Source organism: Ochotona curzoniae, unplaced genomic scaffold (genome assembly GCF_017591425.1).
Source record: "Ochotona curzoniae isolate NIBS_2020 unplaced genomic scaffold, NIBS_Ocur_1.0 scaffold_1037, whole genome shotgun sequence".
Classification (NCBI taxonomy): Eukaryota; Metazoa; Chordata; class Mammalia; order Lagomorpha; family Ochotonidae; genus Ochotona; species Ochotona curzoniae.
The window spans coordinates 28,769,591-28,839,175 of record NW_024467083.1 but is presented as its reverse complement, the minus strand read 5'-3'; the positions used below and the strand labels follow the sequence as shown (position 1 = coordinate 28,839,175).

At 49.7% G+C, this 69,585-nt stretch overlaps 1 protein-coding gene, 13 non-coding genes and 1 pseudogene across 14 annotated transcripts; 9 read left to right on the top strand and 6 right to left on the bottom strand.

Annotated features, from left to right (window-relative positions):
* Positions 1-1,708: 1,708 nt before the first annotated feature.
* LOC121168345 (myomegalin-like) lies at positions 1,709-4,856 on the top strand. Its single transcript, XM_040998344.1, has 3 exons — positions 1,709-1,936; positions 3,229-3,360; positions 4,624-4,856. The coding sequence occupies exons 1-3, from the start codon at positions 1,858-1,860 to the stop codon at positions 4,713-4,715; spliced, it is 303 nt and encodes a 100-aa protein (XP_040854278.1). The 5' UTR covers positions 1,709-1,857; the 3' UTR covers positions 4,716-4,856.
* A 22,913-nt stretch (positions 4,857-27,769) lies between these two features.
* Positions 27,770-28,341, top strand: LOC121168751 (annotated as a pseudogene).
* Positions 28,342-30,321: 1,980 nt separating this feature from the next.
* On the top strand, positions 30,322-30,392 carry TRNAG-CCC. Its single transcript has one exon. It is a non-coding gene; the product is annotated as a tRNA-Gly (tRNA).
* A 4,805-nt stretch (positions 30,393-35,197) lies between these two features.
* On the top strand, positions 35,198-35,269 carry TRNAE-CUC. The gene has a single exon. It is a non-coding gene; the product is annotated as a tRNA-Glu (tRNA).
* Positions 35,270-40,293: 5,024 nt separating this feature from the next.
* Positions 40,294-40,365, top strand: TRNAH-GUG. The gene has a single exon. It is a non-coding gene; the product is annotated as a tRNA-His (tRNA).
* Positions 40,366-41,703: 1,338 nt separating this feature from the next.
* Positions 41,704-41,776, top strand: TRNAK-CUU. Its single transcript has one exon. It is a non-coding gene; the product is annotated as a tRNA-Lys (tRNA).
* A 1,847-nt stretch (positions 41,777-43,623) lies between these two features.
* Positions 43,624-43,727, bottom strand: LOC121168895. Its single transcript, XR_005885764.1, has one exon. It is a non-coding gene; the product is annotated as a U6 spliceosomal RNA (small nuclear RNA).
* Positions 43,728-44,937: 1,210 nt separating this feature from the next.
* TRNAN-GUU lies at positions 44,938-45,011 on the bottom strand. Its single transcript has one exon. It is a non-coding gene; the product is annotated as a tRNA-Asn (tRNA).
* Positions 45,012-50,328: 5,317 nt separating this feature from the next.
* On the top strand, positions 50,329-50,401 carry TRNAV-CAC. The gene has a single exon. It is a non-coding gene; the product is annotated as a tRNA-Val (tRNA).
* Positions 50,402-52,147: 1,746 nt separating this feature from the next.
* TRNAQ-CUG lies at positions 52,148-52,219 on the bottom strand. The gene has a single exon. It is a non-coding gene; the product is annotated as a tRNA-Gln (tRNA).
* Positions 52,220-57,147: 4,928 nt separating this feature from the next.
* On the bottom strand, positions 57,148-57,220 carry TRNAV-CAC. Its single transcript has one exon. It is a non-coding gene; the product is annotated as a tRNA-Val (tRNA).
* Positions 57,221-62,483: 5,263 nt separating this feature from the next.
* On the top strand, positions 62,484-62,557 carry TRNAN-GUU. The gene has a single exon. It is a non-coding gene; the product is annotated as a tRNA-Asn (tRNA).
* Positions 62,558-63,751: 1,194 nt separating this feature from the next.
* On the top strand, positions 63,752-63,854 carry LOC121168897. The gene has a single exon (XR_005885766.1). It is a non-coding gene; the product is annotated as a U6 spliceosomal RNA (small nuclear RNA).
* A 1,820-nt stretch (positions 63,855-65,674) lies between these two features.
* On the bottom strand, positions 65,675-65,747 carry TRNAK-CUU. The gene has a single exon. It is a non-coding gene; the product is annotated as a tRNA-Lys (tRNA).
* A 1,297-nt stretch (positions 65,748-67,044) lies between these two features.
* TRNAH-GUG lies at positions 67,045-67,116 on the bottom strand. Its single transcript has one exon. It is a non-coding gene; the product is annotated as a tRNA-His (tRNA).
* Positions 67,117-69,585: the final 2,469 nt, after the last annotated feature.

Below are 69,585 nucleotides of genomic sequence, written 5' to 3'. Positions count from 1 at the left end.
CTTGGTGAGAATGGAGGACAGTCCATTTAAATCAAACCTTCATTTCTCTCCTGCTAAGTTTCCTTTTTTGATTTCCCTCCTGAGAAAAATACAAATACTTCTCACAAGAACATGGGCTGGATTCTGGTGTGAATAACATGAAGCCATACTTGATTCCTGGCCATATATGAGTTTTTTGGTTCTGAATTAAATATTTTTTTAAAAGATTCATTTTGCTTGAAAGTCAGAGGTGCAAAGAGAGCAAAAAGAAAAAAGAGAGGTAGAGCAGCCAAGACTAGCACTCATATGGGATGCTGGCATTGCAGGCAAAGGATTAATTTGCTATGCCATTGTGCAGGCCCACATGAACTTTTGAAGTACCACCAGGTATGACTTCTTGGTTGCCAATTGCCTACTTTATCAGTGGATCAATAGTAGGAGATATTTAGACCAGAACAGTCTCCCATGGGTGGTATGGACCCAAGTACTGGGCCATCTTTCTCTGCATTCCCAGATGCATTGGTAGAAAGCTAACATGGCTATGTTCTCAAATAATAAGATGTCATAGACTTCTTTGTGATTCTGCAGTTCCCCAGACAAGGGACTCTTACCCCCGCAGTCATTCTTAGGAGCCACCCTGAACTATAATTAGGAAAAAAAAAATTTTTTTCAGTTTCATGCACCATGCTGGGTGGGATTCAAATTATCACTTAACTCCCACAGAGACTCCTCTAGCTTCAGGCAAGGTCCTGATTCAGCAGAGGCAGGAGGGCTGGGAGTCACCAGGAGTGGAGGGAAATGTCCATTAGTCAGAAGTGGAAGCTATTTTCCCTGAGTTCTTTAACAATCCCAAGATGGAGCATTCCCAAGGCGGATTAGCTGGTATGCTATTGAGTGAGTTTTCACCTGTTCACAGATAGCAAAATGCCTCCTGTTCTCATTATCTTGACCCTAAGATTGGCAGAGAGTAATGCTATATTGCAGGGGACGTTTTTGAAGGACCTACTGCAATCATTTCAGCATTGGGAATCATAGAGAAAGTTAGGAGGGGTCCCTATACTTTACCTAGGTGTGCACTATGGCCCTTAGATATTATATCTAGCCATTCTTTATTGATGACATAGGCTAGGAATTAGCCAGGGCTTTGGGGATGAAATGTATAAAATAAAGTTTCATCTAACTTGACATTAAGCAGTAAGCTTTGGACCACTGACACCTGCCTTACACTGCATTCCCTTGGTTACTTCATTCGTTTTCTAAGGCTTCCACAGCTAAATACCACTAACTGAGTATCTTAGAACCATAGGAATATGTTCTGATTTTGGAAGCTTGAAGTCTGCAATCAAGGTGTTAGCAGAGACATGCTAACCCTGAAGGCTTTTGGGAAGGATCTCTTCTTGCCTTTTCCTGGCTTCTGGCAGTTCTAGAGAGTTCTTTGGCTTGTAGACACATCACTCCATCCTCTGCCTCTCTTGTCTTTACATCTCTGTCTCCTTTCCTCTTGTAAGTATATTAGTCATGGCAATTTAAGGTCCACCTTAATCCAGGATTATTCGGCTGATTACTTCTGCAAAGAAGGGCACTATTTACAGATAAGGTTACATTCTAAGTTCCCCGGTGGAACAAGTTCCTGAAATACCCTATTCAATCCACTATAGGTACCTTCCAAACGTTCATGTATGTCTTTCCTATTTGTTACTCATTTCCATTCTTGTCTGAACAGATGTCAGCCCGGCCATTTCTGCTGATTCAGCTGCATTGCCCAGCAACCCTTCAGGAGCCAGACCTGCCCAGCCCATCGGTCCTCAGAGTGGTACCCTCCAGCTGAGCAGCACACCAAGTCCTGGGCACCAGGACTGTGGCAGCCCAGGAGAAGAGATGAGGCCCCAGAAGATGAATGCTTCTGGGGATCTGGCCTCCTTTTCTTCTTTGTACCGGCCCAACTCCAAACCCTCAGGTAAAACACAAATGAGCAGCTGGTAAAGCATTGTTCGGAGCCACACATCCTTTCCCTGGCCAAATGATTCTTTAGCCTCTTGATAAAATTCTGGCTTGCAGAAATGAATGAGGAGGCAAAGGGGCAATAAACTAGGGGTCAACCAGAGAATGAGATTCCAGGTGAAGTGCTGGTTCTTTGTAAGTGCCTTCTCTCTGAGCGCCTAAGGACTCACTCTGCACAGGAGAAAGAAGGAAGCCATTGTAGAGCATTGCTACAGGGAGGGGAAATTACCTCACCTTCACGTGCTCTCTTCTGGCTATACTGAAAGCTTTCTAGGTCTCGTGAGGGCTGTTCCAGAGTTCCAAGCTCAGAATCCACAGGCACAGCTTTCCTTAGGTCAAGAGCTACTGTACGGTGGGAAACAATTTCTACAGAGTCAGCCACGTTATATACATATGCACACAGACACACACACACACACACACACACACACACACACACACACACTGTGCATGCACCTATGTGTCAACCCTGTTCTCCTAAATAATGCTGTTAGATCTGAAGCCAGGCGTCCCAGCACCCAGGAGCTACAAGTGTAGCTACATAGTGGCATGGCTTGAAGCAACTCAGTTTCTGGGTCCCAAGTAACAAAACAACATAGACATTTGAAATTCTCAGAGAAAATCTGCTGCTAGATAAAATGTCTTGATGGATGAAGGCTGTCCTTAGCCTGCTTCTCTCCTTGGTGCATCTTTTCCCTTCCTTGGAGATTGTTCCATTCTCTTCTGTTCCACCTTCATCCCTGACACCGCCACAGGATCTTCCATGTTCCTCTCTGTCAAAATTGGTTACAGGATAATACTCAAGATCACTCAATATTCACAACCTGATTTGATTCCATATGCATATGCATTTACCTTTTTCTTGTACATGGGTAAATAGTCAAGGTTGTCCAGCCAGGTGTCATTGGCTTTGAAGGATACGAGGCAGAGAGGGAAGCCATGTGAATAATCAGTCACTTATATCCAAGAGATACATAAATGTTCCCACTGTGAGGTCAGTCTGCTGGAGGCCTCTTGCAGTTTCTCCACTTTGCTTTCTATACCTATGTCTAGAAGAAAGCCCTGTGGAGTTTCTTTACAGGGGACCAAAGCCCAGCACCTGGCTGCTCAGGTGAAAGGAAGAGGTTGACAGAGGCCAGAAGCAGGCAGGGCAGAGAGCTTGCAGGCAGGTGCCACAGTGGTCCATGAGTTGATTGCACTTATCCATGCAATCCTCCCTAACCCCAATTTCTTGGTGATTTGCCACAGGGGCTGACCTGCTGGAAAGGAACCTGATTGAGATCCAGACCCTGCGCCAGCGCCTGGAGGAGTCAGTCTGCATGAATGACCGCCTAAAGGAGAGGTTGGAGCATGAGCTGAGCAATGCTGAGCAAGGAAAGGGTAGGGAAAACTGAAAAGATCTTTTTCTGTTCACATCTAGAGATCTTCCACAGGGCATAGGGATACTTGGGGCAAAGTTTGGGGGTTTCTAAACACATTGGCATGTGGTATTTCACTTGTTCCTCACAAGCAGCCCAGATAGGGAAGGTATTATTTCCCTGCTTTATAAATGAAGGACCCAAGTGTCCTTTGATTTAAGCAGAGCTAGGTTTTGTTCTTGGGGCTATCTGCCATGATGTCCATTTTTGTAATTGCTTCTGTCACCTGGTACTGTTCTTGGGCTGTAGTGACTGGCGAGTGGTGGAACCAAGGCTTCTTTGGTGCACACTTTAGCATGTTCATGCTGCTCTCACACGCCCTGGATCCCTCCTGCCTTTTCATGACTGGCCCTTATTCTCACAGTTTTCACTCAGCGTGCCCTCACCTAGAGAACCATTCTCCCACACCTCTTCTGCGTTGAACAGTACATTGAATGACAGTGTCACAAGAGCAGCCAGTTGCAGATTCTGATGCACAACTGCTACCACTACATGTGACAATGTGCCTACCATGAAGCGTCCTATGAAAACCGAATCTCAGCAGTTTCAGACAGTTGTCTCCACAATGTGAAGTCACCAATGTTTGTTGCTTGTGATTGAGACTTTGGTGGGTGCAACACAGTATATCCTTGAAAGCATCTGACCCTCACATGTGTGCTTACCTGGATTGTGTTTAGTCGCTGGGATAGTATCTCCCTCTGTCTGCTTTAGGCAAGAGCTAGAATCCATTCTGCACCCTGCTTCTGTCCAAGGAAGCCAAGTGGATCTCTCAGGTTTACAGAGGGCAAAATCTAAGCTGATGTCACCTTCACGGCCCCTCCTTTCTGCAGCCATACATACCCAGTTGCAGAAGCAAAAAGAAGTAGAGGGCACAAAACTGCCCAGATGCATATGGCCCAAAACTGTGATGGTTATACTCAGCCAAGCAAGGCTGCCTGTTGTAGGATCCCACTACACACGTCTACACTGCCTGGCTTCAGCAGTCAATAGTTCCGAAAAAGCCACATTTCATGGTTATGTCTCAGTTACAGATAACGGAAGCAGTCATGGGCTATCCACTACAAAACAGCTTGGTATCTCTCCCCCTGCCTGTCCCACTTGTAGCTAGATATGACCCATAAAGAAAAGAAATACAGTTTCTTTTGTTGTTACTGTTTGGAACAGTAGTGAAAAGAATTCCATAAATCCCTCAAACTTTATCTCAACTCCGACTTTCCTTTGCTAGGTGCTGCATCGTCAGCCCTGGATGTTTCACCTGCCAGCCCTCATCCATGTACACAGAGTCATTCTCCCGGCTCTGGTCAAAGCTGCCTGTGACATGCTGCCTGGAGAGTATAGAAGAATCTTCTCCAGAAGTTTTCCAGCCCTACTTAACAGCATTCTTGAGTATAGACTTGGAGGCCTCAGATATTGCCTTTAAATGAATGGATCAAATTAATAAATTATCATTTAATATAATCATTTCCATCTGTTTGTTGATTTTTTTATGACAAGTAAAATCTGCATTGGAAAAAATAACCTGATGTTCACAGAAAAAGTTTAGCGAAAAGTGGATTTTCTATATTAGCTGTGTCTACTTCAGAACACTGTGGAAAGGTAAGTAAAGAGAAAGATGGGCTCCAGGACTCCTTCACTCCCGATTGTGTACTTACAACAGAACTGGGGCCTAATGGGTTAAGCTGCTGTCTGCAATTTGGATGGGCACAGGTTGAATCCTGGCTGCCCTGCTTTTTATCCAGATCCCTGCTAATGCATCTAGGAAAGCAACAGGAGATGGAAACCTACATGATGTTCCTGGCTTCTAGATTTGATCTGGCCCAGTCTGTCATTGTGGTCATTTGGGGAGTGAACAATCGATCTATCACTCCTCCTCTCTCTGTAACTCTGCCTTTATGATAAATAAAATCTTAAAACACATACACACACACACACGCCTGGTGCAACAGCCTAGTAGCTAAATTCTCCCCTTGTATCCACCAGGATCCCATATGGCGCTGGTTCGTGTGCCAGCTGTTCCACTTCCCATCCATCTCCCTGCTTATGACCTGGAAAAGCAACAGAGGATGGCTGAAAGCCTTGGGACTCTGCACTCACGTGGGAAACCTGGAAGAAGCTCCTGACTCCTGGCTCCTGGCTTTAGATCAGCTTAGCTCTAGCTGCTGTGGCCACTTGGAGAGTGAGCCAGCAGATGGAAGATCTGTCTCTCTATATATACTATATATCTGCCTTTCCATTAAAAACAAATATTTAAAGAAAAAAACAACAACACAAAGAAGAAATGTCACATGGAAAGAGATAAGATCTGTTTCCAAATGAGGACTATTACCATACCCAGGTGAACTCCATGCAGGAAAGTGGTAGAAGCTGCTTCTCAGTGTGAATAATGTTTGAGAATCAGAAAAGCCACGAAGTGGCCGCAAGCCTGGAGAGCCATTGCCAACGTTTCTCAATGACTTCGGCAGATGGATCAATGTTAGTGTGAAAATATTCAGAACAGATAAGCACCGATGACTAGAACAGTTAACTAGAAGCAAGTGAAACCACATAAAAATAGGTCAAAGGAACTGCCCCCACAAAATAGGTCGAGGGAAACCACATGAAACTAGATCAAAAACCTGAGTCCAGGCGAGACTGGGCCCAAGTGCTCTCCATGGGTGGTGGTGGTACAACTCAGCTTTAACTAGTACTTTTTGTCACCCCCTGAAAATTCTCAGATTTTTCCCCCAAGATACAAATCATAATTTTCAGAGGATGACATAGGAATGTGAAAATGAGTTACCCAAGGAGAAAAGACTGGATTAATATAGTATCTAATGTTTGAATAACTGCTGTGTAGAAATAAAAGTAGACATTGTTGAGGCAGGTATTGTAGTGTAATGAGTTAAGCCATCACCAGCAATGCTGGCATCCTCTATAGCTGCTGGTTCGAGTCCCAGCTGCTCCACTTTCAATCCAGCTTCCTATAAATGCACCTTCAATAGCAGGATGACGGACTTGTGACTGTTGTTGAAGGACGACTATACTATTGTAATAATATAGAGGCAGGAGGATGGGAAATGGGGAGGGGGAAAACCCTGAGCCTATGCAACTGTATCATGAAAAATAAAAATGAAAATTAAAAGACACACAAACCACAGTAGCTCCTGAACTCCCTACCAACATCCCCACAGCCATATCGTGTGCAGCTGTTGATGCCTAGGCACTAAGCTCCATTCCCTGGAATGCAGACACCATTCTTACTTCACCAAATTCACAGAAGTACAGGTCCGTTATCATGTTGCTGTAGTGGGCTAGTCCTTCTGCTACCTGTGTCGAAGATCTCAGGGTCAGTGTGAGTGTGACTGAGCTCATCTCCCAGCTGACAGCTCTGCAGTGTTGAGAAATTGCTCCCTGCCCACCAACCTTATTCCTCCTACACCTAGGCTCATCAGAGCATGCCAAGGAAATGAAATTCTTAGAGAAGCTTTACTGTCTTCTCTGTCCTAGCTTTAAGAGAGCAAACTGAAGCCAGAGCCAAAGAAGGTGGGATGACCGTGGCTTTCATGGAAGTGGAAGGATATTGTGACCTGCACCATGAATCAAGGTAAAGAGAGAGACAATGCACAATTAGATGTAAGAGACACAAAGCACAGATTTACAAAGTTGGGGGGAGGAAGGGCGGTGAGAGATTTGCTCTCTACATAAGGAGAGGAGTCTAATTGAACTCTTTCCAGCAGTTTTTCTTAGGGTATCAAGTTTCTCTACTGACTGGGCAATAGTCTAAGGCCACATCCCCACTCCCACTGGTCACTAGCCACTGAGACCCCAGGAGCTCAGCCTGCGCCAGAGGAAGGAGGAGAACAGGATTCCTGCTGAATATACAGGCTCCCTGAGCTCAGAGTCTTACACCGCCACCTGCAGCTGAGGCCTTGACTGCTGCCTTGCAGGCGGAACGCCCTAGCAGAGTTTGTTCCCAGAACTCTCAGCTCAGAACTGTGTCCCCACTTCTCAGACTGCTGATGTCTGCCTTGGAGACAGATGATGTCTGCAGAAGGGGAAGCAGCAGGAAAATTTGTATTTGCAGGGTGAATACCTGTCCTTCTAAATAAAGTCTCCCAATGTGGTGGCCCCCATTTCATGAGCTGGAAAGGACCAAGGCAGAACAGTGGTGTCTTTGCTGATAGACTCCCATGTGTTTGATCACAGGACACTGCCTTCGTTCTCTTTGGCAGGATTATGTAACACATAAAAGCCATGCTTGACAGTATTATATTTTTTTTTGAAGATTTATTTATTTTATTGGAAAGTCAGATATACAGAGAGGAGGAGAGACAGAGGAAGATCTTCCGTCTGATGATTCACTTCCCAAGTAAGCGCAACAGCCGATGCTATGCCGATCCAAAGCCAGGATCCAGGAACTTCTTCTGGGTCTCCCACATGGGTGCAGGGTCCCAAGGCTTTGGGCCATCCTCGACTGCTTTCCCAGGCCACAAGTAGGGAGCTGGATGGGAAGCAGGGCTGCTGGGACTAGAACAGGCGCCCACATGGGATCCCAGCGCATTCAAGGTGAGGACTTTTAGCCGTTAGGCCACGCCGCTGGGCCCGACAGTATTATATTTAAATATAAATGAATCTGACATTTTAAAAACATGTTGCCCCCACTCCAGCAATATATCATTGATCCTTTTCTAACTTACCCACAGCTGCTTATTACCACAATCTCTACTTGGTTCTGGGCTAGCTCCTTCTTACTGTTTTCTCACTTCAGAGATTTTGTTTGAATTTACTTTGGGCAATTAGTTTAGAAAGTCAGGAGTTGAAGACAGGCTCAAATCTCTCACATGCACATGAGTGTTGGGACAATTAAGTGAAATAGTTTACAAGGTGCCACACAACTTAAGAATCACTGATTTAGGCCTAAATCCTCACCTTGCATGTGCCAGGACCACACATGGGTATTGGGCTTGTGACCCTGCTGCTCCACTTCCATCCAGCTCCCTGCTTGTGGCCTGGGAAAGCAGAAAAGGAGGGCCCAAAGCCTTGGGACCCTGCAACCACGCAGAAGACCCAGAAGCAGCTCCTCCCTCCTGGCTTCAGATCGGTTCAGTTCCAGCCGTTGAGGCCACTTGGGGAATGAACCAGCAGATGGAAAATCTTTTTCTCTGTTTCGTCTTCTCTCTGTTAATTTGCCTTTCCAATAAAAGTAAATCTTGGTTTTTTAAAAAATCACCAATTTCAGAACAGAAATGCATGTTTGGCATATGAGAACTCTTTTTACTCCCCATATGGCTACAACAGCCTTCTTTGAACTGGTGCAAAAGCAGGAGCTTCTTCCAAGTCTCTCATGTAAGTGTTAGGCTCCCAAACTAGGGTGGTCTTCTGCTTCTTTCCCAGACACATCAGTAAGGAGTTGGAATGGAAGTAGAGAAGCTGGGACTTGAACTAGCACCCACATGGGATGCCAACATTGCAGGAGAAAGCTTTATCCACTATGGCACAGCAGCCTCCCCTTTGTTGTCTGCTTTTTAAAAAGATATCAAAAACTACCTTGATAGGTACTGAGCGGAAAGTCTTTTGGAGTAGAAAAGAAAATGGGTGTCATAGGCTTTCACAAAGTTTCCGGGCAGTTTAGGGAATGTTTGTTTCACAAAAGTGCTTCTTGAGAAAGAGGGGACCATTCAGTGAGCTGAACACTTAAACACCAGAATCTTTTTATCTCAGCAGGAAGCAGAGTGTGGAGGGAGAACAATGGCCTCGGCTCTTGATGTTAAACACTTGCTCAGTGGAAATGAATACTTTGAAAAACTATGCATGAATTTTAAATTATTTTGAACCCCAGTGAATTTATCTTTTACTTCCATTTCCACAAAGTTTTTCAAGTACCTTCTATTTTCTAACTCCTTAAAAAAAAAAAAAAAAGATTTATTTAGAGGCCAGCATTGTGACATAGCAGGTAAAGACAGTATCCTATATGTGCATTGGTTTGTGTCATAGCTATTTCAGTTCTGACCCAACTCCCTGCTAAAGGCCTGGGAAAAGCAGTGAAAGATGGTCTAAGTGCTTGGGCCCCCTGTGTCCACATACAAGGCCTGGAAAAACTTCCTGGCATTGATGACCTGATCCAGCACTGGCCGTTATGGCCCTCTGGGGAGTGAATCAGCAGATCAAAGACATCTAGATTTAGTTGTTTATTTGAAAGGCAGAGTTCCAAAGAGAGAACAAAAGCAAAGGGGGCTAGGGATTTTCCTTACACAGCCTCAACAACCAAAGCTGGGCCAGGCAAAAGTCAAGAGCCTGAAACTTCAATTGCATGTCTCACATGGATGGCAGACCCAAGCACTTGGGCCACCTCATATTGCTTTTCCAGGCACATTAGCAGGGAGCTGGATCAGATACAGAGCAGCTGAGACGTGAACTGGTGCCAATGTGGTACACTGGTGTCACAGATGGCAGCTTGACTAGCTATGCAAAAAGGCCAGCTCTTTTATCTATTCTTTGTGTTCAAGGGTGCTTTAAGAATATACAAAACAGGGCTGGGTGCGCAAATGGGACCCTCAACCCCACTGGCTGCTTTTGGCTGGTAGGGGTATGGCCACAGCCTGACCTGGTTGCTAAAAGGCAGACGGAGCCATCTTGTTCTGGGCAACAAGCTCTGAGAACCTGAGGGAGTGAAATTACTGCCTAGGAACAGCCATTGAAAAAGCCACCATATGTGTAGGTAAGGCATGACTCCTGAGAGACTCCAAATGACAAGGCTACTGTACTTGCAGGTAAGTGAGGGGATTGCGACCTAATGGTTTGGAGGGGAGATCTTTGTGGGTCAGATCAATGTACCAGCCCACATGGGAGTCCTGAGGTGGGCTTGATAGTATGGAACATTGCTGAGCACCACATGCCAGCCAACACAAATGCTAGGGCTGGGGACCTGTCTAGCAGGGTTAGATCCCAGTACCTGACTGAATGTCAGAAAAAGAGACTGGTCATATTAGGCAGGGCCATGACATTAAACAGCATGTAAAACAACCAGGTCCAGGGGTAGATTATATGGGTGGATATTTGAGCCAAATCTTGTGGAAATACAAGTCCTGCTGGTTAGCTTAAGAGTTGGGGTGGTGATGGGCTGAGATAGGTATGACATGGAACCCACCAACACTCACAGGTACTGGGGCTTGGAATACCCTGGGCAGGTCCAGGCTGCAGCACCAACATGTGCATCCTAAAACAGGGTATGGGGTAGGCCAGGCCACAACATTCACCAGTTCATACAAAGCTCAAGGTGGCAGGGCAGGCTATGCTGGGCAAGGTCTTAGCACCCACTGGCATGCATGAGATCTGGGTCTGGGAGTGGGCTAAGTGAAGAAATTTGAGAAACTCCCCTAGTGGGTCATAGCTCTTGCTGGTGACTATGCGGTCCAGGCATGGGGGTTGGGCAAGCTGGGCAAGGTAGCCCCATCCGTTGACAAGTGTGTGGTTTGGTTTTGGAAGGCGGCAGACTGGGCAGGACCAAGGAAACCTTAGTGCAGAAACCAAGCTAGAGCATAGGTCATGCCAGGCTAGATAGTCACACCTACTGGTTTGTATGAGCCAGGGATGGGAGCAGACTGAGCAGGGCCAGATTCTAGCACCTGTCAGTGAGAGCTGGGAGTTGGGACAGCCTGGGTCAAGTCAGGCTACAGCATCCGAAGGCCAAGGCCAAGACAGGGGAAGGACTATGCCAAATTGGGTCATAGCAACCACTGACACAAACGAGATCTGTGGCTGGGAACAGGCCTGGTTAAGGAATGAAGGGGAAGCCCTGGCTGGGGTGTGGTTCCTACTGGTGAGTGTGAGGGCCAAAGTGGTAGCTGCTATCTGGTCTGGACATGGCTGCAGTGCCCCTTGGGCTAAGTGTAGTCTGGGTCTGGGGTGTGCCAGACTGGGCTAGACTCCCATACACATTGTCGCTCATGGGTAGGTGTAGGTCAGGCTGGGCTAGGTCTCTGCCCCTGCAGAGCCATGTGTGAGCTGTGTCTGAGTGTAGACCAGGTTTGGCTGAGCTGTAACACCAACAGTAAAAACCAGAATGGGTGAAGGCCGACCAGGAAAGGCCACTGTTCCTGCTAGGACAGGAGATAGACTAAGTAGGGCTGGCCCATGGACCCACCAGTGGGCATGAGGTCTGGCATTGGGAAAGGTTCTGATGGAGGAGTTTGGGGAACTCCTCTGTCAGGACACACTCTCTGCAGGTGAGTGCAAGAACCATGATAGGGAACAGCCCAGACCAGACTAGGGAATGGCACCCACAGGCATACATTCAGCTCAGGTTGGGGATGAATCAGGTTGTGCCAGTTCATATCACCTGCTAGTGAATCTGAGCACCAGAGTGGAGTGTGGGTTGGGCAGAGTTGGACCACAACACAAGCCAGTTCACATGAGGACCAGAACTGGGGGCTGGCTGGCTGGGCTAAGCTGTAGCACTCACCAATCGGAGCAGAAATTGGGGTTGAGCCGGGTCTGGGCCAGGCTACAGCACATACTGGCAAGTGCTGTGGTGAGGGACGTCATGCCAGATTGGGCCGCAGTACCCAACCAGCACATATGAGACCCGGAAAGTAGGGATGAACCTGATGGGGGCGCTACATGGGGCTCCCCTACTGGACCACCACTCTCACTGGTGAGTGTGAGAGCTAGGATGGAGATAGACCAAACCAGGCAGAGCTACAACACATGTGGGCCTCATGTGAGAAGGATTAGGGGAAAGCCAGGCCGGGTTGACTGTTCCTACTGATGCATGCATAAGCCAGAGTGGGTGAGGGTTGGCTGGGCTTTGCCACAGCATCAGCTGGCAGATGCTGACACAGAGGACAAATTCTGTCAAGTCAAACTGCAGAACCACCTTGAGAGTGCATGTTCCAGCAGTGGGAGTGGGCACAGTAGGGAAACAATGGGCATTTCCCTCTTGGGTTGCTGCTCTGACTGGTGAGCATGAGAACCAGGACTGGGGCAGGCATGGATAGACAGACAGTGGCACCCACCGGCACGTGTGTGGGCTGGATAGTGGGGCTTGTTAGGGTGAACTAAGTTTCAGTGCTCATTAATATGTATGAGAGATGAATAGGATGTGGGACAGATTGGATGAGTCTGTTGTACATTTGGTAAGCATGGGAATCAGTGCAGGAGGCAGGCCCGGTAGGTGTTATTGGGAGTCGTTCCAACTAGTGCATATCCCACTGGTATGGCTGAGTATGTGGTGGGCAGAATTAGGATGGGCCACAACACCCATTGGTTTGTATAAAAGGGTTGGAGACAGAACTGACCCAGGAATTGCAACCATCAGTGTGTGTGTCAGCTGATTGGGGTGACAGACTGTGCTGGACCCTGTAATGGCAAGCACACACAAGAATCAGGTCTGGGATCACCTCAGATGAAATTTCCTTTGGGATTCCCCCAACTGAATTGCTGGACTCAGAACCCCAGCTATGGAGGTTGCATGGTCTAACAGTCGAATGCATTTGTCAACGCTGGGCCTCCTCAGTGGCAATGGACAGGTGCACATGGAGGATATGGCAGTACATTGGAGCTCGCAAAGGACACGTGGTACCATAACAGAGGAATGAGGACAGAACAAATTGATCAACTACCCCAGCCAAGTGTTGACGGTGAATATCTGAGCAAATGGAGACTCTAAAGTGGACTATGTTCACTAGCAGATTATGGAAATTTCATCGTGCTTGGAGTGGTGAAATCAACCATAATTCAGAACTGTTGAACTATCAAAACCTCTTGAGCAGGACCCTCAGAGTATGCCCCATAGCAGGGACCTTGGGGTGGCATCAGGTGGCTGTCCTCCATCCCAGGGTATGGAGGCAGTTGGGAAGCTGGGTGTGGCTTCTTTCTGTATCTCCCCACTTTCCCCAGATACAGGAAATACTGGTCTCACCTACCTTCCTGTAGCCCTTGACCCTTTGCACCTTAATCAACTATGCAAAAAATCATCAAAAATAAAATAATTATCTAAAAAAAAACTATGCAAAACAGGAGTAAAGGTGATGATGTAGTAAGTTAATACTCCATCTGTGGTGTCAGCATCCCATATGGGTGCTGGTTCAAGTCCCAGCTACTCCACTTCTGATTTGGCTCTCTGCTTTGTGGCCTGGGAAAGCAGTCAAGGATGGCCCAGAGCATTGGGACCCTGCTCTTGTGTGGGAGACCCGGAAAGAAGTTCCTGGCTCCTAGATTCGGATCGGTGCAGCATCAGCCGTTGCGGCCACTTGGGGAGTGAATCATCGGATAGAAGATCTTTCTCCCTGTCTCTCCTCCTCTCTTACATCTGCCTTTCCAATAAAAACAAATAAATCATTAAAAAAATCTCTTTTAAAATTAATCAATAATAATAACAACAACAATAATGACCTTAGATTCAAGAATATTGTGCAGCTAGCGGAAAGCTTAACAGAACGGAGTGGAAGAAACTGAGGGACAGCTGCCTGATCTGAAATGGGAACCACTCTGAGGCACAGCAAATTCCAGGGTTTAGTAGTACCACATTAATCCATTGTCAATGAAATGCTGCCTGAAATAATGTTTTCTTGCTCCTGTCTTTCACTTTCCCACATCCTTTATTCCATCCCAAGTTGTCAAGGGGACAAAATCTTAATACATCAGTTGGGAGTAAATTCTTATCACCAGGTTTCATTCTAATAAATCTGACTTGAGACAACCTTAATCCCCAACAAGTACTGCTGATTCAAAAACACTAACACTGTAACAAAACACAAAAGCCCACATCTACAAGCCTAAAAGAGGGCTCCTGGCCAGAATTTATAATGACAGTATGGACTGGTCTCAAGTTTCCCTTAGACACCAGGTTTATGGAGCTGTGCTCCATTATTAAAGGTCTTTCAAGTGCTCAGCCGCTGCACCCTGATAACCTACCAGAAGTTGTCACTGGAAGGGTTTGGTGCGATGGCTCAGTTGGCTCATCCTCCCCTGGCAAGCACCAGATTCCATATGAGCACAGGTTCAAGTCCTGGATGTTTTACTTCCTACCCAGCTCCCTGTTTATGGTCTGGGAAAGTAGCAAAAGATGGCCCAAAGCCTTGGGACCCTACACCCACATGGGAGACCTGGAAGAAGCTCCTAACTCTTGGTTTCAGATCAGCTCAACTCCAGCCATTGTGGCTATTTGTGGAGTGAACCAGCAAATGCAAGATCATTCTCTATCTCCTTCTCTTTGTAAATCTGTTTTTCCAGTTAAAATAAATGAATCTTTAAAAAGAAGTTGTCACTGGAGAAGTTGTCACATAAAGTCAGAAGCATGATTTTCAATACATACATTTTCAAGACAGAGAGCATGCGATGCCTTACACCTCTTTACTTCTGAGAGAGCATGGCTATCTTCCCCAGGGACAGTCAGTAAGGATCTAAATCTCGGAGCTTCAGACAAAAGCAGACACAGAGGAGAATCTCTTTGAAAAACAACAGACAACTGAAGAGCAGCATTTGAGATGAGAGCCTTGTGAGGTTCATTATCAACCAGGTTGAGTGCCTAAGGAACAGGAGAGGGAATAGGAGGCGGACTTCTAACTTCTAACCTTCTATCACAGGTGTAGCAATCTAGAGGCCAGATGGTACACAATGCAGAGAAATGCCCCGGGTGTGCCTGAGCCGCCTCTGACACTGCTCATTGTGAATATCAGAGAGAGACTGAGAGAGATTTAAGTGACAAGAAACAACCGAAGAATGAATGAAACAGAATGCTTTGGAAAACACATCTCATGTCAAATTACAATTGTTTCATCGTACCATTATAATGGTCAGAGCACATGATATTTTGACTAATTACAAGTCAAAAATCAGTCCAGGAGCCAGAGTTACTTAGCTTATCCCATATCCACACATTTTTGTGGAATCATAAAGTATTTACAGCTCTTTGTCCGCATGCTTTAGCTCATAACAACACTTCTGAAATTCATCTATGTGGCTTAATGTATCATTCACTAGTTCCTTTTTATTGCTGCATCCTTTTCAATTGTGTGAGCACTCTACAATTTGTCCACACTCCTGTTCCTATCCCTCCACTTCCCATTTCTGCCAGTCATCAGTTACCCCCCATTACTCTTTTCACTGCTATATTCTTATCTGAAAAAGAAATCTACAGAACTTAAAATATCTGGTCAAAATACAATCCTTTACCCTGAGCTAGTGCAGAAGACCTGAAAAAGCTCCTAGCTCCTGGCTTCAGATTGGCTCAGCTCCAGCTTTTGCAGCCATTTGTGGAGTGAGCTAGTGGATGGAAAATCTTTGTCTCTCCTTTCTCTTTCTGTAAAATCTGCCTTTCAGATGAAAATAAGTAAATCTTAAAAAAAAAAAAAAAAAAAAACTCAGTTCCAGAAAGAAAAATATTTTAATACTCTAAATCAAAATAAATTCTTAATTTTAAGATTAAACTCTTTCTAAACATCCATTGCTGAAAGTCAGTGGTGGGGTGTGCACTGTCAAAGGTGGGAGCAGTCCTGCCATAGCTGCCAACATTTCTGTTGATGAAAGCTCTCTCCCTGTTGCCAAGTCAAAATAATGAGGACAAGTCTGGGAGGTGAAGGAGAGAGAACACTTCCTCAGTTGACAGCTGAGAGGGTAGCAGCTCCCCTACCCCCAGGTCTCAAGAACTACTGCTCTGCTAAATGAGAGGCTACAAGGAAGGCAAAGTCAAGAACGAGTCAGACAAAGCCTCTGTTGAAGGCTTGTTTTGTACCCATTGGATTGTCTGCAGAAGTTGAGGTAAGGAACAAGCAATTTGCACCTTAGGATATCTGTAAGCAGGAAGCTAGCAGTCCAGCTTTGAAGTTTCAATGAGGTGTTGTGCTGGTAGGATGGCCACGTGAGCTTCGGTCAACCCAGGGCTTGCGGGAAGGTGTTAGTTACTTTCTGTCCTGGAAGAAATTCCCCTCCCCAGCCCTGGAATTCCCCTAAAGGAAAGTACTTAAGACTATTCTGGCCACCAAGATGTTATCTATTGGAGAAGCAAATGACCTTTTGAGTATGGGGATTAGAATCCTGTGGGACTTGCTATACTGCTCCTTCAAGTCAGTGAGTTAAGCTGTGGGAGGGCAACAAGGAGCCTGGAGCCCCTCTTTCCAGGTACTCTTTTGGCACCCAGTTCCAACTGCTGGCAAGAGTCTCAGAAAACTTTATCTCAACAGTAAATATCCTTCCTGTGGTATGAGTAAGGCACTTTAATCTTTATTCCAGGTTCTTTCCTCCCACAGAGATAAGAATGTATCAAAATGAAAGCATAATATAGTTCGTAAGTGAGAATAGGATCTATTTAGAGGTGAAAAGGAACACTCATATGCAACTGTTCTCCAACCCCCCCAACCCCGGCAAATACCCAAACTACCCAAACGCGTATCAGGAGTGGGTCATCTGACTGACAAAGGATCACATGTCCTAGGGGAGGTGTGACTTCTAACTTGACACCCTAACCCAGCTGCCTGCTTATCCCGCTGCTTTCCTTGGCACATTAGTAGGGAGCTGAACTGGAGATGAGCAGCCAGAACTTGAACAAGCACCCAAGTGGGATGCTGGCAACACAGGCAGTGACTGTACACACTATTACACAATGTCAGGTCCCAAACGTGAGTTTAAATTTTGTGTGATCATCTTGCCAATGTCTTTTCTGGTCTCATACGAGACAGAGGTGCCTCTTGTCCTTTTGAGTGTATGAGATTGACAGGTGAAAGAATAAAGTTTTATTGAGGAACTGGCAAAAATTCCAGCTTACCTGAACCTAACTCCTTGCCCTAGTTACCCTTACTACCAGGTCAATTGAAATCCCACGTGTTTCCAGCTTCACTTCTTCCATTGTCTCTTGTGTGTCTTTTCTCCTTCTCACACTCTTCAGGACCTACCCCTTTCTTCCTCTCAGTTGCTTGGCACATCCTCCCCCTCTGAGTAAGTGTGGTATTGATCATGCCAGAGTTCTCACTATCTTCCCTGAGAGGCTGTCCTGAACTCAAGCACTTCGGGGATTCTTGTTACTGATGTGATTCCTACCTGATGTGGCTTCCTTCCAGTTCCTCAGGGCGGCTTAGGAGAAAACAGGGATCATCACAAGGAAATGACACACATGAGGGATGAGATTTTCCAGCAATTAGAGCAGAGGAAAAACTCCAAAAGAGAGTGGAGGAGCTATAGGACCAGTTTGGGTAGGCAGTTTCCCACGTTAGGTTGGACATTCTTTTTCTGCAAACAAGAACATTTCCCATTGAGAGACCAATATAAGCAAGAGACTTCTATTACTTTAGCTAAGTCATGCTTGTTGCCCTCACAGCTTTTGAGGTCTCAATCTTGAGCTACTGGATTAATGATGGGAGTTTTTATTTGCCCAAGAGTTCTCTCTTAGAGAATTTGTCTAAAATGAAGTTTCTTGAGCTGCATCACCAGATAGTTTAAGGCAGAAAATTTGTGACTGTTGTAAGGATTTGGAGCCTTCTCTGCTGATGTTAGTTCATTTGAACAGCTAACAACTCTCTCGGGTGATACTTCCTTCTCTAAGCAGCATGTGAGCAGAACAGGCTCCAATGAGAAATTTAAACAATTCACTAATACAATGTGATATGTGGTGAAGCCAACATTCAAAGCTTAGAGTACAATTTACAATTTATTGTGCCCACATGGTGAAGGGTGAAGAGGAGGACGATATACAACCAGATATGAGAAGCAGAGACAAAATAAAGAATATAAAGGCAGAAGGGAAGAGATCTCTATACAAAAAGAAAAATACCTTCAAGCTCTTCTCAGTGGATTTTTTTTTTCCTTAGGACACTAAATTTCCTTCAGTTCAGTATCTTAGAATGCAACCTGTAGCTGAGGGCTCAAGCCTTTGGCCAACTGCTGCCTTGCAGGCAGAATACCCTGGTAGAGTTTGTTCCCAGACTGCTCAGTTCAAACTGTCTTCCTCCTTCTCAGACTATTGATGCCTACCCTGAAAAATCCTGAACACAATTGCTAAGACTGTGCTTTTATTTCGTTAGTACAGATGCAAATAAATAGGAGTAGATGAAAAACATGGCTATGACTACAGCGCAATGATAAAAATCATTCCTAGTAACTTATTTATTCATTTGTCAAATGCATACTACATTTTCTTCTGGTAAATTCTAGAGGGGGCCCTGGGGATATGGGATGAGCAAGAAAGATCAAATCCCTGCTTTCAGGGAGTTCCTCTTCTGGCACAGGAGCCAGATGTTTTATATATAAGCACATAAACACATCTTATTTGTGATTGTGATGTCAGTTGTTATTTTTGTGTTCCTTGATGTTGTAGGATTAATCAATGACTAAAAACTCAGTATAAATGAGGGCACTATAGGACTGCCGTGAAAGCTGTGTCCCAGGAAAGGCCTCTCCTAAGATTTTAACATTGAGGTTATGCTAGATCCAATATACCCTAAAATTATGATGTAAGTTCCCGAAAGGTGAATTCGGTGCTTGGCACAGTAGACAAGGCTTGTATAGATAAGGCTTGTGTGGTGGCTCTACTGCCATCAAGTGGTATGGGAACTTGGGGAAAATCTCTAAGTCTTTCTGGGCATGTTACCTCCTCTACACTTTCTGTTTAATTTTGTCTGAGTTCATGAGGAAGTGGGACATACTGTTAAACATGTTAAACATACCCTGGAAACTGCACCCAACATTTCATTCGATCCTGTTGCTTTTCCTCTAGGAATCAACCTGGTTTGAGCCAATGCCATGATTGGACAGACCTAAGAGAGCAAGTAGAAGAAAACACATTTGTGGGATGAAAGTAACATAAAGATGTCATGGTGAAGATTGTAGTTGCCAGCAGTGGTAGGAGTAAGAACCAACTTCAGGCTTTCTCACTCAAATTTCAGGGGAAACAGGAATTCTTCTAGCATCATCAAATTTCCAAAGGAATATTTTTTATGTTATTTTCCATGATACAATTTCATAGGTATAGTGAATCCCCCTCCTACTCCCCTTTCTCCCTCCTAAAGAAACATATTGAACTGAGTAATGAGAACTGGGAGAGACACTTGGATTTCTCAGTACACATGTATGCCTGGTTGCACCAGCTGGCAGCCCCTTACTGGCACAATACAAATGTCTTCAGGTCTACAGAAGAATTCAGCCCCCAGAAAGGTGGGAAGGCCCCACCCCTTACTAACTCTGGGAAGAGGGTCTGCTTGTGTTTTTTCAGAAGGCAACCTATGTGGGGTGCCTGCTCACACATATGGAACAACCTTGCACAATCCTTTGCTCTTTTTAAAAATTCTTTTTTATTATTATTATCATTTTATGATATAGTTCCATAGGCCCTGGGATTTCCCTTACCCCTCCCCAAGTCCCTCTTACTCCCACTGAGTTCCCCTATATTATTAGTATAGTATAATTCTTCATAAACAGCCATATGTCCATCTTTGTGGGCATGAACAATGGCAGAGTCCAACATCCTATTGTCAAGATATAGTTAACAGTTTCATTGGGAGTCCATTTTTGATCTGGAAGTAGAGATGCATACTGCATTCTATCTTAACATCTGGATATAATAGTCTCCATTACACAGTTACTATACAACCTCTTAGATTAAAAGCCACAATACAAAATCAACAACAGGAAGAAAAATAGAAATTTACAACACCATTAAGTTAAATAACATGCTACTGGATATGATAATCTCCACTACACAGTTACTGTACATCCCCTTAAATAAAACCACAAAACAAAATCAACTATAGGAAGAAAAGAAGAAATTAAAAATGCCATGAAATTAAGTAACATTATACTGAATGACTAATGATACTAATGAAATGGAAAAGAAAATCAAGACCCTTCTTGAAGAAAATGATGCTACTGTATGATCTATGAGTCAGTGAAGAATTTAATCAGAAGAAAGTGTTTTGAAGAGATAAAACTAATAAAAAAATCAAAATCCATGAGATATAGTTTCTGCTGATCTTTGTTGGTGAAATATGTTTTGTGTAGAAAACAAGTAGATGGGTTTTGTTTTTTTAATCCAGTCTACTAATCTATGACGTTTGGTTGATGAGCTTAAACCATTTACATTCAGGGTTAATGCATTCAGGTAGTAATTTGGTCCTGTCATTTTAGCAATGGATTGTTCATTGATTTCGTCTTCTGTTGCTATTGTACTTGGATGTTCTCTGCTTTTGCCTTTGGTTTTGGTGGGTGCTATTCCTCTTCTCTGTCAAGAGAACATCTTTAAGTATCCATTATAGGGCAGGTTTGGAAGAGGCATATTCTTTGAACTTTTCTTTACTGTGGAAGAATTGTATTTCATCTTCAAAGACAATGGGAAGCTTTGCTGGGCACATTATCCTGGGCTGACAATTCTTTGCTTTTAATCTGACATATGTTGCCCCATTCTCTTCTGGCCTGTAGAGTTTCCTGTGAGAGGTCTCCTGTGAATTTAATTGGCATTCCTTTATATATCAATTATTTTTTTTTCCATGTGCACATTTAAGGATTTTTTTCCTTATGTTTGATTGAAGAGAGCTTAATTATCATGTGTCATGGTGAAGATCATTTTTGGTCAAGCATGTTGGGAGTTCTGTGCCCCTCCTGGATGTTGTTTCCCAATTCTTTCTCTAGATTAGGGAAATTGTTCCTTATTATTTCATTAAATACATTTTCAAACCCAGCAACTCCCGTAACTCTTATATTTGGCCTCTTAATAGTGTCTTTCAATTCCTGAATACTTTTTTTTTTTGGCCTGATCCAGCTCTGCTTCCAGCTTTTTGTTTGTTTCCTCCTGGTGACAGGAAATATGTTCTAATTCTGAGATTCTTTTGCTTCATTTACTCTATTTTGGAGACTCTCCACTGTACTTTCAGTTTGCCCTGCTGTATTCTTCATTTCTGATAGATCAGCTTTCACTTGATTCATTTCTTGTGTGACATATTCCTTAAATTTCTTGAACTCCTACTTTATATGCTTCTCGTTGTTGATAAGAAGCTTTATAACAGTGGTTTGATTTCTGTATCCCCCATTTTCTTGATGTCTTCCTCAGTTAACTCTGAGTTTGGCAAAAGCTTTTGTTTCTTTGCAAAGGAGTCTTCAATAATATTCATTGTGCCTTTATCTCCTCTTTTGCTCTTGGTCATTGTACTTCTGGTTATCAGCTTCTTCTTCTTGGCGCAGGATTCTAAGCTGTGTCACCCACAGGTCTACAATTCGATTTCACTTATTGTGGTTGACACATGGCTCTTTGTTTGCAATCACTTGTGCCGTTCCTTCCAGGTCTGGGTACTTATGTTAGATTTCCACCGTGGTCTCCATAGCCCCAGTTCCTGGCTCACCAGTCTCCATTTCCTGTGATACCATGCTGAGGCTGCACCATTGTCTGTACAATCTTTCCCCCACTTCCGGTTGGAGCAGGTCCTAGGATTAGGGAGACATTAGGAGTCCTATATAGCTAGGATATTGGTGGTAGTGATCTTGCTGGAACCTGTTGGCTGTTAGGTCCAGGGGCCACATGGACCTATTTTGACCCATACAATGCCATAGTTGGTGTTATTTTCCCTGTGGGACCAGCACAATGCACTGAGCTGAGTAAATTATCATCAAGCTCAGCACATGTGCAGCTCACTGTTGTCCCTTGCAGTCTTAAATTTTTGCCACACTATAAGAAATGGCACCTGATGTGCTACTACTAGAGTTCTTGACCTGCTGGCCTTCAGGTGTTAGGGCAACCCGGATCTATCTTGGATGCAACCTGTAGGATGCCACATTTGCAGTTCACTGAGTCAGAAATGAGCTCACGCCCAGCTCAATTCATGTAGTCCTGTCCCATAGCCTTTGTCTCCCTACACAAAATAGCACCCAATTCAGCTCTAGGGGGCAGACTGGGCTGTGAAATCCGCTCTGTTCCTGCACTGCCTGTCTGGGACTTGCCACTCTGTCTCTGCTCCTGGTCAAATCAAACAGACCAGCAGGATGGGCAGTTCTTTGTCCGGATTCACCTCCTGAGTTCCCAGTGAATGTCCCTTCCCATCTTGTTGCTGGTGGAGTTCCAGCTGCTGCTGCAGTTCAGATCACCACTTGCTGAATGTTGCTGAGGTATCATTCACTGCAACACCATAGTGTTGTGTCCGCTGCTTTCCTATGTCTGTCAGTCTCTGGGTGCCCCTCTGCTCTTGTTCTATCTTCTCTTATTTCCTTAAATGTGCCCTCTCTGCTTTACACTGGCTGATGTTTCTCCATCTATTTATTTTATTTTTTTTTTATTGATTACATTGTATTATGTGACACAGTTTTATAGGCACTGGGATTCCCCCCACCCCTCCCCAAGCCGCCCCCACATGGTGGATTCCTCCACCTTGTTGCATTACCACAGTTCAAATTCAGTTGAGATTCTTTCATTGCAAGCATCTACCAAGCATAAAGTCCAGCATCTTATTGTCCAGATAAGTTCAACGGTTTTTTGGGGAGACCATCTCTGGTATGAAGGTAAAGCCGGCACATTATTATCCCGATCAATTAAAAGCCCGAGATTACATCAGTAACAATTTGTAACGTTATGGAATTAGTTGACATTGTATTGAGTAACTACTGTGTTAAAAAAAAAAAAAGAATGCAAGTTCTGAACCACATCCTGTGACTTCTACATTGACATTTCAATTATTAGTTTATATACAACCGGGTTCTATACACCTTAAAATGGCTATACATTACTATTCAGCTGTCTCATGCCTATTTTAATTTTCGCATTTAGCAGTTTACAGCATTGAAGCATGATTTTGCTGAACTTGGCTGTTTTTTGGGTAGTCTATATCTCTAACAAGACATATATCAACAGCTTAGGTGAACAGTTTTAGGAGCGGTGTGCAGAAAAATCTTCAATACCCTAGTGAGGAGTAACTAATCTATGTCTCCATCTGTTTCAATGTGTCCTTACCTTATTGTGCCATCTTGATTCTCCCAACCCTTTGTTCTTTATCTATATAGTTCATACCTATCCCAGAAATGTGCTTTTTAAAATTAGTCATTAACAAAATATTAGCAAATTAAATTTAGGAACATTCAACTTGTCTCTGAATACAAATAGGATTATACTAATTAAGGCAGAAAAGAAATTTTGCAAAATCTAATACCCATTCTTAATTAAAATTCTTAGAAAACTAGTGCAACAGAGAGCTTCTGCAACCTGATAGAGAAATGTACAAGCAGTGTTGTGGTGTCGTTTATTAAACCATTGTCTGTGACACCAGAAATCCATAAGGGCACCGGTTTGAGTCTTGGCCACCCCACTTCTCATCCAGCTCCCTGCCAATGGTCCTAGAAAAATAGCAGAAGATTACCTAGTGCTTAGGGCCCTGCAGTCCACACTTTGGCTTGTGTCAGCCACAGTTGTTGAGGCAATTTGGGGAGTGAACTAGCAGATGGAAGATATAGATAGATAGATAAATAGATATAGAGATAAAAATACATATATTTGCTTTCTCTCTCTCTCTCTCTCTCTCTGTAGCTTTGCTTTTTGAATAAATAAATATTTTTTAAACTCTACAAAAAATCCTACAACTGTGACACAGCAGGCTAAACTGTAGCCTGTAATGCCTGCATCCGATATGAGCACCAGTTCAGTGCTGCTACACCCTTAATCCTGCTCCCTGGGAAAGCAGCAGAAGGTGATTTCAATGCTTTGGTCAGCCATGTTTAACACTTGTATGGTGTGCCTGACTCCTGGCTTTGGACTGGTATGGCCATTTGGCAAGTGAACCAGTAGATGGGATGAAAGATTTTCTCTCTCTCTCTCTCTCTCTCTCTCTCTCTCTCTCTCTCTCTCTCACACACACACACACACACATTCTTCCTTTAAGATAAACAGAACAAATACTAAGAAAAAATCCTGGGGCCAATTTTGTAGAGTAGAATGTAAAGCTGCCATCTGTCATGCTGACATCCCATATGGGAGCCACTATTGTCCTGGTTGCTCCGTCTCCGATCCAATTCCCTGCTAATGTGCTTGGAAAAGCAGCAGAAATGACCCAAGTGCTTGGATCCCCACACCTTTATGGAAGACTCAGAAGATGCTAAGGGCTTCTGGCTTTGACCTGACCTAGTCCCAGCCACTGCAGCCATTTGGGGAGTAAACTAGTGGGTAGAAAATTACCTCTGTGTGCATGTGTCTCCTTTTTCCTCTCTCTGGAACATGACTATCGAATAAATAAGCCTTTTTAAAAAATCCTACAGATAGCATCATATTTAATGGTAAAAGACTGAATGCTTGGCCCCTAAGAATAGGACAAAGAAAGATGTCTGTTTCCACTGCTGCTACTCAGCATCACAGTCAAAGTTCTGGCAATTGCAATAAGGCAAGAAACAAGAAAGAAAAGTGTTCCTATTTCCAGTGACATACGAAGGCCCAAGGAATAGAAACAGCAAATAAAATGAGATCCACAATGAGACTGACATATGGTATAGCAGATTGTGGGTGCTGAGTCACATCCCAGCTGCTCCAGTTTCCACCCAGTTCCCCATTAATGCGTCTGGGAAAGTAGTAGAGTCCTTGGGACCCCGTACTCCCGAATCCCGGCTCCTGACTTCAGCCTGGTCTAGTTCTGCCTGTTACGGTCATCTGTGGAGTGAACCAGCATATGAAAGACCTCTCTCTTTTCCTCTCTCTGTTACTCTTTTAAATAAATAACTCTTAAAAAAAAAAAGTTCTGCAAGGTTATAGGACCTAAGATCAACAATTTTTGTGTGCCAACAGTAACTACATGAAAATCAAAATTTTAAATGCAATATCATTTATACCTATTCTAATATTTACAAGTTTTATATGCTGAAGATGGTAAAATTACTGATGAGAAAGCCTAAATAAATGGAAAATTATATCCTATTCATGAATAGATAGCTTAAGATAGTAATGTCAACTTTCCTCAAACTGAGTTTGGAACAATACCTTATAAAATCCCAGCTAGGTTCCTTGAGGAAACATAGGGGCTTATGCAATTCATGTGGAAAGAGGAAGGACATTGTGATGCAGCACATTAAACTCCTGCTTGAGATGCGCACATTCCATCTCTCAGTGCCAACATGGTACTCCTAGATCTTCTGCCTGTGACCCAGCTTCCTGATAATATACTTTGGGGCAACAGATGACCAAGGGCTTGAGTCCCTGCTACCCACAGAGTAGACCCTGATGGAAATCCTGGCTCCTGATTTCAACCTGGCCCAGCACTGGCTGTTACTGTCATGGGCATCTGGGGAGGAAACTAGTGCACAGATGATTCTTTCCTCACTCCTTGTCCCCTCTCACTGAATTACTCCTTCATATAAAAAGGGGTGGGAGAGTTTAAAATAGATAAATAAAATAAAACTCGTATGGAGGAAACACACTCTATAACAGCTTAAAGAATCTTCAAAACAGTTTTTAAGATTTTTTTTAAAAGATTTATTTATTTTTGGGCCCAGCGCGGTGGTGCAGTGGTTAAGGTCCTCGCCTTGAACGCCCGGGATCCCATATGGGCGCCGGTTCTATCCCAGCAGCCCCTCTTCCCTTCCAGCTCCCTGCCTGTGGCCCGGGAAAGCAGTCGAGGACGGCCCAAAGCTTTGGGACCCTGCACCCGCGTGGGAGACCCGGAAGAGGCTCCTGGCTTCGGATCGGCATAGCACCGGCTGTTGTGCTCACTTGGGGAGTGAATCATCGGACGGAAGATCTTCCTCTCTGTCTCTCCTCTATGTATATCCACCTTTCCAATTAAAAGAATAATAATAAAAATAATATTTTAAAAAATAATTTTAAAAAAGATTTATTTATTTTTATTGCAAAGTCAGATATACAGAGAGGAGAGACAGAGAGGAAGATCTTCCATCTGTTGATTTACTCTACAAGCAGCCGCAAAGGCTGGAGCTGAATCAGTCTGAAGCCAGGGGTCCGCAACAGGGTCCCAAGGTTTTGGACCGTCCTCAGCTGCTTTCCCAGGGCACAAACAGGCAGCTGGATGGAAAGCGGGGCCGCCAGGATTATAACCGGTTCCCATATGGGATGCTGGCATGTTCAAGGTGAGGACTTTACCCACAAGGCTACCATACCAGGTACGATTTATTTATTTATTTTAATTGGAAAGATTTACAAAGAGAAGGAAAGACAGAGAAAGATCTTCCATCCACTGGCTCACTCCTAAAATGGCTGCAACATCCAGAGCTGAGCCAATCTGAGGCCAGGATTCAGAAGTTTCTTCTGGGTCTCAGTTGGATACAGGGTTCCAAGACTTTAGACCATCCTCCAGCATTTTCCCAGGCCACAAGCACAGAGCTGGAAAGGAACTGGAGCAACTGGGACACAAACTGATGCTCATATGAGATCCTGTGTTTGAAAGGGAAGAAATAGGCAATGGAGCCATTGCACCAGCCTTTCCCCCAAAACAATTTTTAAAACCTGTCTCATTTTGTCTTTTCTCTGTCTCTCTGTTCCCTCCTCCTCTCCCTTTTCTACCCCTCCCCATTCTATCACATGGCAGAGATAAAATAAAGTGGAAGATGGCAAAAAAAAAAAAAAAAAAAGAGGGAGGACTGCCTTAAGTAGTAAGATCTATTGTAAAGTTGCAATAATCAATATAGTGTAGTGTTGATAGAGATAGACCAATGGAGCAGAGAAAAGAAGCCAGAGGTAGTCTCACAGAAACACATGGCACTGATTTTCAACAAAAGTGCATCATCAGTTCAAGGGGCAAAGCAAAGTCTTTTTAACATTATGCTGCAGTAGTTGGAGGTGTATAAGCACACACACACCCAACAAGCCCAGGAGTAGCCACTTGTTCCGTGATTAAGACGTGTGCATCCTGTATCCAAGTGCCTGGATTTGAGTGCTGAACTTCCGGTTCCAGCCCCAGTGCATACTATGGGAGGCAGCACCCCATAGCTCAGGTTGCTGGGTTTCTGCCACCCCTGAGAGAGGCTTGGGTTGAGTTCTGGATTCTTGCTTCTGTCTCACCCAACCCTGATGTAGGCATTTGGGCAGCGAATAAGATGGAAGAACTGCCTCTGCCTCTACATCTGTCTCCGTCTTTCAGATAAAATGAAACTATCTGTATGACTTAGGTTTTCTACCTTTCCTATTTTTTTTTCTTAATTCTGGGTAAAATGCTTTACTTGATAACCTTTAGGCAATTCTGGAAAGTTCTTGAGATTTTTTTTTCCTTTTGATTAATTTCCCACTTGTTCTACTCACCCTAACGAAATAGGAAACTATGTTTACCTTTCCATGGGAAGTCAGAACCCGTTAACATTCCTGCAGGGTGCACAGTTGAAGGCTTCACTGGATGTATTATTCTGGATTTCCTGCTAGCCCAAAACCCCACCATCTAACAAAACAAACAGGAGAAGCCAGGAGGGCAGGTGTGTCTGACATGTGTTAGGAAGGAAACATGAGACTTGTAATGCTGGGTCGGGACATAACTTGAAAGTGAAAGGACAATTTTTCTCCTCCATTGGATTACAAGTGCTCCTGATCCAGAAGCAAAGTTGATTGAATCAGAAGTGACATCGGATGGTGTGAGACAAAAGATTTTACAAGTAACCCGAGAATTCTCAGGACAAGTTACGCTTCGGTTCCACCGAGCCATTACTACAGAGTTCCGCTGACGCACAGGGCAAGCGGTTTGTTACCTGGAGATTGAAAATCACAGGGGCTGATCACCTTCTGGGAGTGGCTGACTCACCAGGAGCATTAACATGGATGTGCATTAACAGTGTGGGGATTGGGAACATTGAAGTGATACGGTTTTTACATCAGGTTTACGATGGGCTTTCCTTCATTGGCAACACTGGACCTTACGGGGTTTCTAAGAAGCTATAAACCTTGAAACAAAGTCTGGGTAAAGTGGAAAATGCTTGTTATGTCTTGAAAGTCAGAGGTTTAGAAATCCCAAAATGTTTGCTGTCAGATGCGTTTTCAGTTAAAACAGAAATGATTGTTTAAGAAGAGGGTATTTCTTAGAACAACACCACTCATTTTGGTCTAAAAAAAGACCGATTTGTACATGACTATTATTAAGTGTTTAATTTGACTTTGTGGTGGCATTATTGTAGAAATGTGTTGAGCTGGGCCCTGCGCAGTAGCCTAGCAGCTAAAATTCTCACTTTGAACATGCAAGGGTCCCGTATGGGCACTGGTTCATGTCCCAGAGGCCCCACTTCCCATCCAGCTTCCTGCCTGTGGCCTGGGAAAAGAGAGTAGGGTGGCCCAAAGCCTTGGGAACCAAGCACCAGCATGGGAGACCCGGAAGAGGCTCCTGGCTCCTGGCTACAGATTGGCTCAGTTCCAGCCTTTGTAGCTGCGGGGAGAGTAAGTCATTGGACGGAAGATCTTCCTCTCTGTCTCTCCTCCTCTCTGTATATCTGACATTCCAATAAAAATAAAATCTGAAGACAAATGTTTTAAGTTGTACTTGTTATAAATTGTATACAAGCTCTACCTAAAATTATCCAAGTGAGTCATTTCGTATACCTTAAAATGTGCATACAAACGTTTGTGTCTGTGCTTATGTGGACTTTTTGCTGGCTAATCTTCATCATTTACTTTTGTTATGCAAACATGCTTTGGATTTCGCGTTCTGCCATGTCTGTGTTAATTTACTTCGTGTGAACTTCAGAGTGGTAGCTCTTTAGTGGAAGCCATTTCTAATTTAAGCTGGTGACTTTGAGTATATGTCAATCATCTCTTAATTAAGCTCTGCACTTGTGCCTCCTGTTTAAATTTCCTGGTGATATTGTGCCACACCTCCAAAATAGGCTTATTTCATGACACAAGAATTAAACGTTACTAGGCTGCTAGTATTCTCAAGTACAAGCTTATGAAGCATAATAGTAAAACTTTACATTATGATATGACTAATTTTAGGCCACTTGAATTTCTCTGAACTAGCCTCCCAGAACTTACAGCTATAATTTCTTCATTTAATTTTTGATGACTGAAGATCTGATGGGAACGCAGAGCTGATGTTATAATGCGTTCACTGGTAAAGCAGAGTTGAATTGTAGATTCGTGCGTACAACAGAAAGCGCTGATTCTGTTACCGTTGTATGGTACGAAGCATGGATGGAGCCTTTCCTAGCTTAGCATCTACTAGACATTACATTTAAACGGTTCTAATATAGTTTTGTGATACTAAGTTATCCAACCATCGTCCTGTGGCATTAACCGATAAATAAGACTGGCCAAAGAACGTTTATGTACATTTCAGCGGTCAGAGCATTGTCAGCACAGTTGAGAACAGCAGTGGTAATCTCTGGTAATGTTTACAATTGGGATTTGTATACGGAGATGAGTTGTAGATTATCATTTGTGAGGAGATATTGGCTGGAACATAACACTGCTGACCCACAGCTAGACAGCTACAATTGGCTTGGTGAGTTCTGGGAATCTAAATAGTCAATTCTATTTTTGTAAACACCAGTGCTCTGTTTGTAAGGGCTGATGTTTTACAATGTAATTTTCCAAAACCTGCCACCTAAAGGAAAATAAAATATACTTGCTTGGTCGCTTTGATGATGCTGGGGATCTTGGGTTTCCATATTCCGTGGCACCGTGTTAAGTTGTAGTCAGTCCCATTGCATATCTTCTGTTTGTTCTGCTCACTTGAAGTAAGTTTATAATGTTAAATGTAAACTAATAATGGATGGAGGAATGTTTTACCGGTGCTGAAAACTGGTCTTTGGAATAAAATACTAAAATAAAGTGAGGAGAAAGAAAGGAAGGAAGGAAGGAAAGAAAGGGAGGGAGGGAGAGTCCTGTGTGAATTTCTGACGTTTCACTATGGAAATCCTACACAATTGGAAAGAACCTTTTGAATTGTTTCCTCAGGGAATTCAGACTTTTCGATACTCAGATAGCTTTGCAGAATTTGTCTGTTTAATAAGTGGTGGAGTGCTTTGCAAATACCCATCCTTGGTCATTTTGTTAGAAGTAGCTACTGTTGCATTGGTGGTTCAGTGGTAGAATTCTCGCCTCCCACGCGGGAGACCCGGGTTCGATTCCCGGCCAATGCAGCCTCCCAAACCTCTTTTGCAGTTCAGTTTTCAAGGCCTTGAATCTACGCAGTTCCCAACTGAGGACACAACCTATCCAAACTCAAAACATAATCTCGCTGCATTCGCTCGCTAAATTGCACTCAAAAAGGTTTGGTTGGCTTTAGTAGTTCCTAGAGCCACTGTTATTGTCCCCTTGGCTCCTGGAGGGTCCCTGAAAACTTTCAGAACGCCCAAGTGCAGCTCAGCCTTCTGCCCTGCGAAAGGAGAGGAGCTGGGGCCCGGGCAGGTGCTCGGAAGTCCCGGAGGCCCACGGAAAGGGAGGACACTTAGGGAGGAGTCCGCCTGGAGCCGCGGCAGGACTCTCGGTGCCCAGCACACCGCGATCCAGACTGGTTGGCGTCGGCCACCAGCCCGGCCTCCACAGCCTCCTTCGCTGTTGCCAGGCTCCCGCAGCGTGGCAACAGATGTCCGCCTGAAAATGAAATTTGCAATAAAATCAAAGTACCCAATTTTGATATTTATGTTTGTCCAGGTTCGTTTCATATTCTTTTACCAAGTAGGAAGCTTTGACTTTGAGAACAGCTCGTTGCTGTTACTACCTTAAAGGTAACAACTGGCTAGTTTTTTCTTTTTTTTTCCCAAGAACTCTTTGCAAAAAAAAGAAAAAAATCTTATTTTCTTATTTGACAATTGCTTGAAATCTAACATCAAGGACATTTGGGGAGGTGTTTTTGTTTTTATCCGTTTTGAAAGTAAGCGTGGTGTACTGAATGTTAGGATTTCAATGTGAGGCTTTCTGCATTCTGTGCATGAACGAATGGAGGAAACGGGGAATTCGCTGACGTTCACAGATTCCCCACCGCACTTTCCCAGTGCGCGTTACCTCTGAACAGCAGTCAGATGTCAGGGAAGGAAAATGTAGGAGCTCTGATTCCTGACCAAGAAACTGATCACTTGCGGGTTTTGAAGCAAAAGGATGACGAGGGTCCCCACGATCTTGCGGGTTGCTGAAGATGATTCTGGCTTTGGCTGCGTTCCTTACCTTCCTCAAATTCAGCTTTGCTCAGAATTCCAGGTGGTATTGGGGGAGAAGAGTCACCCAGGCACAGGCCAGGAGAGTTTTCCTGCCAGATTGGAGGCAAGAAAAGAATGTGACATCAGTTGTGAATAAGCAATGGGAAGGACAGTTGAATTGCTTTTGTTGCTCTTAGATCAATGACTTCTTAATATGAAATTTTTCATAGTTATTTTCTGTTGCTTAAGTCTGGATGGCATTTCATTTTTTTAAATTTTATTAATATACATAGAAAATGTGCTATGCTATCAATTTTAAATGGTTTTATTTATTTGTTTGAAAGGCAGAGTTCTAGAGAAAGAGAGCCAGACAGACAAGCCTTTCATCTGCTGGCTTACTCTCCAAGTGAGCAGAAGGCCTGCCCCGGGCCTGATAGCATGTAGCTGGATCATGTGTTTTAGTCATTATCAACCTTTTTTATTGCAGAGTTTGCGCTATTACATGGAAAGCGATTACTTCCTTCTATTGTTTTGCTATTTGTTTTCTGCATTCTTTGTTGCTTCTTGCCCTGATTTGCAGCACTGCTGTCCTCTTCCATAATGTGTTGGGATTAATTTATTGTGGCACTTTTAAGAGATAATTAGTGCAGGCCCCGGCGGGATGGTGGTGGTTAAGGTCTCGCCTTGCACGCCTGGGATCCCATATGGGCGCTGGTTCTAATCCTGGCAGACCTGCTCCCTGCCTGTGGCCCGGGAAAGCAGTCGAGGACGGCCCAAAGATTTGGGACCCTGCACCCACGTGGCAGACTCAGAAGAGGCTCCTGGCTTCGGATTGGCATAGTATCGGCCGTTGCACTCAATTGGGGAGTGAATCATCGGACGCAAGATTTTCCTCTCTGTCTCTCCTCTCTGTATATCTGCCTTTCCAATAAAAATAAAATAAATCTTTAAAAAAAGAGAGAGAGAGATAATTAGTGCAGTTTAATTTTGACAAACACAAGCAGCACTCAGTTCAACTTGCAGAGAATTATCACGATCTGAGAAAAGCCCCGTGGAGTCCCCTTCCAGATCATTCTTACCTCCTCTCTTAATCACTATTCCGACTCCTATCACCATTGCTCCTAATCGGCTGTTTTTAAATTGATACGAATAAAATGTACAATGACTCTTTAAAAACTGTGAGAAATGGAAATAAAAGATAAGTTTGTATTTGTGCAGTTTATTTTTATCAGGGGGGACACATTCATCTGAGTGATCTTGAGAAAGGTTGCAAAAAATCATGTTCTGCAAAGAGGTATATATGGATTTCCAAATGTTTGTACCAAATTAAGCATGTTTCCAATACTTTTCCTATCAACTTCTTGAAGTGACCTTGTGTACATCTCTGTATCTGAGCTTTGTGTCCTGGAAACTGTGTTTGTTCTTGCTCATTACATTCATGAGCTACGTCCGACTCACATGCAGCATTTCCAGGCAGCATTTTCCCCCTTATGTTGTTTTATTTCTATTGCAGCTTATTATTAATGCACAGCTGTTTCACTCTGTGGGTTTTAACCTAAGCACAAGTTCAACACTAGTAGAAACTGCAGTCCCTAAATCCGTTTCTTACCAGAATGATTTGCTTTCTGACCAGCAGTGATTTCTGACATTCCTACAAAATCTTGCCAGCATTTGGTGTACTCTGTTAAGTGTAACCAAGTTCATGTCTATGTAGTGGTGTGTCAGTGTCAAATTAATCTGCTTTTCCCAAATCCGCCATGTTGTCAGCATATTTTCTTATAACTTTGACATGTAAGAAATCCTCCTTTGTGAGACAGAAACCCTTACCCTCTGGCTCACCCTCCAAATGCTGGCCCAGTCGCTCTAGGGGAGTCACTGCTCTTGAGAATGTTTGCATAACTACAGTTTTCCAGATCTTGTGAATGACTGTATGAATGTCAATTCTGAGCGTTTCCCAGAATTCTTGTCACAGTATCCCAGGTACCTGAATCATCTCTGGTCCTTTGGCCCACTGCCACACACACTGCCAGGTCCTGTCCAGTAAGCTTTTCCTTCTGTACCCTGAAGCACTCCCCCATCTCACTTCTTTATCGCTGTGATGCCAAGGGAAAGAGATCTTCCATCTGGGTGTTCACTCCCCAAAATGCCCCAACAGCCAGATCTGGGCCAGGCAGCAGCCAGGAGCGAGGAAACTTCAACCAGGTTTCCCCCATGGGTGGCAGGGGCCCACATACCCTTGAGCTACATCCCAGGGGCACTGGCAAGTGGCTGAACAGGAAGCAGCAAGCCTGAGCTAGAATTGGCATACCTTGGCCCTAAGCAATGCACTGGCACGGAGCCCCACCGCCACAAAACCATGCCCGCCTCTTCTGTCTCCATCCTCCTTCTGCCCAGCCCTCCCTTCTCTCCTTCAAGTGGTTGGCCTAGCCTAATAGCCTTGAGGGGGATACACCCCCCCAGCTTTTGTTATGTAGAACAAGGCAACTTTCCTTATCCCAGCTCCTTAATCTGAAGGGGCCAGGCTGAAGCCAGTAGCTTTTTCCAGGTCTCCCACGTGGCTGGCAGAACCCAGTCAGAAGCACCTCCCGCTGGACTCCAACTGGGGTCTTTAGGAGAACCTGCAGGTGGCCACCAAACCCTGGGTCCCACAGCGTGGGCCCTGGATTTTCATTTTCTCTAGGCGTTCAGTGTGTCTACAGCTGTGTTCCCAAAAGACAGCAAGGAAGCAGCCCCCTTACGAGTTACCATCAGGAGCTCTCAAAGCCAGAAACTGTTCAACGCGAGCCTAAGAGGTGGGGTGGAGGGTGCTGAGGTCTCTATGAGGAAGATTCAAGATAAGAAAACGCAACAATTTGCTGCTTCTCCGTCTCCCGCGGGCGGGAACTGGGGGGTAATCGCCATTCTCCCACTAACAAATGAGTTCTGGTTGGTAGCACCACTTTGCCTTGTCTCCCTACTCAGCCTCACCGCTCCCTTCACATTCTCCATCAGGAACAACAACCAACCTTCTGGCCGGCTTCATACTGGAGACCTTTAGGTGTGTCAGACGAGCATCGCGGCCACAACAGCAGCGAAACCAGCTGCGGAGATACGGTTGTGCCAGGAAGTTCTCAGAACTGCGGGCAGGGGCCCCCACCGAGGGCAAGATGCGGGCGCAAGCTCCCTGGACGTCAGGCTGCGGCCTCAGCCTGGTCTCCAAGCGGAGACAGGACGGGCCTGCCTGGACCACCTTCCCGGCGATGCAGGGTGGACTCCAGATGACCCGGAACAGTTGACGTCGTGACGTCTCCGGTCCTGGCCCTCCATCCGGGTCACGTCCACTCACCCTGACAGGAGGAGCCCGCCCGAACCTTGCGCTTGAGAGCGCTTCGGGGACAGCCGGGAGGCAGGTGTCCTCCGTCCTTCGGGCGCGAGAGGGGCCCAGCGCTCGGGCGAACCACGCACTCCCTCCTGCCCCCGCACCCAGCGCCTCGCAGCCCCCGCCAATCCCCGACCCGGCCGCCTGCAGCCTCTCTCCGGGCTGAGCAGGACGTGCAGGTGCCGGCGCTTCTCCAGGAGTCTCCCAAGCTCCCCGGCAGCTGCCGAGAGTCCGGGAGGCCGGCGAGGCCGCGACAGGAGGACGGAGAGGTGCGAGCCCAAGACGGGCGCGACGGCCGAACTCCGCTCTCCCGGCGCTCGCCTCGCCCTCGTCTGCTGCGCGCCTGCCTCCTGTCTGTTCCCAAGAAGGGAAGGACCGCGGGTAGACTGCGCGGCCGCTCATTGGGTCCAATGCCCGATCTCTGATTGAAACTGGGAAGGTTCCTCATGTTTCCCTGGTGGTCTAGTGGTTAGGATTCGGCGCTCTCACCGCCGCGGCCCGGGTTCGATTCCCGGTCAGGGAACTAGCTCACTTTTCTTCTCAGCTCTCCCTCGGTTACAAACACACCTAAGGAAAGTCACACCTGTGCACATTCTTCCCAGACAACGAAAGAACAAAGTGCAAACGCACACACTTTTTGTTTCATACGTGTTGTCCAGCACCTAGCTTAGGCAAACTTCTGGGTATTAGTGTTGTTTTATTTCATCCCATCTAAACAGACAAATAGAAACACAAAACCTAGTCCCTCACGTTTTGTTTGCTTGTTATTCTCTTTAGGAGAATAAGAACCAAAACACTCTTTGCACTTGCCTTGCATGAAAAGACAAAGCCAGTTTGTTTGTTTGTTTGTTTTAACCAAATGCATTTTTTTTCAACTGGTGGTGCCCTGCTTGTGGTCCTAGTTGACGTCACGCCCACTCCACTTCTGATCCAGCCCCTCTAAAGCTCCTCCGAAAGCAGCCGAGGATGGGCCAAATGCTGGAGCGCCTGCACCCAGGAGGGAGACCCGGGAGAATGCTCGACTGCCTGGCTGCAGCCTGGCCTTTCAAGCCATTTCAAGAGTGGATCAGTGCACGCAAGACCTCCCTTACTCTCTGCATCTGCTCTTCAAACATTTCCTTGAATTTAAGATTATAAACATGTCATGGGTGTGAAATCAAGATTGTGAGGCTTTTTACTACTGTAGATTTTTGTGGAAATAATAGGGATGGTTGCTTCTAGCACAGCGTGTGTGCGTGTTCAAACCATGCAAACCTGAAGCTCCCTGCTTGTGACCCGGGAAGGCAGTCCGGGACCGCCCCGGGCCTTGGGACCCTACACCCGCGTAGGAGACCCTGTGGCGGTTCCAGACCCCCTGACTTGAGAATGGCAGAGCTCCGGCCATGCGGCCACTTTGCAGAGTGAATCGTCGGACCGAAAAATCTTCTTCTCTGTCTCTCCTCCTTTCTGTGTATCTGACTTTCCAATAGAAAAAGAAAAAAGACGCAAATGGCCGCAATTGATTGCCTGCTTCTTACTACATCTTATGGACACAAATGTTGAAGACGCTCCGCTCATTGTTTCTCGGCTGTACAAATAAGATCATTGAACAAGGAAGGAGATTTCTATCAACGACTTGGGTTAGGAAATGTCTATGAAGACTCACACTTGGGAAACTTCTGCATGGGTGGCCTGAGATTCTAATAGCTGCATGGTCTTTCTCTAGGCGAAGCTGTGTTTGAAATAGACAATGGTGGTTGTCCTGATTAAGGAAGCAATATCGCTTTCAATAAATACTTACAAAAATTTTAAAAGAGATGGTCCGATGAACTCAGTAGGCAAAAGTCTTCAAAAGAGTACTGATTCCCCTAATTCTAGAAGCCAGATGCTGTCAAAATGGTTACAGTGGGCAGGTTGAAGGGTTGCAGCGGCCGAGCAGGGGGCAGCACGAGGGCAGGCCGCCCGGGTCAGGACCGGGCAGGATGCGGCGACCCGCGGGCTCCCGCTGGCCCCGCTGGCCCCGAGGACGCGGTCGTCTGCCGAGAGCCCGGAGCGCTGACGGCCAGCGCGCAGAGGACCACCGAGGAGGCGGCCGGGACGCGCCCGGGCTTGCCGCCGCTGACCCGCGGGCTCCTGCAGCTTCCGGGGCTGGAGAGTCAGCGGCCAAGAAGCAAGGCACCGCGCTCGCTTCTGGAACCGGAGACGTTGCGGGAGATGCTGCGGGAGACGCCGGGTCCCACAGCCGGCGAGGACCCCACGGAGTCCCACACGACGATCGCGGGCTCCTGCTGGAACGCACGGTCGCGCTGTTTGGGGTGTTGGTGGTTTCTCAAAATACACTGCGCTCTAAGTTGGAGATGCAGCGACACTTCCTACATCCAAACTCTGACGGCAGACGGGCTGTCCTGAGAACTTCTTCGGGGAGCCATCTGAGATTCCCGAGGTGGGAGGGCCCGCGGGAGAGGGAGCGCTGGTGGGCGGCCACCAGGCAAGGCAGAAGACAGGGCATGCCACGGCCAGAGGCCCGGGAGCCGCGGCGGTGTCAGGCAGAGGATGTGGCTCACTAGACGTTAAGAAGCAAGGCTTGCATGTGATGTGTGTGGAGGTGGTGTGTGTTGGGGCGGGGGGGAGAATGAAACAAACAGTGTGAGAGGAGGAATCCTGAGAAGTACATGCCTGTTGATACAGATTACAACCAGACTATGGAGTAGTCTGTTCATTCTGGCTTCCAATTCCCACCGTCCTTCTCTCTGACACCAATAGCTGACAAACTTCAACATGAGTAGCCATACATTCTAGAAACCCTCGCTTACCACAACATCTATGGCGTGAACAACGGAGACGACAAGATGAAAGCAACTATGGACAAGCAATAGCCTAAAGCCACCGTGGGAGATCACCCCACAAATCTATGCCTGGTCCGGGCGACCTGGGAGATCAGAGGCACACACAGCACAGTGTCCCGCGGGGAGCACCTGACTATGCTTTCAGCTAACCGGGACCTCAGCCTGGCACTTTCACTGCTCACACACCCAACAGCTGGGGGCTGCAGACCGGCTCTCCTCTGTCCTTGCAAAAGCTGTGCTGGGAATTCCTTGGACGGTCCACATTAACTGCCAGCCTACCTGGCATATGTGACCCAAAGCCTAGCTACCTGCCCTGAGCATTGTACATGAGCTATGACTTGATTGGAGAGTCGAGAGAGAATGTGCCTTCTAGCCAGTTACCGTGCAGTTACTGGATGGGAGCACTGCCGGGAGATGTCCGGCCTTCTCCTTTCTTAGTGTATATAAGGATGTGCTTGCATTACAATAAGTGGATATGTTCAATCAGACCGCTTCTGTTATACTCGCTGTTGCTGAGTACCATCACCTTGCCCCTAGGTGGTCGCAAAAGCCAGCTGGTCAGGAAGCCTGCAGAGGTCACATCACCATTCCCAGGGCTGACAAGCCACCAAGACCCCAGGAGCTATTCATTTGCCAGAGGCAGGACAGGATCCTCTGTGGGCACACAAGTTTGGTTTCTTAGAACGCCCCGTGCAGTCAAGGGCTTGACTGCTGCCTTGCAGGCAGATCACCCTAGCAGAGCTTGTTCCCAGACCACGCAGTTCCTGGAACAGCAACACAACCTAGGTCTGTGTTAACGCGGCCCTGGGGGATTGGACCCATGACTCAGTGGTCATTGCTCAGAGAAGGCCTTGCATCCCAAGGTGAGGGGAGCTGGAACACTGAGGTGGTTGCATATTAGAGGTAGGTGTGTGTGTGTGTGAGAGAGAGAGAATTCCCACTAGGGAACTCACTGGAGGTGTCCCACACCAGGAGGCAGTCCCATTGTGCCTGGAGGAGGTGCACCCTGGTTCCCTAGGTGGGGGAGGACCCACATGGCTAAGTGGAAACTGGCTCCCTATGGGCCCCTGCCATACTGGCTGCAGCACTGCCTCTTGTTTGAGGCTCATCCCTGTGTGGGTGGCCAGCGAGTAACAAGGGAGCCTGAGGCATGGGAACACCAGCTGGGATTCCTCCAGCTGCAACCCTGCCAATTGGGCCCCCAGCAGCTGCACTGAGTGGCACCTGTGTCTTTGGGAAAGGGTCCCTCTAGCGTTCCCAAGAGCTGGTTCTCTCCTCACAGCAGCACCAGACCTAGGACTCCCTTCTCTTCCCTTTCTGCTGCTTTGCAGTGTTTTGGCTAAATCTTCTTGAACTCTTCCATCATAAGGGATCTCATTCGTGTGCTTGTCAGAGGTTTAAATAAGGCACCAGTGAAGATGGGCCATATCGCAGGACTCACCTCATCCCACAGCCAGCAAGCAGCAGCTGCTGCAGCTCCTGCCCACAGTCAGGACGTGGGTCTAAGGGCAGCGCTCCCCACCAGGGTCACCTCCACAGAGGCCTGGAGGCTCGCCACAGCTCTGGCTCAAACCCAGGACTTTCCAGTCCAGCTGTCTTTGTGAGCCAAAATGAGGCAGAATCAGTTCCATTCCCAGCTGCTCCACTTCCGACCCAGCTCCCTGCTACAGGCCTGGGAAAGCAGTGCAAGATGGCCTAAGTGCTTGGACCCCTGCACCTTACAGGAGACTCAGATGAAGCTCCTAGCTCCTGGCTTCAGGTCAGCACAGCTCTGCACTTCCTGGCCATTTGGAGACTGAACCCGCAGATGAAAGATTCTCTCTCTCCCCTCTACCTCTAATGCTGCCTTTCAAATAAAGGCAAGCAACTGTGGAAGCAAGAAGGCCAGCGTGCTGCACACTTGCCGGGGAAGCCGGGAAGCCGGGAGCGTTTTCCCCTTCTCCACGAGGTCCCAGCGAGGACCCACCTCCTGATCTGCTCCCGCGGGAGGCCCAGCCCAAGTCCTCGGGCAACAGCGCAGGCTGCGGGTGCCTGCTCCCCTCCTCTCACTGTGGATGCCTGTGCCTCGGCCTCGCCCGGCACGGAGGGCGTTTGATCCTCTCTGGAGCCTCCTCCCTCGTGGAGCCGGGCTCAGAGTGAATCTATTCATGCTGTCACGGTCGCACCCACGAGCTACACCTGTCCGCTCTTCCTTTTTCAGCAGCTTAAAGGTCACCCTTAGCAACAGAGAGGGATGTCATTTGCGTCTGCATTTGCGGAGGCGGCTTGACTGTGCTGAGGGAGCAGGAGGACGTCGCCCAGCGCCTCAGCTGCAGAGGGAGCGCGCGGCGCCCCCGGGGAGCCAGAAACACGAATCCCAAGCAGCGACTGAGGCCCGTCCGCCGCCCGGCAGCTCCGAGTCTCCCTTCGTGAAACGGGAAGGAGACACCGAGGAAGATCCTTCCGGGTCGCGTCTCGCAGCCCTGAGGAGGACAACTGGATCGCGTGAGGGGCAGGCGTCGGAGAGCGGGGCGGCCGCAGCCCGCTCCCCGTCCAGGGAGCAGGTGTGAGCGCACGGCCCCGCGGGGAGGCCGGAGCCCCAGCCGGGCGTCGGGGCTGGAGGCCGGCGGAGGGCGAGCGGCTGCGTCTCCGAGGAGGCGGCACCGGGCGAGGCCGGCAGGCAGCGCTGTGAGGAAAGGCGTGCCATGGCGGGCGTTTGTCGTCGTGTGTGTGCGGGTGGCGCGCCGTGATCGTATAGTGGTTAGTACTCTGCGTTGTGGCCGCAGCAACCTCGGTTCGAATCCGAGTCACGGCATGACCTGCTGTGGCAGGTGCAGTGCATCCTGCTCTGGTGCTTTTTTATTAAAAAAGACGAGGTGCTCGCCCCGTCGGAATCGGAGGGCCGCTGGCTAGATCTCTTGAGCACACAGTCCTCAGGTGCCTCGGAAAAAACACAGGCTCTGACCTAGGAATCGGACTACAAGCCTTTCCCCTCTTGGCTGCTGGCCTCACGCGGGCGTGTCGGGGTCCCGCTGGAGGGGAGGCGCTGGCCTGCTCAGCCACGATTACAGGTTCATCTCCACCATTCATTTCGGAACCACTAAGCCTTCCAACCACCTGGCCTTGCCTTTACAAGAGTTTGCCATCAGGATAGCAAGTCCAGGGCAGCGTGTGTCTCCAAGGTATTCTAGGATCGCTTCCTGCTCTCCTGGAACGTGCCTTTATCTCTCGGTCCCCTGCTGCTTGTGGACAGAGATCCCCGCGGAGGGCGTGACAGCGCTGGACTCGCAGGACGTTCTCAGAAGAGCGCTACCTGGAAGTCAGAATAAACTGACCACAGTCGTTCATGTTCAAGTTTTCTGTTCCAGCCGCTCCGCATCAGGCCTCACCTTTTGGTTTTTCGTTCAGCTCTACCCAGATTCATTCGCATGTTCATCTGGGAAGAAAAGTTGTTTCGGTTTTGCACAATCAATGGTTTTAGCAACTGTACAGTACTTACAGGGGAGAAGTTGCCCAGGTGTGGATCTCTCTCTGTCTCTCTCTGCCTCTCTCTTTCTCTCTGTCTCTCTCTTTCTCTGTCTCTCTCTCTCACACACACACACGTTATGCAGCCATGTTTATTATGTGTCATTAGGCTAACCCAGGCAGCCCAGATTGAGGAGTTCGGGACCTCACAGGTCCGCGTGACCGCTCAGGTCCTCGAGGCGTTGGGCACCAAGGCTTTCACCTGGGTATGGGGAGCAGCCGTGGCTGGAAACCATCGACGCAGGATTGCTGCGCCCTCGATAAAGGGAGAGCGTGGATCTGGACTCAGGATCCCGAGTGTACACCTGGAGACATCTTGGTCTCGGAATCCTGAACGCGGTTCTTTACTCAAGCAACACAGATCTGCATTTAGAAAGGAAGGCCTCCAGGGACTGGTGAGGCCAATTTTCCCACGGTTCATCCTCTGCTCTCCACCGCGCTCCCACCAAGCCCCAGATGTCTTGGCGCTGTTGGTGCCTCCCATCCACGTCCTGTCGCGTACTTTCTCGTTGTCCTCCTGGGGCGGAGTTGAGTTCGGATGCCTTCGCGGTGAGTTGTACACAACAAAGCGGTTTTGCTTGTGTGGAGAGAATGCCATGGATGCGTTAGAAAGTGGTGGTAGTTGTGCGCCCGGCTAGCTCAGTCGGTAGAGCATGAGACTCTTAATCTCAGGGTCGTGGGTTCGAGCCCCACGTTGGGCGATTCTCTCTTTTGAAGCTTTCTCATCTACTACCAATTCTGAACTGTTAAATCGCCCCTCCACAAAGTTTCCCTCGTCACCCCAAATGGTCCGAGACAGGTATTGTGTGTAGATAAACCTCGGGAATCTGATTCTCCTTGCCTCTGAGCTAAAGTGAAAGGACCCCACTACGCTGTGCTGTCTCAGTCCCCGGACTGGCCCCTGGCGAGGCTAGGTCTCTTCCCAAGATCGGGACGAGGCTCTCAGGGCCCATGTAGGTGGTAGAAAATTCAGCAAGGAGCTGAGGAGCAGCGTGCCTTGGCCGCAAAGGCCCGTGCCATGTCTACTGCCAAAGCCCGGGCAGGTGGCTGTGAAGGAGGGGGACGGGGCGGGGCGAGGGCCAATTGCTCCAAAAAGGAGCTCCAAAGGCTCCCTGCGCCCCTCCCCTCCTGCATCCTCCCACGCCATTCTGTGTAACTTGAATGTGCCACCTGGAAACTTTGGGCTCCAGTTATTCCCTTCCTGTCTCTTGCCACTTAAGTTCATTGGCAGTTTGGTAGGACATGTGGATACTTGGCAATGCAAACATCAATCTGATTGGAAGATGAAAGCTTCAAAAGCTCTATGGCCTCACCGGGCAGTGGCTCCTGGAGTGTAGCAGGAGCTGCTGTCACCAAGGTTGGACAACAAAGAAGCCTCCTACAACCCTACACTGCAGTCATTCTCGCTCTCTGCACCGGTCCAAGTGCTTGGGCCCCTGCACCGATGTTCAAGACCCAGAACAAGCTCCTGGCTCATCGTTTTGGACCAGCCCAGCTCCAACCTTTGTGGACATTTGGGGACTGAAACAGCAGAGGGAAGATCTCTGGCTCTCTCGCTCTCTTTCTTTCTGTAAATCTGCCTTAATGAACAAGACACTATTTAGATAGACCTCTACGAGGATCCAAATAAGACTTTATGTAACTTTAGGCAAATCTTCAGAATTGATTTTTTAAAAAGGATTTATTTATTTTTATTGCGAGGTAAGATATATACAGAGAGGAGAAGAGAAAGAGAGGAAGATCTTCCATCCAATGATTCACTCCCCAAGTGATTGTAATGCCTGGTGCTATGCCAATCTGAAGCCAGGAGACAGGAATTTCTCCCAAGGCCTTGGGCCATCCTCTACTGCTTTCCCAGGACACAGGCAGGGAGCTGGATGGGAAGTGGAGCAGCTGGTAATCAAACTGGCAGCCGTATGAAATTCCAGAGTGTGAAAGGCAAGAATTTAGCCATTGAATCACCTCCTATTTCGATGTGTTCTTTTGTTTTTCTAAGATGGCAAAACACACTGTATTCAAGGAGAACCCAACGCAGCAAGCACAGGGACCTCAGAAACGGGTCTTCTGCAGGGGAGAGAGTGGACTGACTCCACTTTTTCTATTATCGATGACAACTTTTCTTTCCCTTTTTTTTTTTTTTTTAAATTCATTTTTGTTGAAAAGTCAGATATACGAACAGGAGGAGACATAGAGAGGATTCACTTCCCAGGTGACTGGAACAGCTGGTGCTGCCTCGATTTGAAGCCAGGGAGCCAGGAACTTCTTCCAGGTCTCCCACACGCGGGTGCAGGGCCCCAAGCTTTGGGCCATCCTGGACCACTTTCCCAGGTCACAGGCAGGGAGCTGGATGGAAAGCGGGGCTGCCGGGATTAGAATCAGCACTCATATGGGATTCCTGCAAGTTCAGGGCCAGGACTTTAACCGCTAGGCCACCGTGGTGGGTCAGTGATAACTTTTGAGGATCTTGCGCACTTCAGCTCACCAGACAAGGTATCATAGCAAAAGCCACCTACCAGCCCAGATTTATCCACAAGAGCAGTAAAGTGGCCATTTTTTAAAGTATTTTTTTCATGAATTTGCACATCCTTGCACATGGGGCATGCTAATCTTCTCTGTATTGTTCCAATTTTAGTGTATGTGCTGCTGAAGCAAGCATGGCCGTAATTATTATGTTCACCAAGTAGCACGCTGAGAATGCAATCTCTCCTCTCCTAGCACAGGAAAATAAGGCAAGGATGCACTAGATAAAAGGTCACAACCCTTTCTGGTTTTTATCTGGCTCAGGACTGGCCTTGGTCCCACTCTGGAGGGTGACTTCTGGGTCCTTCGGCAGTGCAGCACCAGCTCTCTGCCACAGAAGCAGCAGGCCCAGGGACCTCTGCCACCACCTCTGCAGCCAGTGGAAGGCAAGCACACGGCTCTGCTGGGATTCGCTTTCCTGCAGTGTTCACGGCTTAGGAGAAAACTCTCAGACCCAGTTCTTCAGAGAGCCTCGTGTGACACCAACAACATTAGGCAACAGCATTCCCTAAGCAAAACAAGGAATTTGTACTGCTAGTAAATGCCAGCCTATGCAACCAAAAAAGGAGAAGTCCCTTAGAATGTGGAAATTAAGTATGTACATTTCTTCTGAGGTCAACTAGGCCAGGATTAGGGAAATCAGGCATGCACAAACACTTGCTTAGGCGTGTCCACCTCCAGGAGTCTGTTGTAGGGAAACCCTTGCACTGGCGAGGAAGGATATTTGTGTAAGTACATGCTCAGCAATGCTGCAGTAACAAACATGAGAAGCCATTTCGTGTCCTCCAACCGAGGAATGTTACCTACCTAATGGTTCATCCACACCACGAAGAGACGCGCAGTTGTTTAAAAGGCTGCGATAAGTATGAAGATGCTGATGCTGTTGGCAACAGAAGCGTAGTGGCTGGAGTTTCATGAGCATGTATCCAGTGGTCCAGTGCTTTATGTGCAGTTTTCATGGGATATTAACTCAGGAGGGGAGCACTCCTATTCACCTCCTTTTATAGACAAGGAAACCGGGACACAGAAAATTCAGGAACTTCCTCAAAGTGACATGGTCCAGAAGGAAAATTTCACCCTTGAATCTAGAGCCTTGCGACAGAAAACACTGGGGTTTTCTTGTTGCGAATTCTTGGGACATGCGCAGTAGTTGTGGCCCTGGAGAGCTCTGGAGTGCCCGACCTGAAGAGCAAGATTGCAGATTTCCTCCTCACTGCCAGGATTTCTGCTTGGAGGAGCCAGTGCTATCTATGTAATGGAGAGAGGTGTCCAGAGGACCTGAAGTCGTTCCACTTACAATGCTTCAAGGGATGACAAAGAAACTCAATCAAAAAAGAAGTACCGTCCCTGGGTGGGCTCGAACCACCAACCTTTCGGTTAACAGCCGAACGCGCTAACCGATTGCGCCACAGAGACACAATACAAACTCACAACAAACGCATTCCCTGGACAAAGCAACTGTCCACCGCACTCTGGCCTCCAGGCCCGAAACTCCGTGGCCCGTACACACCCGGGACGTGGGCGACACTCGGCACTCAGGGTCGTGCGGCTGGGCTCTCGTGGCCGCCACCTGCCACGTCAGTCAGGCCCCAGACTCACGGCCTTCGCCGCCTGCTCCGCGGCGACCCTAAGTCCCTCGCCCTGCCCTACCCTACCCTGCCGTGCCGCGGGAAACAAACGCAGCCTTCCGGCTTCTGATGCGGCGAGAAACTCCGCAGTAGGGAAAGGGGCCTTGGGCCGAAGTCACCGTGCTTGGCTGGGCGAAGCTGTTCGGATCCCCCAAAACGTCCCGGCTTCACATCCCTGCATCCCGCGCCCGACCTGAGATCCCCCCACCGGGTGCAGCGCTGCAGCCCCAGCCCAGGCTTCGGTGCCCGGGCAAGGAGGGAACCGGCAAGCACTAGGTGCGACTGGGGACCCCCGGTCAGTCAACAAAAGTGGGGACGCGACGGCGCGTGCCCTGTGCAGGCCGGCCCCTGTGTGTTCTCACCCGGAAAATCGGGACGTGTCTCGAGTCGCACCATTTTGACCTCTCCTTGCCTGCCCGGTGTCCGTCACCGCGCGTCCCTGTGCGCGCTGGGTGCTTCCCCTGGAATCCGAACACGGAGGTCTACCTTCGCCAGGCTTCCTCCTGAGCAGCTGGGGACTCCCGGGCTGCAGAGCTCCGAGCAGGTGGCATACAGCCTGCTCCTCGCGAGCGGTTGAGGCGGGAACACTCGCCAGGGACTCCCGCCAACCGCACCCTGCAGTCGGTGGAGCGCTCCCCTCGCACATCCTCCGGGACCCAGGAAAGACAATGAATGATCCGCCATTGTACTGTCAGGGGCAGCGGTAGCAGGTGCAGACAAAGAATCTGGAACAAAACATTACAAGAGTCTTCCTAGTCAGTCAACTGATGCTCGTTACTCGCAAACAGGTACATCTCACACCTGTAGCTTTCATTCTCAAGATGCTTATCGCTTCGGAGCTATTCTGCCTCCTTTCGCGTTGAAAACTCGGTTGTTCTGTATGTATCAGCCTTCGTGTTCCTTAGCGCCTCGATTGTGTATTTTCCCAATCACCCAGAGAAGAGAGAAGAAGACGCGGGGCTGAGGCTTCTGTGCCTGCAGTGAGAAAGGAAGGAGAGGTAGAGGCACCCTCGGCGCCCTTGGCTCCACTGCAGCTGTCGCTAGGGCCGCTTATGTCGCTTATGCCGGAGGACTCTGGGGGTGGGATGTAACCACCACGCGGATGGGGGAAGTTTGGACACTCTGGGAGCAGGACCAGGACCAGGAGGTGGGTCCGTGCTGAGTCTCATAGGCCCGTGTGGAGGGGGTAGAACAGACTTTTGTGCTCGGGACAGCCTTGCTTTCCTTCTTGGGGAACCTCCTATGAGGCTACAATTCCTGCTGGTGAGTATGAGATCTGGAGCCAGGGCAAGTCCAGGCCACGTTGGACTGCAACACCCATCAGTTCACAGAAGGACTAGGGCTGGGCAAGGCTGGGCTAGGCTGCTGTGCCTGCCAGTGAGAGCTGGGAGTGGGAGTGGGCGGGGCTGAGCTAGGGTTTAGCACCTGCTGGCAAATGCAGCAGTCACTGGGGATGGGCCATGTCAGACTGGCCCACAACACCTGCTTTCATGCTCAAGACCTGGGGCTGGGAGCAGGCCTGGGAGGGGAACTTCGGGCACTCCCTTGCTGGGCCACTGCTTCCAATGGTGAGTGTGAGAGGGAGGCCAGGTTGGGCTAGGCTGCTGTACTTGCTGGAGTACACAAGAGCCCGAATGGGTGCGGGTCAGCTGAGCTAGGCTGAAGCATCAGCTGGCAAGTGCAGAGACTGGATGCTAGTCAAGTCAGGCTGGACTGCAGTACCCCATGGTAGGCACATGATCTAGGGCTGAGAGTGTATCTGACAGAGGAACTGTGGGCACTCTCCTGCTAGGCTGTAGTACGTGAGTAGGTGACTCACTGCAGGTGAGTGCAAGCACCAGGGCTAGGGGCAGGGCAGAATGACCAAGGCAGAGGCATCTGTTGACCTAGGTGTGGGCTGGGACTGGGGGCAGGTCAGGCTAAACTAAGCCACAGCATCCATGAGTGTGCCCAAGAGCTGGATGGGATGATGGCTGGGGCCAGCTAGGCTGCAGCAGAGGTTGGCATGTGGAAGAACCAGGGCTGGGTTCAAGTCAGGTAAGGGTTGTTGGGGGCCACCCCAACTAGGCTAGAGTACCTGCTGGTATGCTGAGGACTAGGTCTGTGGCAGGGTGGCTGGGCTAGGCCACCACACCCTTAGACTCACGTGAGTTATGGCGCTGGGTGAAACTGACCAGGCAGCTACATCCACAGGATATGTGTTGGCTGGTGCGGGTGACAGACCAAATCGATCCCTACTCTGATTCAAGTCTGGGGCCCATCACAATAGCCTAGAGGTTAAATCCTCACCTTGCACCCTCCAGGATCCCCTTTGGGTGCCAGTTCATATCCAGTCTGCTCCACAGCAGTAGAGGATGGCCCAGCGCCTTGGGAGCTTGCACCCACATGGGAGACCCAGAAGAAGCTCCTCAGTCCTGGTTTCACATTGGTTCAGTTCCAGCCATTGTGGCCACTTGTGGAGTAAACCAGAGCATGGAAGATTTTTCTCTCTCTGAAGCTCCTTTGTTCTGTATATCTGCCTTTGCAAGTTTAAATTAGAGAGAGCGAGCGAGAGAGAGAATCTTGTGCGTGCTGGCTCACACAGTCCAAATACCTGTAACAGTAGGAGCTGAGCCAGGTGGAGGCAGGCGCTACAAAACACATTCAGGTCTCACATCTGAATGGCAAGTGATCAGGAAAGGGGCTCTCACCGGCTGCCATTTTGCCACATTAGCAGGAAGCTGGATTGGAGGTAGAGGCGGGACTCAATACCATGACTCTGATATGCATTCAGGTGTCCCAGGATGCAGTCCAACCCGCTGCACCACAATGCCCGATCCAGACTCAAATCTTAGTAGATACACTCCCATAAACTCCAGAGTGGCGGCACAAGGCTGGGGCCCTCAGGTCACTCCAGAACTCAGTGTCAGTGAGTCCTGGCATGGCAGAGAAAATGTTTTGCATCAGGGACTCTTAAGTACACAAACAGCTGAGGGAAGGAAGCCTGTGCAGTGGGAACCAGATGGACCTGTAGGACTAGGACAAGTAGGAGAGCCGTTGCACTCATGTTTGCTGCTAGACAGCCAAGGGGACAGTGATTGAATCTTCGTCATGTAGTCAGAGGGCAAGAGTCTGCCCTTCACTCCTGAGCTGCAAAAGTCTCCCTTTAGGGGCATTTCCACCCTAGAGCCTTCACTCCCCAGGGGAGAGAGAGAAGCACACACACTGGGGTCTCCCATCCACTGATACACTCCACACAGGCACACAGCAGGTGAAGGTTCAGCCAGGCTGAAGCCTAGAGACGGCAGCTTTGTCTGGGTCTCCCTGTGGGGCAGATGCCCAAGCACTTGGTCATCTTCAGGGGCCTTCTCAGGTACGGAAACAGGAAGCTGGATAGGAAGTAAAGAACCTAGGTCTCAAAACAGCCCAGATCTTGGAAGAAGCAACCTGCAGTTCCCTGCTGTCTCAGATGCCAGTGAAAAGAGAATATGGGTCAGTGTGAATAGCAGATGCATTTGTTTGCTTTTGTGTGTAGGCTTTTTCTTTCTTTCTTTCTTTCTTTCTTTCTTTCTTTCTTTCTTTCTTTCTTTCTTTCTTTCTTTCTCTCTCTCTCTCTCTCTCTCTCTCTTCTTTCCTTCCTTCCTTCCTTCCACCTTCCTTCCTTTTTAAAGTTGACTTCTGTAATTTATCACAGCCCTGTCTGTCTCTGCCCTGTGTGAAACTGCCAGGAGACACCCAACATGCAAACGTTAACACATAACCTATCACGTCCTCAGTGGTTTCTCACATTCTAGAATTTCCTTGACTTCCCAACTGCTGTGGTTACCTAGACTGTGTCCCCTGTTCCTTTGGTCCAGCGGCTAGACACGGGCTGACAGCCAGGCTTTGCTCTCTGTTGCCCATTTGGAAAACTGGAGTGGCAGCTGCTTAGTTCCATGAGTCTGCCTCTTCACTCTCCTGGCAACTTCAGATCTCGTGGACAAAGGATATTCCCCCACACTTTACAGCTGCCAACCTTGGGAGAATTCGATCTGAAAAAAAAAAGTGGGGGGGAGTCATTGCCGGAAGTAAAACTGCCTCTTTCAATAATGGCCACTTAGCAAATAGAGTGAGAGGTCAGTGCCTCCGGAGAATCCTAAATATCCAGGGGGGATGCCACAACTAGTGTGGTCGTCCATTCCTGAGTAGAGTTCCAGGACATCAACACTCAGGAAGACTTCAATATGCGATTGCAAAACCTCATTCGTTTTACCGGGAATAGAACCCCGGGAGCAGCACTTTAAGCTCAAGAACCTAGGTACTGGACCACCAGGGAGGTGAGAGATACCTGGGTTTTCCCACCACGCATGCGTGGCTATGCAGTGGAAGAGTCGTCGCCCACACGACAACACCTGTGCCTCTCTCCCCCTTCCTGACAGGTCTGCAACGCCGTCCCCTCCGCACTCTCTCCAAAAGGCGAACCCGCACCGGACGCGCCAGGAGCCCTGGCCCGCAGGTCGCACGCCCACCAGAGCACGCAGGTGCTAGCTGTGTCGAGATTCGCTGCATCCCGGCGGCGAACGAGCTGCTGGGGCACTGTGAGAAGTCGCCGCGCCCCGGAGAGAGGTTCCCCGGCCGGGGCAGGGCGGGAGGCTGCGGGCACCAGGGAGACCCGGAGGCGGCCCCGGCGAGGAGGAGCTGAGAGCTGAGGCGCCCGCAGCTCCCGCAGCTCCCGCAGCTCCCGCAGCTCCCGCAGCTCCCGCAGCTCCCGCAGCTCCCGCAGCTCCCGCAGCACAGCTCCCGCGCAGGGCGCCCACGGCCCGCGGGAGTCGCTGTGCAGCGCGGCCTTGAGCGCCTCAGGAAGGCGGCAGCGCCTCCCGGCCGCAGCCTGTGGCGGCTGCAGGGCCTTGGTGTGGGGCGGGCCTCGGTGCCCTGCTCCCCGAGCTAGGAGCAGCGACAAAGGCGAGTGCTGGGACGCCGGCTGCTCACACTGGGACTCGGCGTGCGGTCAGGGGGAATCGGCGGTTCCCCGTCGCCGAGGCTCGGACGGTGTGTCCCGCGCTGCTTCTCTTCCCGGGGACCGAGTGGAAGCAGGCGGCGTGCTGAGGAAGGCGAGGGAGGCCCTGGTGTGATTGTGTGGTATCTCCGTTTCCGTAGTGTAGTGGTTATCACGTTCGCCTCACACGCGAAAGGTCCCCGGTTCGAAACCGGGCGGAAACACTTCCTTTTCCACGCTCTCACGCTCAGTCTTAGCAACGCTCTCCCAGTCACACGCTGCTCATTATCTCTGCACCCTGACAGTGCGCTTCTCACATTCCAAGACTAAACCCTTGCTTTGGCACCTTTTCCATAGATTTCATGCCTCCTCTTGCATTCACACCGAGCCAGCAAGTGCCTTCTATCTTGGAAACCTTCTGCACCTCAGGAGGGCGCTGCTTCCTTCCCCTCGACACACTAAGCCCCTAGAGAAAGTAAATCCAGGGGCTGTGCTGTGGTACACAGGGTTAGGCCGCCACCTGCTGCCGGATCACCAGGTACACACCAATTGGAGTCCTGCTGCTTCACTTGTGACTGCCACCCTGCACCACTCTTTTTTATTTTAATACAGTTAAAAATAAATAAATAAATAAGTAAATAAATAAATAACTGGCCTGGGAAACCAGCAAAGGAAGGCCTGGGCCTCAGGTTCCCTACCAGCTACACCACAAGGGAGGCCCCGATGACACTCCTGGCTTGCGGCTTCGTACAGGCCCTGCTCTGCCATATGGAATCCCAGGCATGTGTGATGGGACTTTAGCCAGTAGCGCAGGCCAACCATGGTTATCTTTTATAAAACATATGCATGCTGTCATTCAGAGTGACTCAGCAGCTGAGAAGAGAGGTTTAGGCATGACGAGACACTCTTACTTCATAGGCACGGAGACCGGTAAATCCAAGGACCTGGCTTGTACGGGTCTGAGACTTGGTGGTTTTCCCAAAGGACTACTCCTTGGCTCCATTGCAAGACCTGATGAGGCTTATTTAAACACCTGTTGAGACCAAGCCTCAGTCACATATGACGCGAAGCAGTCAGAATGAGGGGCTGGAGTTACTGTGCAGCAGGTTGAGCGCTGCTCCAAAGCCCCCATCCCAGCCATCCACTCTCAGTGCAGCTCCTTGCTCACTTCCAATTCAGCTCCCTGTCAGTGTGCCCGGGAAAGCAGTGGAGGGTTCCCCAAGTGCCTAGCTGCTGGGGTCCAAGATGTGGGGGTGGAAGACATGAAGGCGTGTAGAGTATTGTTCCATGGAAGGCAGGGCCGCAGGGAATTTCCCGCTGCACGGCAGGGCCCGGCGGATGTCTCTACAACCACCTGAATGCAGCTCCACCTCCCTTGGCAGGGACACCGGACCATCCCGCTGAGACCCCTGTAATCTATTTAGGCGTTGTCTGCCTCTGCACAGTTTATGTTTACTACCAATGTGAGCTTGGTCACCGGGCCCCACCATCCCGCGGGACCAACAGAGCCCCCAAGCGTCTTTCACCCGGCAAGCGGTCCCACCGGGAGTCAGCGCGGACCCACCTCCTGGGCCTGCTGCGGGACTGTCCGAGCATCCCCCCATCGCCGTGGTGGTCGCCCGGCAGAGTCCTCGGGCACAGGCGACAGCTCAGGTGGGGCCGAGTGCCCCGCGGGAGCCTCCGTCGCTCCGTTCGCGGCGAGTGCAGGGGCCTCGGCCTCGCCCAGCACGGGGATAGCCTAGGGTCGATCATTTCCCTGAGGACCGGGTCAATGTGAGTGAGCACAGTGAGTGGTTCGTTTTTGCTCTCAACTCAGAGGGGAACCGTGGGACCGGAGAGCGAGCGCTAGGAAGATCCTGCGAGGTCGGAGCAGTGCTCGGCGGACCTGCCTCTCCATTAAAAGGAAAGGTGGAACAAGCAGAAAAGCCAGTAGCCGAAATCCCATTAAACAGCAAAAAAAAAAACCCACAAGGTCCCACCGAGACTTGAACTCGGATCGCTGGATTCAGAGTCCAGAGTGCTCACCATTACACCATGGAACCTTACCTACACACAAATCCTTGCTCCTTCTGCACACCATGAACATTCACAAGAGTTCATTTCTTCCATTTAAAACACTTCCTCAAACACCGGGACTGCTTCCATAAATCACTCAAGACACACCATACGCATCCGCTGGGACTCAAGACTCAGTACAAAACATCGCAGCTGGCGGCCAGGGCTCTGACAGGTGCACAAACACGAGTGTTTTCTCAGAGACAGGCCCAGGACGCTCCATCCCGGCTTCTCTTAATCTATCATAACCACAAATCACACCATTTGCAAAACTGCACATGTGTCAAGCCATTCAAGGGGGGCTGTGTGTGTGTGTGCAGACACCAAAGTCATTCAAGCAATAACAATGGCCTCACCCCACATCACACAGCAAAGTCCACGGAACCCTGGACTCTGATCGCCCCATTCCTAGTCCAGAGTGTTCACCATCCCTGCCCGGAACCCACGCGGGACCCTCGGCTCAGCTCTCCCAATCCTAAACAACAAAGGGGCTTCACCATTGTCTCAGCGGGAAAGCCCTACAGTGCAACCTGGGGCTCCTTGAAGAAATCAAATGTAAAACAAGTATTCTTTCCTTGTTCACCTTGGAGACCAGCGGGCAAAGCAGCGGTGGCTGTCAGTATGCATTAAAAACCCTGCGGGAATAGATGGTACCAGGAGGATGAGAGAGAGAAAGACAGAGAGAGAGACAGAAAGAGAGAATCAGGCGGAAAACAGTAGCAGATTGCTTTACCTAGCAAGGCAAAGATAACGTCAACAGAAACGAAGTAAAACCAGCAAGAACAACCTGATTAATAACAATGATGCTGCTGCTGATGATGAAGTAAAAAACAAACAAAACAAAACCCCAAAAAACCAAAAACAAAAAAGCAAATACACCACGACTAATAGCCAGAACAAACTGTCAGCTGAGTCTGTCGGAACTGAGAGAGCATGCCTGTGATGACGCCCGCGGGTGTTGGTGCTCCCCTCTTGGCTTCTGGCGGTTTGTCCCCGTCTCCTGCGCGTCCTGCGCCATCAGGAGCATTTTTGCCTGGGAGAGGCCAGCCGCGCGGCGGGCGGCCCTGTCTGCCGGGAGGCGCCTCTTCCAGGCCCGGGTGCTTCCTGGCCCCTGTGGCTGTGCGGCCCGGCTGGGACCAGCGCGCGGAGAGTGCGCATGCACTGGGGAGGCGGGTGCGTTGTTGTTGTTGTTGTTGTTGTTGTTGTCCATGTCTGTGGTGCAATTGGTTAGTGCATTTGGCTGTTAACCGGAAGGTTGGTGGTTTGAGCCCGCCTAGGGATGTCCACTATCCCCCTTTTAGGAAGGAAACCCTATACAGATGTGGCAATATGGAGTGTCCCATTGTGATACTCAACCCTCGAAAAAAACATTTCCACTCCTTAATTTGATGTTTTTTCTCCCTTTCAGCCACAAGCGTAGGGAGAGACAAGGGGCGGATCCAGGTGGGTTGGGAATGCTAAGCATGTGTCCTTGGGTGGAGTTCATCCATTTGTTCACTGATGCTCATCAGCAGCATTCCTTAACTGTAACATCACCCAAGGGACTCTCTGGCCTGAGAACATGACCTGCGGTCCCCTCCCCATATGTTTGGAAAGAAAAGCTGGGTTGCCTAAACAACTACAAGATCCTACTTTGCACAGCCTTGCACAGCCAGCACATGTAGTACATGCAGACAGAGAACTGTGAGACAGGGGTCTGGCAAGTGAGCACCCCCTTCCTCCTCAGAGGGCCTGGACCCAGCTTCCAGTCACAGAAGCTCTTGTCTGTTGTTCCCACAAAACCCAGTGCTGTGACCTGACTCCTTCCTCCCACCCCACATCTGCTTCTGTCCCTGTAGCTCAGGAGTCCTGGAACACACACATGGAGGAACCTACCACACAGGGCGCAGGGTGAACAGGGCTGGAGAGGGAGGCCACACAACTAGGAAAATAAGACATGAGACCTATACAAGATACAGATCATAACGGTGGGTGTCCAAAGGGAAATCTCACAGCACGACACCCAAGGACAGGTCCGTGACTGTCTCAAGGGTGTCCTGAAAGCACACATTAGTTCTGTGGCCTATGACCATATCCCAGATGTGAGCCCTCACCTCCAGGCCGTGGCCTTGGTCCACACTCAGCCCACCTCTGGACCATCACCTCCAGACTTTGACCTTGGTCTGCATCTCCAGCAGTCTGTGTGAGCTCAAGATTGCTGACACAGTCTGCCCTGCTCTTCTTTAGCAAGGCAAGCTGGTATTTGTAAACTGCCTGTGGCAGAACCCATGTGGGTTCTGGCTCCTGGCTTTCAGATTGACTCTGCTCTGCCCTTGTAGCCATTTTGGGAGTGAAACAGCAGATGGAAGATCGTTCTGTGGGATATGGGAAGCCGGTGCTGTAGGTGGTGGCTTTACCTGCTATACCTTAGCACCGGCTCCTGACTCTTTCATTTTTGTGTCATTATTCTCTCCACTGGCATTGCTGTGGATTTCCAGGTTTGATGTTTTCAAATGAAAAACTCCCAGTGACAATTTGCTGGGTGGTGATTGGCAGGGACACCATCTCTGTATGTCTGGTTTGATTGTCATTATCCTGGAGATACTGGTGTTTCTTGACATCTGAGCCTACAGCAGTCAGAGGTTGTTCACATTCTGTCTTTCCAATGTGTAGTTAAATGATCCTGGGCCTGTAGCTGTCAGGCAGTTTCCCTTTCACGCTTCAGTCTGAATGTCCTTCCCCGTCCCCTTCAAACAAATAAAGCAAAAACAAAGCAAAAACAAAACTGGGGCACAGCATGATAGCCTAGTGGCTAAAGCCCTTGCCTTTCACGTGCCAGGATCCCATATGGGCACAAGTTCTAATCCCGGCATCCCTGCTTCCCATCCAGCTCCCTGCCTGTGGCCTGTGGCCTGGGAAAGCAGTCGAGGGCAGCCCAAACCCTTGGGACCCTGCACCTGCATGTGGGAGACCTGGAAGAAGCTCCTGGCTCCTAGCTTCATGGGGTGTGTGTGACAGAATGACACACACACACACACACTCACATACACACACACACAAAAAGAGAGTGAGAGACAGAATCTTCCATCCACTGACTCACCCACCAAATGACTGTCCCTGCTGGGCTAGGAGAGACCAGGCTAAAGCCAGGGACATCCTTTAGTTCTTACACTGAGGTGTAGAGGATAGCTGCCAGAGTCCAGCTCCAGCTGAGTTCGGAACTCGCGAAGGGTACATGGATGAAGCACAAAGAGAGACAAAATAGACTACTACAATTCCATGATCATCGTGGACAATGCACGAAAGTTGTCTGCTTTATTTATACCGAAACAGTCAAACTCTGGCTCAGACTTTTTGTGTCATGGTCAAGTGGGTGTTTCCAAGGATCATTCTGCCATTTGTTTCACCATAAAGCAGGATGTTATCCATCCTGACCCTGTGGTCAGGAAGTTCTCAATAGATGGTGCATATCAATCAGTAACACATTCCTACTACAACCCTCATTCTACAACTTAGTCTTGAAACAGTTAAGGGAGGAAATGCATCACAGAAGGAAGGACCTAAAGATCAAAGAAAGAGGGAAAGAATGGATTCCAACTACACCTGGGAACGGAACACCCTTGATTAGTATATGAGGGCAGCAATGGGTGACAGCAATAATAAAAGGCAGTTTGGTTAAAACGGCATGAGCAAATCAACTTCCAAGCTCACATTGGTAGTAAATATAAACTGTGCAGAGGCAGACAATGCCTAAATCAGCGGGATGGTCCGGAGTCCCTGCAAAGGGAGGTGGAGCTGCATTCAGGTGATTGTAGAGACATCTGCCGGGCCCTGCCGTGCAGCGGGAAATTCCCTGCGGCCCTGCCTTCCATGGAACAATACTCTACACGCCTTCATGTCTTCCACCCCCACATCTTGGACCCCAGCAGCTAGGCACTTGGGGAACCCTTCACTGCTTTCCCGGGCACACTGACAGGGAGCTGAATTGGAAGTGAGCAAGGAGCTGCACTGAGAATGGATTGGCTGGGATGGGGGCTTTGGAGCAGCGCTCAACCTGCTGCACAGTAACTCCAGCCCCTCATTCTGACTGCTTCGCGTCATATGTGACTGAGGCTTGGTCTCAACAGGTGTTTAAATAAGCCTCATCAGGTCTTGCAATGGAGCCAAGGAGTAGTCCTTTGGGAAAACCACCAAGTCTCAGACCCGTACAAGCCAGGTCCTTGGATTTACCGGTCTCCGTGCCTATGAAGTAAGAGTGTCTCGTCATGCCTAAACCTCTCTTCTCAGCTGCTGAGTCACTCTGAATGACAGCATGCATATGTTTTATAAAAGATAACCATGGTTGGCCTGCGCTACTGGCTAAAGTCCCATCACACATGCCTGGGATTCCATATGGCAGAGCAGGGCCTGTACGAAGCCGCAAGCCAGGAGTGTCATCGGGGCCTCCCTTGTGGTGTAGCTGGTAGGGAACCTGAGGCCCAGGCCTTCCTTTGCTGGTTTCCCAGGCCAGTTATTTATTTATTTACTTATTTATTTATTTATTTTTAACTGTATTAAAATAAAAAAGAGTGGTGCAGGGTGGCAGTCACAAGTGAAGCAGCAGGACTCCAATTGGTGTGTACCTGGTGATCCGGCAGCAGGTGGCGGCCTAACCCTGTGTACCACAGCACAGCCCCTGGATTTACTTTCTCTAGGGGCTCAGTGTGTCGAGGGGAAGGAAGCAGCGCCCTCCTGAGGTGCAGAAAGTTTCCAAGATAGAAAGCACTTGCTGGCTCGGTGTGAATGCAAGAGGAGGCATGAAATCTATGGAAAAGGTGCCAAAGCAAGGGTTTAGTCTTGGAATGTGAGAAGCGCACTGTCAGGGTGCAGAGATAATGAGCAGCGTGTGACTGGGAGAGCGTTGCTAAGACTGAGCGTGAGAGCGTGGAAAAGGAAGTGTTTCCGCCCGGTTTCGAACCGGGGACCTTTCGCGTGTGAGGCGAACGTGATAACCACTACACTACGGAAACGGAGATACCACACAATCACACCAGGGCCTCCCTCGCCTTCCTCAGCACGCCGCCTGCTTCCACTCGGTCCCCGGGAAGAGAAGCAGCGCGGGACACACCGTCCGAGCCTCGGCGACGGGGAACCGCCGATTCCCCCTGACCGCACGCCGAGTCCCAGTGTGAGCAGCCGGCGTCCCAGCACTCGCCTTTGTCGCTGCTCCTAGCTCGGGGAGCAGGGCACCGAGGCCCGCCCCACACCAAGGCCCTGCAGCCGCCACAGGCTGCGGCCGGGAGGCGCTGCCGCCTTCCTGAGGCGCTCAAGGCCGCGCTGCACAGCGACTCCCGCGGGCCGTGGGCGCCCTGCGCGGGAGCTGTGCTGCGGGAGCTGCGGGAGCTGCGGGAGCTGCGGGAGCTGCGGGAGCTGCGGGCGCCTCAGCTCTCAGCTCCTCCTCGCCGGGGCCGCCTCCGGGTCTCCCTGGTGCCCGCAGCCTCCCGCCCTGCCCCGGCCGGGGAACCTCTCTCCGGGGCGCGGCGACTTCTCACAGTGCCCCAGCAGCTCGTTCGCCGCCGGGATGCAGCGAATCTCGACACAGCTAGCACCTGCGTGCTCTGGTGGGCGTGCGACCTGCGGGCCAGGGCTCCTGATGCGTCCGGTGCGGGTTCGCCTTTTGGAGAGAGTGCGGAGGGGACGGCGTTGCAGACCTGTCAGGAAGGGGGAGAGAGGCACAGGTGTTGTCGTGTGGGCGACGACTCTTCCACTGCATAGCCACGCATGCGTGGTGGGAAAACCCAGGTATCTCTCACCTCCCTGGTGGTCCAGTACCTAGGTTCTTGAGCTTAAAGTGCTGCTCCCGGGGTTCTATTCCCGGTAAAACGAATGAGGTTTTGCAATCGCATATTGAAGTCTTCCTGAGTGTTGATGTCCTGGAACTCTACTCAGGAATAGACGACCACACTAGTTGTGGCATCCCCCCTGGATATTTAGGATTCTCCGGGGGCATTGACCTCTTACTCTATTTGCTAAGTGGCCATTATTGAAAGAGGCAGTTTTACTTCCGGCAATGACTCCCCCCCACTTTTTTTTTTCAGATCGAATTCTCCCAAGGTTGGCAGCTGTAAAGTGTGGGGGAATATCCTTTGTCCATGAGATCTGAAGTTGCCAGGAGAGTGAAGAGGCAGACTCATGGAACTAAGCAGCTGCCACTCCAGTTTTCCAAATGGGCGACAGAGAGCAAAGCCTGGCTGTCAGCCCGTGTCTAGCCGCTGGACCAAAGGAACAGGGGACACAGTCTAGGTAACCACAGCAGTTGGGAAGTCAAGGAAATTCTAGAATGCGAGAAGTCACTGAGGACGTGATAGGTTATGTGTTAACGTTTGCATGTTGGGTGTCTCCTGGCAGTTCCACACAGGGCAGAGACAGACAGGGCTGTGATTCATTACCGAAGTCAACTTTAAAAAGGAAGGAAGGTGGAAGGAAGGAAGGAAGGAAGGAAGGAAGGAAGGAAGGAAGGAAGGAAGGAAGGAAGGAAGGAAGGAAGGAAGGAAGGAAGAGACAGAGACAGAAATCCTACACACAAAAGCAAACAAATGCATCTGCTATTCACACTGACCCATATTCTCTTTTCACTGGCATCTGAGACAGCAGGGAACTGCAGGTTGCTTCTTCCAAGATCTGGGCTGTTTTGAGACCTAGGTTCTTTACTTCCTATCCAGCTTCCTGTTTCCGTACCTGAGAAGGCCCCTGAAGATGACCAAGTGCTTGGGCATCTGCCCCACAGGGAGACCCAGACAAAGCTGCCGTCTCTAGGCTTCAGCTTGGTTGAACCTTCACCTGCTGTGTGCCTGTGTGGAGTGTATCAGTGGATGGGAGACCCCAGTGTGTGTGCTTCTCCCTCTCCCCTGGGGAGTGAAGGCTCTAGGGTGGAAATGCCCCTAAAGGGAGACTTTTGCAGCTCAGGAGTGAAGGGCAGACTCTTGCCCTCTGACTACATGACGAAGATTCAATCACTGTCCCCTTGGCTGTCTAGCAGCAAACATGAGTGCAACGGCTCTCCTACTTGTCCTAGTCCTACAGGTCCATCTGGTTCCCACTGCACAGGCTTCCTTCCCTCAGCTGTTTGTGTACTTAAGAGCTCCTGATGCAAAACATTTTCTCTGCCATGCCAGGACTCACTGACACTGAGTTCTGGAGTGACCTGAGGGCCCCAGCCTTGTGCCGCCACTCTGGAGTTTATGGGAGTGTATCTACTAAGATTTGAGTCTGGATCGGGCATTGTGGTGCAGCGGGTTGGACTGCATCCTGGGACACCTGAATGCTTATCAGAGTCATGGTATTGAGTCCCGCCTCTACCTCCAATCCAGCTTCCTGCTAATGTGGCAAAATGGCAGCCGGTGAGAGCCCCTTTCCTGATCACTTGCCATTCAGATGTGAGACCTGAATGTGTTTTGTAGCGCCTGCCTCCACCTGGCTCAGCTCCTACTGTTACAGGTATTTGGACTGTGTGAGCCAGCACGCACAAGATTCTCTCTCTCGCTCGCTCTCTCTAATTTAAACTTGCAAAGGCAGATATACAGAACAAAGGAGCTTCAGAGAGAGAAAAATCTTCCATGCTCTGGTTTACTCCACAAGTGGCCACAATGGCTGGAACTGAACCAATGTGAAACCAGGACTGAGGAGCTTCTTCTGGGTCTCCCATGTGGGTGCAAGCTCCCAAGGCACTGGGCCATCCTCTACTGCTGTGGAGCAGACTGGATATGAACTGGCACCCAAAGGGGATCCTGGAGGATGCAAGGTGAGGATTTAACCTCTAGGCTATTGTGATGGGCCCCAGACTTGAATCAGTGTAGGGATCGATTTGGTCTGTCACCCGCACCAGCCAACACATATCCTGTGGATGTAGCTGCCTGGTCAGTTTCACCCAGCGCCATAACTCACGTGAGTCTAAGGGTGTGGTGGCCTAGCCCAGCCACCCTGCCACAGACCTAGTCCTCAGCATACCAGCAGGTACTCTAGCCTAGTTGGGGTGGCCCCCAAAAACCCTCACCTGACTTGAACCCAGCCCTGGTTCTTCCACATGCCAACCTCTGCTGCAGCCTAGCTGGCCCCAGCCATCATCCCATCCAGCTCTTGGGCACACTCATGGATGCTGTGGCTTAGTTTTGCCTGACCTGCCCCCAGTCCCAGCCCACACCTAGGTCAACAGATGCCTCTGCCTTGGTCATTCTGCCCTGCCCCTAGCCCTGGTGCTTGCACTCACCTGCAGTGAGTCACCTACTCACATACTACAGCCTAGCAGGAGAGTGCCCACAGTTCTCTGTCAGATACGCTCTCAGCCCTAGATCATGTGCCTACCATGGGGTACTGCAGTCCAGCCTGACCTGACTAGCATCCAGTCTCTGCACTTGCCAGCTGATGCTTCAGCCTAGCTCAGCTGACCCGCACCCATTCGAGCTCTTGTGTACTCCAGCAAGTACAGCAGCCTAGCCCAACCTGGCCTCCCTCTCACACTCACCATTGGAAGCAGTGGCCCAGCAAGGGAGTGCCCGAAGTTCCCCTCCCAGGCCTGCTCCCAGCCCCAGGTCTTGAGCATGAAAGCAGGTGTTGTGGGCCAGTCTGACATGGCCCATCCCCAGTGACTGCTGCATTTGCCAGCAGGTGCTAAACCCTAGCTCAGCCCCGCCCACTCCCACTCCCAGCTCTCACTGGCAGGCACAGCAGCCTAGCCCAGCCTTGCCCAGCCCTAGTCCTTCTGTGAACTGATGGGTGTTGCAGTCCAACGTGGCCTGGACTTGCCCTGGCTCCAGATCTCATACTCACCAGCAGGAATTGTAGCCTCATAGGAGGTTCCCCAAGAAGGAAAGCAAGGCTGTCCCGAGCACAAAAGTCTGTTCTACCCCCTCCACACGGGCCTATGAGACTCAGCACGGACCCACCTCCTGGTCCTGGTCCTGCTCCCAGAGTGTCCAAACTTCGCCCATCCGCGTGGTGGTTACATCCCACCCCCAGAGTCCTCCGGCATAAGCGACATAAGCGGCCCTAGCGACAGCTGCAGTGGAGCCAACGGCGCCGAGGGTGCCTCTACCTCTCCTTCCTTTCTCACTGCAGGCACAGAAGCCTCAGCCCCGCGTCGTCTTCTCTCTTCTCTGGGTGATTGGGAAAATACACAATCGAGGCGCTAAGGAACACGAAGGCTGATACATACAGAACAACCGAGTTTTCAACGCGAAAGCAGGCAGAATAGCTCCGAAGCGATAAGCCTCTTGAGAATGAAAGCTACAGGTGTGAGATGTACCTGTTTGCAAGTAACGAGCATCAGTTGACTGACTAGGAAGACTCTTGTAATGTTTTGTTCCAGATTTTTTGTCTGCACCTGCTACCGCTGCCCCTGACAGTACAATGGCGGATCATTGTCTTTCCTGGGCCCCGGAGGATGTGCGAGGGGAGCGCTCCACCGACTGCAGGGTGCGGTTGGCGGGAGTCCCTGGCGAGTGTTCCCGCCTCAACCGCTCGCGAGGAGCAGGCTGTATGCCACCTGCTCGGAGCTCTGCAGCCCGGGAGTCCCCAGCTGCTCAGGAGGAAGCCTGGCGAAGGTAGACCTCCGTGTTCGGATTCCAGGGGAAGCACCCAGCGCGCACAGGGACGCGCGGTGACGGACACCGGGCAGGCAAGGAGAGGTCAAAATGGTGCGACTCGAGACACGTCCCGATTTTCCGGGTGAGAACACACAGGGGCCGGCCTGCACAGGGCACGCGCCGTCGCGTCCCCACTTTTGTTGACTGACCGGGGGTCCCCAGTCGCACCTAGTGCTTGCGGGTTCCCTCCTTGCCCGGGCACCGAAGCCTGGGCTGGGGCTGCAGCGCTGCACCCGGTGGGGGGATCTCAGGTCGGGCGCGGGATGCAGGGATGTGAAGCCGGGACGTTTTGGGGGATCCGAACAGCTTCGCCCAGCCAAGCACGGTGACTTTCGGCCCAAGGCCCCTTTCCCTGCTGCGGAGTTTCTCGCCGCATCAGAAGCCGGAAGGCTGCGTTTGTTTCCCGTGGCAGGGCAGGGTAGCGCAGGGCGAGGGACTTAGGGTCGCCGCGGAGCAGGCGGCGAAGGCCGTGAGTCTGGGGCCTGACTGACGTGGCAGGTGGCGGCCACGAGAGCCCAGCCGCACGACCCTGAGTGCCGAGTGTCGCCCACGTCCTGGGTGTGTATGGGACGGGAAGTTTCGGGCCTGGAGGCCAGAGTGCTGTGGACAGTTGCTTTGTCCAGGGAATGCGTTTGTTATGAGTTTGTATTGTGTCTCTGTGGCGCAATCGGTTAGCGCGTTCGGCTGTTAACCGGAAGGTTGGTGGTTCGAGCCCACCCAGGGACGGAATCTCTTTTGCTTTAGTCTGGTTTTCAGCAATTGAAGTCGAACGACTTCAGGTCCTCTGGACACCTCTCTCCATTACATAGATAGCACTGGCTCCTCCAAGCAGAAATCCTGGCAGTGGGGAGGAAATCCGCAATCTTGCTCTTCAGGTCGGGCACTCCAGAGCTCTCCAGGGCCACAACTACTGCGCATGTCCCAAGAATTCGCAACAAGAAAACCCCAGTGTTGTGTGTCACAAGGCTCCAGATTCAAGGGTGAATTTTTCCTTCTGGACCGTGTTACTTTGAGGAAGTTCCTGAATTTTCTGTGTCCCGGTTTCCTTGTCTATAAAAGGAGGCGAATAGGAGTGCTCCCCTCCTGAGTTAATATCCCATGAAAACTGCACATAAAGCACTGGACCACTGGATACATGCTCATGAAACTCCAGCCACTACGCTTCTGTTGCCAACAGCATCAGCATCTTCATACTTATCGCAGCCTTTTAAACAACTGCACGTCCCTTCGTGGTGTGCATGAACCATTAGGTAGGTAACATTCCTCGGTTGGAGGACACGAAATGGCTTCTCATGTTTGTTACTGCAGCATTGCTGAGCATGTGCTTACACAAATATCCTTCCTCGCCAGTGCAAGGGTTTCCCTACAACAGACTCCTGCAGGTGGACACACCTAAGCAAGTGTTTGCGCATGCCTGATTTCCCTAATCCTAGTTGACCTCAGAAGAAGTGTACATACTTAATTTCCACATTCTAAGGGACTTCTCCTTTTTTGGTTGCATAGGCTGGCATTTACTAGCAGTACAAATTCCTTGTTTTGCTTAGGGAATGCTGTTGCCTAATGTTATTGGTGTCACACGAGGCTCTCTGAAGAACTGGGTCTGAGAGTTTTCTCCTAAGCCGTGAACACTGCAGGAAAGCGAATCCCAGCAGAGCCGTGTGCTTGCCTTCCCCTGGCTGCAGAGGTGGTGGCAGAGGTCCCTGGACTTGCTGCTTCTGTGGCAGAGAGCTGGTGCTGCACTGCCGAATGACCCAGAAGTCACCCTCCAGAGTGGGACCAAGGCCAGTCCTGAGCCAGATAAAAACCAGAAAGGGTTGTGACCTTTTATCTAGTGCATCCTTGCCTTATTTGCCTGTGCTAGGAGAGGAGAGATTGCATTCTCAGCGTGCTACTTGGTGAACATAATAATTACGGCCATGCTTGCTTCAGCAGCACATATACTGAAATTGGAACAATACAGAGAAGATTAGCATGCCCCATGTGCAAGGATGTGCAAATTCATGAAAAAAAAAAATGGCCACTTCACTGCTCTTGTGGATAAATCTGGGCTGCTAGGTGGCTTTTGCTATGAAACCTTGTCTGGTGAGCTGAAGTGGACAAGTTCCTAAAGAAAAGTTGTCATTTACCCGCAGCAGTGCCTAGCGGTTAAAGTCCTGGCCCTGAACTCACAGGAATCCCATATGAGTGCTGATTCTAATCCCGGCAGCCCCGCTTTCCATCCAGCTCCCTGCCTGTGACCTGGTAAAGCGGTCCAGGATGGCCCAAAGCCTTGGGGCCCTGCACCCGCGTGTGGGAGACCTGGAAGAAGTTCCTGGCTCCCTGGCTTCAAATCAAGGCAGCACCAGCTGTTCCAGTCACCTGGGGAGTGAATCCTCTCTATGTCTCCTCCTGTTCGTATATCTGACTTTTCAACAAAAATGAAATATTTTTTTTTAAAAAAAATGGAAAGAAAAGTTGTCATCGATAATAGAAAAAGTGGAGTCAGTCCACTCTCTCCCCTGCAGAAGAACCAGTTTCTGAGGTCCCTGTGCTTGCTGCGTTGGGTTCTCCTTGAATGCAGTCTGCTTTGCCATCTTAGAAAAACAAAAGAACACATCGAAATAGGAGGTGATTCAATGGCTAAATCTTTGCCTTTCACACTCTGGGATTTCATACGGCTGCCAGTTTGATTACCAGCTGCTCCACTTCCCGTCCAGCTCCCTGCTTGTGTCCTGGGAAAGCAGTAGAGGATGGCCCAAGGCCTTGGGAGAAATTCCTGTCTCCTGGCTTCAGATTGGCATAGCACCAGGCATTACAATCACTTGGGGAGTGAATCATTGGATGGAAGATCTTCCTCTCTTTCTCTTCTCCTCTCTGTATATATCTTACCTCGCAATAAAAATAAATAAATCCTTTTTTAAAAAATCAATTCTGAAGATTTGCCTAAAGTTACATAAAGTCTTATTTGGATCCTCGTAGAGGTCTATCTAAATAGTGTCTTGTTCATTAAGGCAGATTTACAGAAAGAAAGAGAGCGAGAGAGCCAGAGATCTTCCCTCTGCTGTTTCAGTCTCCAAATGTCCACAAAGGTTGGAGCTGGGCTGGTCCAAAACGATGAGCCAGGAGCTTGTTCCGGGTCTTGAACATGGGTGCAGGTGCCCAAGCACTTGGACCGGTGCAGAGAGCAAGAGTGACCGCAGTGTAGGGTTGTAGGAGGCTTCTTTGTTGTCCAACCTTGGTGACAGCAGCTCCTGCTACACTCCAGGAGCCACTGCCCCGTGAGGCCAAAGAGCTTTTGAAGCTTTCATCTTCCAATCAGATTGATGTTTGCAGTGCCAAGTATCCACATGTCCTACCAAACTGCCAATGAACTTAAGTGGCAAGAGACAGGAAGGGAATAACTGGAGCCCAAAGTTTCCAGGTGGCACATTCAAGTTACACAGAATGGCGTAGGAAGATGCAGGAGGGGAGGGGCGCAGGGAGCCTTTAGAGCTCCTTTTTGGAGCAATTGGCCCTCGCCCCGCCCCGTCCCCCTCCTTCACAGCCACCTGCCCGGCTTTGGCAGTAGACATGGCACGGCCCTTTGCGGCCAAGGCACGCTGCTCCTCAGCTCCTTGCGAGGCCCCGAGGTCCCGACCTTGGGAAGAGAACGAGCCTCGCCAGGGGCCAGTCCGGGGACTGAGACAGCACAGCGTAGTGGGGTCCTTTCACTTTAGCTCAGAGGCAAGGAGAATCAGATTCCCGAGGTTTATCTACACACAATACCTGTCTCGGACCATTTGGAGTGGTGAGGGAAACTTTGTGGAGGGGCGATTTAACAGTTCAGAATTGGTAGTAGATGAGAAAGCTTCAAAAGAGGGGAATCGCCCAACGTGGGGCTCGAACCCACGACCCTGAGATTAAGAGTCTCATGCTCTACCGACTGAGCTAGCCGGGCGCACAACTACCACCACTTTCTAACGCATCCATGGCATTCTCTCCACACAAGCAAAACCGCTTTGTTGTGTACAACTCACCGCGAAGGCATCTGAACTCAACTCCGCCCCAGGAGGACAACGAGAAAGTACGCGACAGGACGTGGATGGGAGGCACCAACAGCGCCAAGACATCTGGGGCTTGGTGGGAGCGCGGTGGAGAGCAGAGGATGAACCGTGGGAAAATTGGCCTCACCAGTCCCTGGAGGCCTTCCTTTCTAAATGCAGATCTGTGTTGCTTGAGTAAAGAACCGCGTTCAGGATTCCGAGACCAAGATGTCTCCAGGTGTACACTCGGGATCCTGAGTCCAGATCCATGCCCTCCCTTTATCGAGGGCGCAGCAATCCTGCGTCGATGGTTTCCAGCCACGGCTGCTCCCCATACCCAGGTGAAAGCCTTGGTGCCCAACGCCTCGAGGACCTGAGCGGTCACGCGGACCTGTGAGGTCCCGAACTCCTCAATCTGGGCTGCCTGGGTTAGCCTAATGACACATAATAAACATGGCTGCATAACGTGTGTGTGTGTGAGAGAGAGAGACAGAGAAAGAGAGATACAGAGAGAAAGAGAGAGGCAGAGAGAGACAGAGAGAGATCCACACCTGGGCAACTTCTCCCCTGTAAGTACTGTACAGTTGCTAAAACCATTGACTGTGCAAAACCGAAAGAACTTTTCTTCCCAGATGAACATGCGAATGAATCTGGGTAGAGCTGAACGAAAAACCAAAAGGTGAGGCCTGATGCGGAGCGGCTGGAACAGAAAACTTGAACATGAACGACTGTGGTCAGTTTATTCTGACTTCCAGGTAGCGCTCTTCTGAGAACGTCCTGCGAGTCCAGCGCTGTCACGCCCTCCGCGGGGATCTCTGTCCACAAGCAGCAGGGGACCGAGAGATAAAGGCAAGACACGCTGCCCTGGACTTGCTATCCTGATGGCAAACTCTTGTAAAGGCAAGGCCAGGTGGTTGGAAGGCTTAGTGGTTCCGAAATGAATGGTGGAGATGAACCTGTAATCGTGGCTGAGCAGGCCAGCGCCTCCCCTCCAGCGGGACCCCGACACGCCCGCGTGAGGCCAGCAGCCAAGAGGGGAAAGGCTTGTAATCCGATTCCGGGGTCAGAGCCTGTGTTTTTTCCGAGGCACCTGAGGACTGTGTGCTCAAGAGATCTAGCCAGCGGCCCTCCGATTCCGACGGGGCGAGCACCTCGTCTTTTTTAATAAAAAAGCACCAGAGCAGGATGCACTGCACCTGCCACAGCAGGTCATGCCGTGACTCGGATTCGAACCGAGGTTGCTGCGGCCACAACGCAGAGTACTAACCACTATACGATCACGGCGCGCCACCCGCACACACACGACGACAAACGCCCGCCATGGCACGCCTTTCCTCACAGCGCTGCCTGCCGGCCTCGCCCGGCGCCGCCTCCTCGGAGACGCAGCCGCTCGCCCTCCGCCGGCCTCCAGCCCCGACGCCCGGCTGGGGCTCCGGCCTCCCCGCGGGGCCGTGCGCTCACACCTGCTCCCTGGACGGGGAGCGGGCTGCGGCCGCCCCGCTCTCCGACGCCTGCCCCTCACGCGATCCAGTTGTCCTCCTCAGGGCTGCGAGACGCGACCCGGAAGGATCTTCCTCGGTGTCTCCTTCCCGTTTCACGAAGGGAGACTCGGAGCTGCCGGGCGGCGGACGGGCCTCAGTCGCTGCTTGGGATTCGTGTTTCTGGCTCCCCGGGGGCGCCGCGCGCTCCCTCTGCAGCTGAGACGCTGGGCGACGTCCTCCTGCTCCCTCAGCACAGTCAAGCCGCCTCGGCAAATGCAGACGCAAATGACATCCCTCTCTGTTGCTAAGGGTGACCTTTAAGCTGCTGAAAAAGGAAGAGCGGACAGGTGTAGCTCGTGGGTGCGACCGTGACAGCATGAATAGATTCACTCTGAGCCCGGCTCCACGAGGGAGGAGGCTCCGGAGAGGATCAAACGCCCTCCGTGCCGGGCGAGGCCGAGGCACAGGCATCCACAGTGAGAGGAGGGGAGCAGGCACCCGCAGCCTGCGCTGTTGCCCGAGGACTTGGGCTGGGCCTCCCGCGGGAGCAGATCAGGAGGCGGGTCCTCGCTGGGACCTCGTGGAGAAGGGGAAAACGCTCCTGGCTTCCGGGCTTGCCGGCAAGCGTGCAGCACGCAGGCCTTCTTGCTTCCACAGTTGCTTGCCTTTATTTGAAAGGCAGCATTAGAGATAGAGGGGAGAGAGAGAATCTTTCATCTGCGGGTTCAGTCTCCAAATGGCCAGGAAGTGCAGAGCTGTGCTGACCTGAAGCCAGGAGCTAGGAGCTTCATCTGAGTCTCCTGTAAGGTGCAGGGGTCCAAGCACTTAGGCCATCTTGCACTGCTTTCCCAGGCCTGTAGCAGGGAGCTGGGTCGGAAGTGGAGCAGCTGGGAATGGAACTGATTCTGCCTCATTTTGGCTCACAAAGACAGCTGGACTGGAAAGTCCTGGGTTTGAGCCAGAGCTGTGGCGAGCCTCCAGGATTCTGTGGAGGTGACCCTGGTGGGGAGCGCTGCCCTTAGACCCACGGCCTGACTGTGGGCAGGAGCTGCAGCAGCTGCTGCTTGCTGGCTGTGGGATGAGGTGAGTCCTGTTATATGGCTCATCTTCACTGGTGCCTTATTTAAACCTCTGACAAGCACACGAATGAGATCCCTTATGATGGAAGAGTTCAAGAAGATTTAGCCAAAACACTGCAAAGCAGCAGAAAGGGAAGAGAAGGGAGTCCTAGGTCTGGTGCTGCTGTGAGAAGAGAACCAGCTCTTGGGAACGCTAGAGGGACCCTTTCCCAAAGACACAGGTGCCACTCAGTGCAGCTGCTGGGGGCCCAATTGGCAGGGTTGCAGCTGGAGGAATCCCAGCTGGTGTTCCCATGCCTCAGGCTCCCTTGTTACTCGCTGGCCACCCACACAGGGATGAGCCTCAAACAAGAGGCAGTGCTGCAGCCAGTATTGCAGGGGCCCATAGGGAGCCAGTTTCCACTTAGCCATGTGGGTCCTCCCCCACCTAGGGGACCAGGGTGCACCTCCTCCAGGCACAATGGGACTGCCTCCTGCTGTGGGACACCTCCAGTGAGTTCCCTAGTGGGAATTCTCTCTCTCTCTTCTCTCTCTCTCTCTCACACAAACAAACACACACACACACCTAACCTCTAATATGCAACCACCTCAGTGTTCCAGCTCCCCTCACCTTGGGATGCAAGGCCTTCTCTGAGCAATGACCACTGAGTCATGGGTCCAATCCCCCAGGGCCACGTTAACACAGACCTAGGTTGTGTTGCTGTTCCAGGAACTGCGTGGTCTGGGAACAAGCTCTGCTAGGGTGATCTGCCTGCAAGGCAGCAGTCAAGCCCTTGACTGCACGGGGTGTTCTAAGAAACCAAACTTGTGCCCACAGAGGATCCTGTCCTGCCTCTGGCAAATGAATAGCTCCTGGGGTCTTGGTGGCTTGTCAGCCCTGGGAATGGTGATGTGACCTCTGCAGGCTTCCTGACCAGCTGGCTTTTGCGACCACCTAGGGGCAAGGTGATGGTACTCAGCAACAGCGAGTATAACGGAAGCGGTCTGATTGAACATGTCCACTTATTGTAATGCAAACACAACCTTATATACACTAAGAAAGGAGAAGGCCGGACATCTCCCGGCAGTGCTCCCATCCAGTAACTGCACGGTAACTGGCTAGAAGGCACATTCTCTCTCGACTCTCCAATCAAGTCATAGCTCATGTACAATGCTCAGGGCAGGTAGCTAGGCTTTGGGTCACATATACCAGG

Excerpts from the sequence above, each read along its gene's own strand:
- LOC121168345 (XM_040998344.1), top strand. The coding sequence starts at position 1,858 with ATGAGGCCCCAGAAGATGAATGCTTCTGGGGATCTGGCCTCCTTTTCT. Across the intron at positions 1,937-3,228 it reads GCCCAACTCCAAACCCTCAG|GGGCTGACCTGCTGGAAAGG; the intron begins GTAAAACACAAA and ends GATTTGCCACAG. Across the intron at positions 3,361-4,623 it reads CAATGCTGAGCAAGGAAAGG|GTGCTGCATCGTCAGCCCTG; the intron begins GTAGGGAAAACT and ends TTCCTTTGCTAG.